General features: G+C 37.7%; 1 protein-coding gene across 3 annotated transcripts; it reads right to left on the bottom strand.

Moving 5' to 3' along the window:
* Positions 1-489: 489 nt before the first annotated feature.
* UBR2 (ubiquitin protein ligase E3 component n-recognin 2) lies at positions 490-56,871 on the bottom strand (the record flags this gene model as incomplete). Of its 3 annotated transcripts, none has more annotated exons than XM_081998100.1 (47): positions 490-631; positions 1,397-1,498; positions 2,194-2,364; positions 2,641-2,718; positions 3,984-4,040; positions 4,294-4,402; positions 6,176-6,306; positions 6,828-6,918; positions 7,543-7,678; positions 8,161-8,228; positions 10,366-10,462; positions 10,889-10,944; positions 11,053-11,201; positions 12,008-12,080; positions 12,655-12,752; positions 13,122-13,283; positions 14,753-14,846; positions 15,564-15,763; positions 16,456-16,637; positions 17,375-17,455; positions 17,676-17,785; positions 18,520-18,622; positions 20,570-20,724; positions 21,092-21,140; positions 21,702-21,804; positions 22,088-22,140; positions 23,410-23,534; positions 23,835-23,898; positions 24,279-24,401; positions 25,733-25,798; positions 27,665-27,775; positions 28,597-28,658; positions 29,708-29,891; positions 30,661-30,789; positions 31,857-31,956; positions 32,043-32,206; positions 34,460-34,558; positions 35,401-35,489; positions 37,727-37,834; positions 40,482-40,602; positions 41,832-41,894; positions 43,385-43,523; positions 44,530-44,657; positions 47,468-47,581; positions 49,111-49,189; positions 52,244-52,503; positions 56,794-56,871. In XM_081998100.1, 47 exons carry the CDS (start codon positions 56,869-56,871, stop codon positions 490-492), a joined length of 5,256 nt encoding a protein of 1,751 aa, XP_081854226.1. The 3 variants fall into 3 exon arrangements, with proteins under 3 accessions (XP_081854226.1, XP_081854228.1, XP_081854227.1); XM_081998102.1 differs by having other exon boundaries at positions 12,637-12,752; XM_081998101.1 differs by lacking the exon at positions 34,460-34,558 and adding an exon at positions 34,630-34,728.
* Between the last annotated feature and the right edge of the window lie 15,218 nt (positions 56,872-72,089).

Consider the following 72,089-nt stretch of genomic DNA (forward strand, 5'->3'; position numbering starts at 1 on the left):
TGCTTCCTTACTTCATTCCACTGCATGTACACACAGCTTAAGTATTAAAATGCAGAATAATAAATAAAACGGCTCAGATTACTAGCAAGGGGCAAAACACAATCCGTAATTGTGCTCTATCTAGTTTCTGTTTCAGCAGTCTTTTTCTCTTGCAGTTTATAAGAAAGATCATAGTCAGACTTCCAAAAAGAGTCATTCTTTTTTTATCAGAAACTCAAGTTCATTTGCCCAGGTTGATAACCCAAGACATTTCTGTGAAGGAAGCACAGTGCAAATTACATGACTAATAGAACTTGCTTACATAGAAAGAAGTTTACTTGATTAATGTTAAATGGTATCTTTATGAAATACATTGTAAAACAAAGATTAAATAACAGGACTGGGTTTGGTGGGGTTTTTTTCCCTCAGACTTTTTTTCCTAATTCCTCCTTTGAAAAGCTTACTGAATTACAAAAATCTTAATAAGTTCCAGTCTTCAGCAGATAACCATTATAAATGCTGCCAATCAATGCCAACTAGTGTTTGATTTGCTTCTTGTGCATGTCCGATTTCCTCTGTGATACTGTGCTGCTGCCAGAGTTTTTGAATCTTTTTAAATCGTTCTTTGCACAGATGTAGGGGATTCCCACGTCTGAAAAGAAGATAATATTAATCAGGAATGATAAAACACTGCAACGAAGCACAAACACTCAGGTGTGACTTCTATTAAATATTAGACAACCCTTTAAAATATTAGAATATGTAGATAATCCTTTAACATTATTCTCTTGTCAGAACAAATCAACAGATACTTTGATGAGTAAACTGGAGTACTACCTGGTCTGGTCCCTGATCCTTACTGCTCAACGGTTCCCTGCAGCCTTTGAGAATCTCACGTACAGTCCCACAGAAGTCCGAATGTAGGTTTTCAGCAACTATGCCATGCTGAACCAGCTCATACTCTATGATTTTTACCAGTTTCAGAAGTAGCAAGCATTAACAATATCAAGTACCCAAATTATTCTCACGGGAAGCAGAGACAGGAGTTAAGACAAAGAACTATCACATTAAATAAAATAATCTCGCAGTATTTTCACTTGGTATTAAATTAACACAGATTATACAAATAAATGCACTATAAACAAATAAAAATGTCAGCCTTATTTTCTAGGCAACTTCACAGATGCTAAAAAGATTTAAGTTTTTATACTTCAAGACAACTGGCTATAACCTAGGAAAGATCTTCCATTAAATATTTTTAACCTAAAACCACATATTAGCATTAAAATATTTGAAGATATTAGATGCAGAAATGTCAAAATAGAGTATTACCTATATAATTAAAATTAAAAGTTAATATGGACCAGATAGTTACAGAACTCCTGTCTTTAAAAGATGTATCTTTTTAAATAATTACCTGAGTCCCTGGTCTGTCTCTCCATAGTCATCAAGATAAGGAGGAGGATAAAAGCAGCCCTTTGTTTTTCCAGCTAAAAATAGCACCTGACATTCTCGTACTCTGGAGAGAAACACAGAGAAGATTTTAGGTATTGATTTTTAGGTGGATAGTTTCTCATATTTTTATAGACGCTATTTTTCCAATTCTCACCTACTTTCATTCCGTATAATCTGCAGGTTCAGATTTTTAAAGGTACTTTAAAAAAAAAAAAACACCTAAAGATCTTATTATCTTCCTGCTATAAGTCCTTGGTAGCAGTTAAAACCAATGTAGTTTCTTGTCATATTATTGGCAGTCTGTGTAAAATACTTGACACAACCATAACAAGAAAACAAAACAATTTCATTTCTCATTAATCTTTGCCAAAGTGAAAAAAGACATTATCTAACCTTTCCTTGCATGCAGGAAGACAACTAAAATGAATTTTCATGTTTTCAACAGCAGCAACAACAACAACAAAAATCGAGGTATTTACCTTCATTGTTTTGTAATACTTGAGTGGAAATAAACACACAGAGAAAACAAACTCACTTTAAAATGAAACTCAAATTTTGTATGACACCTTATCTTCAAAGAAATGACCTTATAACAAAGTACAAGGAAGCTGAACACACTCTAGTTTTTAGGCAACCCTGTTATTAACAAACCACTGCCTTTACAAACCACCCCTACAATCATATTTATAGAACTATTCATTTCACATCCACACACACCATCTAACCCAGCAATATAAGCAGAGGCGTGCAGTTCCTTACCTAAGGAATATGCCCACTCCAGAACCACAAGTGTATGTATGTGCAGTACAGGCTCCAACATCTTCTCCTTCTAATTCAGTTTGACAACAGTAACTCTGAGAACATAGCATCGTCCCACACACAAGGCACAACGTTGGGGCTCTGCTTTTATCACCACCTGATTTCGGACACCTTTAAGGAAAAAAAAAAAAAAAATCCATTGTATGTATTAACTCTAGATGGTAAAAAGATTTAAAAGTACTTTTGAACATTTATACAGTTAACAGTTATCTAGGTCCTTGCAATTTCTATTTCAGTGGAAGAGATGACAATCAATATGTGCCATTAACTTTACGACTCTATAATCTATATCTATATCTTTCTGAGGCTTTCAGATTAGAGGTTTCCCAGTTCATCAAAAGGAGCAGAAGACTTTAGGGGAGCTCGCTATAATTGTATACAACTTACGAGAAATTGGATGCTTGGTTAATGAGGCAGCTGTAGTCGTCCGGAAGGTCTATTAATTTGTTGGATTCTCTTGCATAGCTAGAATAAAGCAATCAAATTAATTAGTTATAATTTCAATGAATAATACACAGTGATTTCAAACTCATTCATGTTTTCCTGACTCATCTAAACAGCATCTGTGAATAATTCAATTTTTAAAGTTCTCCTCTCTCTCTGCCATTCATAGAGTGAAGTGGCAGCACCTAAAAAAGGAACACACAACATCTCTCAACTAGACCACCTCCAGTTTTCTTATTTTTTTTAATGAGGTTTTTTTTTACCAAATACTTATATCTTTAGAAATAACAGTTACAAGTTGGGGTTTTTTTGCAGATGCCATACACTAAGGTTTAATAATCTTCAACTCTAGGAATAATACAAATTAGACTGTGACAGAAGCAATGTACAAGAACATGCCAAGAGGAGGAAAAAAACCAAAATCACTGTCAAGTTAGACATAATGTTGGGAAGAGCAGTTAAAAATCAGCGAAAGCAAGACATGGAAAAAAACCCCAACAATCACACATAACTGGAAATGAATTACACAATCAGAGCATTCTTACTGTGTAAGATACTCTGTTAATAGCCTAGTATTCAACAGATGAAGTGATTAATGTTTGTTTTTGTCACTTAGCCTTATTGTATGTGCAACGGTGAAGGACTGACTTTATGTATTTAGCATGGGAGATCAAAATGCAGGGATATATTTTTAGTGACAGCACTGTGAACCTGATTCATTTATAATTATTTGGATAATTGATAACCACTATTTTTACCCAGCCTTTACAGAGAAAAACACCCCAAACACTTTTCTATACCCACTAAACATTAAATGTGTTCTGAATTCAAAATAATTGCTTATCAAGCAGAAATGTATGAAAAGCAAATTTTCTTTTCAGCAACTGACTCAATGTTGATTTCACAGAAGAATTTGGATTCTTTAAAAAGCCCTTCAATGCCTGGTATTTTTAAATAAAGATTATATATGTCTTCCAGCACACCTTTTGAATCAGAAGGTACAAATCTACCATAGGAAACATGAGGAGAAATGTTATGGCCTCTGATTACTACAGATCAGTCTAAATAAAACTGTAATATCTAACTCTGCCTTTAAAAATCTACTAATTTAAGCAATATTTCACTTTTCTTACAAAATTCCAAAAATCTCCTTGCTTATCCCCCAATAGCTTTATCATTCAATAGAGCAGAACTGATACTGTATTATTATAAACACCCTTTGGAAAAAATAAACTGCAACATTAAAGTTGCTCCCTTGCGTCTGCTTAAAATGTCTCCATTTTTACCTGATAGCATGTCTCTTGCCTTCAAGATATCTTTTTACTTCATTGTTACTACACCAACTACAAGAAAGAAAAAAAATTTACTTTTAACTTCATTGGATGATACTTTCCAAAAACAAGTAAGTAAAAACTCCAAGAACATCTATTCAATCATCTCTACAAACAAAACTTTTTTCTTCAAACACTTCTTTCACAATTGCTTTTCAAAGTCTACTATTAATTTCCATACATGCATTCCTGGAAGAATACTTATATTACTATCTTGTGCAGAATTCCTTATTACATTTAAACTAAGCACACAATCAGAACTTACCTTTCTATTAACGTGTTCAGAATCTCACTATTTTCTTGAAAAAGGCAAGTGAGGTTGTTTGGCAAGGAAAGATAGCTACATAAGTGTTCAAACTGGTTTGCTCCATTTACTGTAAAAAAAAAAAAGTATAATTCTCATAATTGCATTTTTTAAATGACATTAACTACAATAAATGAAAGACAGCCCTAAATGGGACAGCTATTTTTTTTTTAAACTGTATTCTCCTCCCTGTCCTAAAATGCAGTATGAAGTATAAAAGAGTGTTAGTAAAGACACCAGGCAGTTATGTTGGAAAACTGCCAGTAATGAGAAGCAACTTTCTCAACCTTCCCCTCTAAGCATGTTTAAAGCCTGGTCATGTAAGAGCCACAATAGAGAGCTCAATGGTCTTTAAAATGAAGACATACGAAGTTTTAAGGTCATCAGTTAATCGCTAGTTTGTGCTCCTTGTAGTCCGTGACACAAACCGAGACAGGTGATCAGCAACCGTATACCAGTGAAGTACACCACAGCCTCAGAAATACTGAAATTCCAAACGTTTGCAATGCTAAACTCTTCAAAAATATTATGTAGGACACAACTGCTGCATTGCCATATTCATGATACTAGTCTTTTGGTTTGAGTCCCTGGGCCTCTGCTCTCCCAACTTTCAGGACAAAGAATACCAGTACCTCTTGATGGCACTGCCTCTTTTGGTCCTGAATAAAGGACTGCAAGAAAATGAAAACGAAAGCTGTGCTCGCTTTCCTCTCATAGCCGAGTGATTCACATTTTGCAACCTCCAATAAAAACCAGAGAAGAGCAATACAGGCCAGCCGTGGGTTCACTGGGTCTTGGGGCAGAGGAATAGCTAGCAAAAGCAGAACACCCCATGCCACAGCCACCAGCAGGACATCCCTCAGTGGCTGGGACCGGAAGGGTCATCCAAGCACCTAGGACTTGAGGACCATACCAAAGTGAAGCAAAGCCTTCCTCTTCCCCTCTCCTACAACCAACTCTCTAAAGGCCCACAGACCTACACTCCAGAAGTACAGCGGCACTTTGTACCTCATCCCTAGAGTGTCTGTAAGAAAGAACCCAAAGCAGTCACTACTGGTCCAGACCATGGATTTGGGAAAACTTGTTATAGAAAATAAAGTTCAGAAATAGAGGTTGTTTGGGGTTTTTTTTTGGGGGGGCACAAATATTTTATAAATTGCTATTGTCAAATGAAAATAATCTATATTTTAAACACAATTTGTCAAGAAGCTATATATCAAGGAAACATTCTTCAAGTTCTGGAGCTGTTCTCATGTCAGCTCAGCACCACATGCCATTGTGTTTTAAACATGGGAATCCTGAAGCACTGTGAACCTACTTATCATTAAATCTGAGGATATTTCTTACAATACATTCAGTCCCTACATACACCATATGTGGAAGACAGTAAAGTATGTTAATAACATTGATTATTTGGGGTGTAACGTAACATCAGTGTATTTGGAGATTTTAATTATTAGCAGATGCTGATTTGAATGAAATCAATGCAAGCAAAAGCAGGTCTCATTTGAAAACAGTAATCAATAAACATGAAATAATCAGTATTTCACTTTTTAACAGAAGAGCACTAGTTTCTGTTTTAGGTAATCTAGAAAGGCATTGGCCTCGACATTAAAAAAATGCATTTTAAAAAGGAAACAAATTTGGGGGGGGGGTGTTGTTTTTCTAGATGTTCAGTGGGGGGTTTTTTTTGCTTTTTTCATTATGCAGATATGATTCTGCACTGGTAATAAACCCACATTCATTCAATTGGCTTCTGTTGAGAAGAGTGTAAATGTAATTTATTTTGTCCATAAACGTTTGTATCTTTTAAAAAGCTTATTTAATACAAAGCAGACAGTACCTTGAATTTCTGAGGGTGCTGGGACTCCATTTAAGTAATGGAAAAACAAAGCAGAACATCTCAGGAAAGGCATGATTCCAGCTTTTAGATTCCTCCACAGATGCCAGCCTGAGGAAATTTCTTTCAAGGCACTTAAGAGAGCATAATAAAAAAGTTTGCTTTTATTTAATCATTTCAGTTTGGGATCTATATTTAGTAAGTCCTCAGTCACATTTCATATTAAATTACTGGCTTCAGTTGAAACAAGTATTATGCAAAGTGTTTATTTCAAAGCTAACTCCAAGAAAAACAATGAAATAGAGATTCATAAATGTAACCAACTGGGGCAGTACATTAAAGAAAATTTTGCATAGGCATTTCAGATCCAAACAAGTTTTCTGTACTCAGACACTGCCAATTCCAGATTCTACACATCTGTAAACTGAGTAAAAAAAATTGTTCCAGAGCATAATTTTCATGAGCAGGTATCTTCATGAGCGCAGAGGAATTTATAGGAACTTATAGCTACTTGAAAAGTGTATGTGGAAGCAATAGGTAAGAAACAAGATGCACGAGTTCCCAAGTTAAAATTTTCATCTTTGAGAAATCTGTCAGTAGTTAATGTTGAGTCCAGAAGGGAGAAAATACTATAAAATTTTAATAAAAGATTTACCTTCCTGTAGACTGGCAAAGAAATTTATACAGTGTAAGCACAGCTACTTCCTCTTCACTGTTAGTGTTTTCTTGATCCATGCCATTCTCTTCTGAAGAAAGAGATAATAAGCAAGTTACTTCATATACACGTTTAGACAGCAAGAATGTGGTTTTTTTTAATTTTGAGAAAGAGGCCAGAACTAAGTGAAACGTTCCACTGTACTACAATATGATGCACTGGAAAAAAAGTTTTCTGCTGCACATCTTATTTACCAAGTTTATGCTATCGTCAACTGCAATGAGGTGTTGGTTTACTTGTTCAGTTGGTTGGGTTTCCTAAAAACTTGCTTGGAGTAGTTCTTTGCTGTTGGCATATGACACCTTATTCAGTTCCCTCTTGCCAGAAAATACACTGATTCCTTACTTTGCTAATGCAACTTATTCATCACGCAATGCCTAAGCCAAGACTCTGCAATAAACGCTTCCAGGCACTGCTACATTAGCTGGAAAGTTAGGATTCATGACTAGCTATGCTCCAAAATTAAGCAATAGAGACACAAGACTGAACTTTCATGAGTACAATTTATCAACACTTTCCATGGGCTGAAAGAGAGAGAACCAACAATTTTATTTGGCCGCTGTAAACGGCATACATTTACCAATAGCACCTTAGTGTTTTCCAAATACAGATTTGAAAAATCATTTCAATAAAAATTGAAGGAAAGTGGCATTACCTGTTGATGAGGTAAGTAAAATTTGTATTATGTGTGCCATAGTGACAAGATGAAACAGGTGAAGATCTCCAGTGCCAAGACTAACCCCTGAAAAATCCTGACAATGTATGGCAGGGAAAGAGAGCACCAAGCTTACCTGTAAAAGAAAACAAGAAAGCTGATATATTCCTTTTATTTTTGAATCTTCCCATTTTCTCTGCTCGTGCTGCAGCTATACCCTTTGAAGGAAGCATACCTCATAAGGCTAATTTTGAAGCTAATTAGCCAGCCATTACTTAAGGGAACAATGATTAACTATCAGGGGGTTGGGGGGGCGGTGTCTGTTTGTGTGTTTTGGGGTTTCTTTGCTTATGTTTATTGGGGGGGGGGGGGGTGTTAATTATTTATTTTAATATCCAGAGAGTATACACTCTGCCTCTTTCTACCGCTTTTTTATTTATAGATAAGAATACTTACAACAAAAAAAGGTCTTTAAATTGTATTACATAGTGAAAACATTCTAAACCTGAACATTTTGAAAGCTCTCTAATCCAAAGTAAAAGAAAGTTTCCAATGAAGTTTTGACATTGTGCCTACTGGATCAAAACATTATTAATATATATATTACAGAATACTTACCAGTAAATGAAACATGTCAATATCAAGTATACAAGGAAGATTTCCATTTTTTTCATTAGGCACCAGTGCTGAATATTTTAAAGAGAAAAATAAATTTATTAATTGAACATTTAGATATGAAAAGATTTTAGTGTACTTCAGTTACAAAATGAGAGCCACCTCCTTCATTTATGTTTCAAGTATTTAAAATAGAAATGTGTCCGTTTTGGCCAGAAAGGTGTGAATTCAAGAGTTGTTCAAGATTATTGGAAAAGACTCTTGCCTACTTGACTATACTGTACTGAAATGAAACAAACCCAAAGTAACTATAAGAAAGTAAGTGCTGCCATTCACTACTCCCAAAATGACTTTCTTTCATTGTTTAGGTTTCCAGTGGGAGATAAAATGAGACAATAGCTCAAGCTCAAAGACTAGCGAGTAAACAGAAACACTAATTGTGGACAACTGTTCAACGGGAACTTTTGCAATTTGCTGAACTTTACAAGGTTCCCTAAATTTGCCTCACGGGTTCAAAAATGCATTGCTAAAGAGTCTCTTAAATTCGTTATTTTATCTCTGTTTAAGAAAGAGCTAGGTATTGGTCTCTCCATGTCTGTAGTATTCACATTCACAGTAACCACAAAGTATTAGCCAAAGCACTCCAGCTGACAACAGAAATTCACACACTTCATAAATTCCAAGTAATGGAGTAAACTCTACCTAAAAGCAAACATAAAGTGTTTGAAAATGCTACAATGTATTTAAAACAACCAAGGCACAGTTGCAAACTTCTTCACTCCAAGCAGTAAAATCTGATTTACAATAAAAGCATTTAAACTGCAGCTATGGGAATAGTTTTCCAAGCATTAAGCTGCCAAGTTTAACACTACTATGGTCAAAAATAGTCTCATCATAATAACTTAAAAATACTTCAGTTGAAGACTGCTGCCTTGCTGGCCAGAAAATTAACAGTTGGAGATCTGTGACATTTTGAAGCTATTTCTATTAACAAACATTTCACCACCACTTAGATTTCAAATGCTTTTATTTTTGTAAGCATATAGCCACAGAACTCAACGAAAAAGTCTGAAAAATGCTTCTATCAAAAGTGTGACCAGAGCAAGGGACTTCCAAACCTAAACTTCTATTTGATGTTATATTTATGTATGAACAGTTCATGGAATGCTGACAGACCAAAGGCTAATAATTTTCCTTATTCCTAGCCTTGAAAAATAAAATAAAACCCACTTTTCCTGCATAAAAATAAAAGCAGTACAGTTGCTTCTGTCAGCTGGAGGGAAGAGGAGCTTTGAAGAAACACTGATTCAAGTCTTCATGAAAACCCAAACCATGCAGAACACTATACACTACAAAGTTCCAGTCAAATAGCTAGCAACATTTTCTCTTCTGCTTCACACAGCAAATGACTTAATCATTACCGCTATAAACTGATGTCAATTAAGTCCTGCCCTATAAAGCTGACAACTTTTTGCTGGAGTAGGTAATTTCAATTCTACTAGTAATTTCAGTATATGAATGCATTTTAAAAGCTTCCCTGCTCTGCTGACTGTAAATATATAAAATTACCCCATTTTACAATACGCTTTCAGAGTAGTCCTCTCACGTGTAATTACTGCATTAGGCTGAACTTCAGACTTTTCCCCTGTATCTACAAATGTTTAAAGCTTGGACCATTTTGGCTGTTCTCATTAAAATTCTCAACTAATATTATGTCACGTCACATAGCAAGTCCTGTCTTATCACAGATCCTACTTTTCAAAGGCAGAGAAGTTTGCAGATACATTACAGACCTCTGCAAATATCCTACTTCCTTTCAATACTATATTACCCTTAATTTCCTCCTCTTTAAAGTTGTGGTGTATCACTTCTCTTTTGTGAAGGCCCACGCTTCCTTCTCTTTGCTCTAGGTACCTTTCTAAAAGCAGCAATATACATGCTGGGAAGAATCAACAGAACTGCTTCACATGAAAACGTCAATGCTTCTCTTGAAATGTATCTTGGAACTGCAGACCAAAAGAAATGTCTTCTTTTTCCATGGTATGATGAAATATGTATAGGTACACATGTGAAAATACAAGCTCTTGGTCTATTACTTAAAACCACTATATAAAACAACCTTCTTGTAATCAAGACTACCAATAATTCTGTAAGCATCTTTCTATATCTGTGTCTCTGTAAAAAAACAGAATAAGGTGGTGAACTTACATGCTAATAGAGTACAAAAGTGACCCTGTACTGCCGAAAGAGATGAAACTGTCCAGTGAGCTGCTGCAAATCTTGTTAATGATGTAAGGCAGTCATCCTTTAAAAACAAAGAAAAAGAGACACTGCCACAGTTAAAGTTCCTCAGTATGAAAAGGTCTTTTGACTTGCAGCATTCTTTTCAGCCCCCATCAGCTGCAGTTTATGGAAGCAGTTTGAGTGTTTAAGTATATGATATTTATGTTTATGCAAATATACAAGTTTCTTTCAGTATTCTTATTTTGACTGTTACCATGAGAAACCCTGGCCTTACTAAACTATGCATTTATAGAAAAACACACATAACAATTTTGCTAGATTTTATTTTTAAATAGATTAATAGTCAGATACTGATTGACTAAACAGTGGGATCCAATAAATACAACTATTAAATAACTATAAGTTAAAATTTAGATATTCTGCATAAAATAAGCACAATTCCCTCTTCTTCCACTGATTCAGACAGGAATTGCTACTTGATCCTTACCTGTCGACAAGGTAAATGACCAAATAATGGTTTATCTTCATCAGCTAAAATTCTTTCTGGAAAAAAAAACAAAAAACAAAACCACAAAATATTTCAATGCTGTGATTTTAACTAAATTCTAAAATTCACATATAAATGAGCAAATTGAATACATTAGTATGTACCTATAGCCTGTATTGTGTAAGCACAGCTTCCCCAGCACATTATAGGTACACGTGGATCTTCTTCATTTGGATGAACCTTCAAGCCTACTTTGTATGTTGCTGTACCAAAAGTTGTCAACATCTCTTTTATACTCTCAGAATAAGGATTCCTGAAACAAAGAAAACTAAGCATTACTTATTCATTTCTTCTCCACTGGCAGCATAGTACTTTCAATGATGAGCATTCACATCATAGCTGAACACCTGCATTTTTAAAATTTAAGTGAGAACTCAATTATCTTTCATTGTATCTGGTATTCTGTGATAGATACACTCCCAATTATTTTTTTTATTATCTGATTGGAACCAATCTCATTTTTTACCATTAAGAATATCCAGTCTTCAAGAATAATATAGTTAAGACTTAATTAAAAGAACTGTGTGTGACTGATGGCAAAATCTGTCACCAGCTGGGATAGGTGTCTTGCACTTTTGCCTGCAGTTGGCAGATAAATGTCTGTACCACATAATGAATTTCATTACTTTCTCCCCAAGTGAAGAAGGGGTAGACTCAAATACAAACATACCATAGTAGCTGAAACTACGTATTAATATACTCTCCATTTCAGTCTTTCTCGATGGTTTACTCGTAGTGCTGAGCTATAATGGATGAGTCCTTCATCCAGTTACAAGCAATAGGGAAAGAAAGCTTAATCCTGATGTTGAAATTTATACAACAGTAGTGTCTTCTCTTCATATCCATGTATCCCATCTGCCTCAGAGCCTACTGCATTATTTGCTACTTGTGGGTTGGACTTCAATACCACCATAATAATAGGATTAACTTTCCTAATTAAGGCAAAATTTGTATTTTTGCCTTCATTAGTGAGACCTTACAGTGCAGAAGTCATGTTCTATTTTCATGTTACCCTTTCATGATGAAGTTTTAATGATTTATTAAGATGTAAATACATACTTCGGTTTGAAATCTGGTCTAAATCCTTCAGGTAATTGCAGCTGATCCATTTTTTCTGAATTACCAGAATTGCCTGTACAAACAAGATGTAATAAAACACCGATTATTTACCTATACATAATTTTTGCATTATAAAAAAGTGCAGGAGCACATCACCAGAAACTGAAATTTCAAGCTACTCTTGCCACCATCTCTCGACTCCACTGTGACAGAATCATAATACTTGGTCTTTTTCATGAATTGGGGTTGTTTAGCCTGAGAAAAGGAGGCTGAGGGGAGACCTTATTGCTCTCTGTAACTACCTGAAAGGGGGTTGTAAGCGAGGTGGGTGTCAGTCTCTTCTCCCAAGTAACAAGTGGCAGGACAAGAGGAAACAGCCTCAAGTTGCGCCAGGGGAGGTTTAGATTGGATATTAGGAAAAATTTCTTCACCAAAAGGGTTGTCAAGCATTGGAACAGGCTGCCCAGGGAGGTGGTGGAGTCAGCATCCCTGGAGGTATTTAAAAGACGTGTAGACATGGCACTTGGGAACATGGCTTAGTGGTGGACTTGGCAGTGCTAAGTTAGCAGTTGGACTTGACGATCTTAAGGGTCTTTTCTAACCTAGGTGATTTTCACATACAAATGTACAAATTTCTTCAGACTTACTTGCACAGTCTTCATCTCGAAGTAAATACAGCGATTTTATTCGCTGGGATATTGTTTTGATCCACTGAGCTAGGTTCGGTTGGCCTGAAAAGTCTAACCTGTCCAAAAATACATATAAACAGAATGCACACATTAGCAAAGAACAAACTATATACAGAATCAGTATTTCATAGGCATTCCATGTTCTTCTGTTTCTCAGCAGGCTCTTCCTCTGTTGCTCACATATTTTTCTATCCTCAGTTCTTTTCCTGCAGGTCCTACACTTCACTGTCCTCTCATACGCTGAATTCCATACTACACAATAACCAAGGAACGTCCATAAACCAAAATAAGCAGGTAGGCAATCCATTTGACGTTATCAAAACAGAAGATAATAAACATTTTGAAAGGGGTTATTGAGGTGTGGCTTGTTCAGGATTTTTTTTTTTTTTTTACATTTATCAAGAACATTTATAAAGCAAACAGACCTGTTAAACAAAACTCTTGGTGGAGGAAGCAGAGGAATAACAGTGTTGCTTAAACATTCACAGAGTGGGCAAAGAAATTCACCATTTTCTACATCATAACTTGTGTGTACTCGTAGCCTTTGTTGTCTTCGTTGCTCTTTTGCTTGGACAGCATCAAAATACCTTTAGAAAAGAGCAAAAGATATTAGTGACAAATTATTAAAACAGTACTTTAACATATAAATTAATGAATTCTCATGAAGAGACTGCTTTGCCTTTTCCCAGATATACATAAGAGAATTGCCTGAAGCAAAAAGCTCTACCTTCTGACTGATAAAGTATTACTAACTGCAGCCTATCCCCATTTTATGGCAGCCAAAATCCCCCAAAGTGCTGAAGTTCACTGGGCTGTCAAAATCACATTTAAGTCTGAACTACAGCAATTTTCATTTAGGGGAAGAAGGGTGAAGGGGAGAGGTAGAGAGAATGTTGAAGGATTAAAAAACAAGAAAATTCTTCAGTTTTGCCTAAAATTTTAAGGGAGGTGCCATGAATATTATCCATGTGCATATTTCATTACAGGTCACAGTGGAGCAGCAACTGGAAAAACTGGTGGCTTATCTCTGAATGCTACTTGAAAGGGAACTGAATTCACTGCTTAGCTAAGCGTAGCTGGTATTCCAGAAGCCTCTGGGATGGCTTATAGCATGCCCAACAATGACCCAAAAGCAGTCTGAATACAGGCATCTAAAAGACATTTCCAGGAGTTAACAGTAACCACAAAGGACTGTATATGAGCTACACAAGATGATGAAGAACACATCTTCAGTGAGCAGTGATATCAAAGACCACAACTGAAACCTGCACTAGGATCACCATGTGGTTATGGCCACAGAATCTCTGGGAGCTCCTAACAGACTTACACACAAGGCAGAACTTGAAATCAGGCACATCAGGAGCCATGGCCAGGATCAAAACAAGCGCCTAATCGAAGTCAGAGGCTTCAAGAGCTTGCATGTGTCACATGGCATTGGCACCACATAGCACTAATCAAAAACCCAAAAATCAAACTCCAAAAATCAAAGATGAAAAATAATTGAAAAAGGTTTTATAAAAAAAACAAAACTAAAAAAGGATAAAATTGAGTTTATGTTGAAGATAAGCCTGAACTAGGTTGCAGATGTTTCTAGTTCAAACTAAAATTGATAGAGGAATTAAGAGTGCAAGGGATACACTATCATTTAAAACTTCAGTAGAGAGCACAAGAAGCAGCAGGAATATGTCTATTACTGAACTGCAAAAACCCGCCAAAAAATCTGAGCTTCAGTGTTCAGGTATCTGTGCACCGCAAGGGATTATGCACAGGGACAAACAATCAAAAGGAGTGAAACCTGCCACATGTGGATTTGGATTCTTCTTTATCAAGATGACAGATAGTAAATGAAAATTATTTTCAACATGTTTACAATATTTATTATAATGATTTCTACTTTCCTTTTTATCCCCTCAACAGAAAACTGCTTTCATTGCTTCATGACATTGATTTTTAAGTTTACTACATGGTATTAATTTTGCCATTAAACTTAGTGCCGTTAGGCAAACTGATGGCATGACATGCTATTTGGACTAAAAATTTAAATATAGCGTTTTACCTTTGCCAACAATGAGCATGCATAATATGCCCACAGCTACCCGTGTGTGTTCCACATGACAGATCTGGGTGCATGAGTAACGGGTCATACTTTTCTGTATTTAAAATAAAAAAACCAACCTTGAAATAAACATTTATCAAGACTCAACTGCTGATAAAATGTTACAGCATTGTGTCATTTTGTTTTGAATGCACGTATTGTACTTAAACTTCAAACCAAGCTTTTGGAGGCTCTGGGCCCTGGTAAAAGTCCCCAAGAACTTCAGAGTAAGAGTCCAAAATGATTCAGTGCAGAAGTTCTCTATGTGTTAACATATATAGAATCCAAAGGAACCTTTATAACAATGCCATTGATCAAAGAGTGATCTGTTTCATAAAGTTACCTAAATCCAAGCATTTTTTATTATCATCACCACTAAAAGGCATTTCAGATTATATAACTGAGAGGAAGGAAATATATATCATGTGTTTTTACAGCAGTACATCAACACCTCCTCTCTCTATAATGTTACGGGCGTAGTTTAAGAACAAGCACTTCTAATTTTGAAGGGTTTTTTAATAGTTACAAATAATTTGTCACAAATAGCTTTCAGAATGTTTGGTAATACTTTTCTAAATCATAATGTAAAATCACAGCAAACACATTTCTACCTCACTAAAAATACGGGAGTTTTGCCACTGATTACAATGAAGTCATTCAGAACTATACATAAACATAAGAAGGTGATACTGCTGTCTCAAAAGAAAGCATGCAGCTGTTACAGCGACTCCAACATCCATTAATATTAAAGACAAGTATAAGCACTACTTACCAGGGTCTGGAATAATTTTGCTTCTATTTTTGGACAACACAGTTGATCGCTGAATAAATGCTGCCAAGACCATAGCCCTGCTGTCCACTTTAACTTCTTGTTCCTCCTGACACAATATACACATAACAACCTGTCTGTGTTCAGCTACTCTAGTTTGCTCTGGTCCCAAGGCTGTGAGTTTTGCATCTGAAATTACAGGGCTAGAATATTCAAAGAATATTAGTGAGCAAATTACTTGAAAAACATTTCAATCAGATCATTAATTAAATAGGATTAATGAGCCTTCTAGTTTTATGATAAACACTTCAATAAGCACTTCAACTTCTGACAAAACAGTAGTTTTGGCATTTATACAACAATATCTAATGTCCCCAGAAACAGTTATGCAAGAACATGTTTTCCATAAAATTCCAGTTTAACATAGAAATTATACCTGCAACCCTCCATCATCAACATCCCTTAAGTTCCTGACAAACTCTGAAAACACTCTCCCCTTCCCCACAAAATCATTAGCATTTTTCAAATAATATTTTCAGCTACATGTAGATTTTCTTTCAGATCCTCAACAGACAAAATCAGCTATTTCCAATTTACAATGATTAATAGTATAGTCTCTTCAGTATTATTAACCATTTACTGGATGATTTTATACAAAAAATTATTCGACTGTTGATGCTGAGCACTATGAGGATGGGATGAGGGACAAACCAATATTTATCCCACCATCTTGACAGTAATGGGGAGGAAAGCATTCCCTTTACTGCTGCTTTTTTGGTCTTAAATCTTCTGAATAGTTTTCCATCAAGACTAAAAAAAGGGCTTTTTTGAGCAGTAACAATAGGACAATCTGACGTAAAGTTGAAGGGAAAAAACTTAAGTAAGATTCCTCTACCTATTGTCATGTACTCCGGAGGTTGAAGTATCTAGCTCCTCCAACGTTTGCTGAAAGAGTTCTTTGTTTTCATTTATGAAGTGCCTCTGCATCTCAGACATCTGGGCCATGATCTTCTCCCTGCGCAGCCTGGCAATCTCAGCTTTTCGCTTCCTTTCAGCTTTGTCTTTATCACGTGAACTCTGAAATTGCATTGTTCACTTAGTCATTTTTAAAATCTTGTTACAACAGATAATTTATTTTAGCTACTACGTGTAACTTGTACTAACCTCTAAACAATGAAAATGCCATAAAAAGACAAAGAAAACAGTCTACCAAAAAAGTTATTTTGTGCCCTCTTTTCTTTAGCTCATGTTCAATGCCAGATAGAACTGCAGATCCAAAAGGGTATCTCTCCCCCTCAACCTTTAACTGTATTTTGTATTTCTCTTCCCTTTGAGCATCCATAAGATAAAAAGCTAAGCGACAGGTCTCTAGTGCTACTATTCTTTCATGTTAGCTGTATACCTAAATGCACTACAGTGTAGCACCCAGAATGCCATGTCCAGCTAAGACAATCAACAGAGCTTATTTGGAACAACCTGCATGGTAAAAGAAATGGCATCGGTGCATTTTCCACAGCTTTCCAAGGAGTCTGAAATTGTGGGGAGAACAGAATCTTTAAATGCTGTGATCAGTACTACAAACAGTTCTAAGCAGTAAACTTGCCAAAGATTTGGTAAAGCAAAGTAAAAATAGTCTGGGGACTCTCCCAAAAGGTCTTTCAAACAAATGGGTTTGATCTGTAAGTCGAGACAGAACTAAAATTTCAGGAATCACTGACATTTCCCATCTTTGATTTAGGTCTGCAATTAGAAACATAGTCCTTTGCTAGTCACAACCTAGACCTGTTCCAGATCAGCTAACCACTTGTTTTTACCTCCTCCATAATATTTCCTTCCGTCTCAGCCACAGGACTTGTAGAAGAGCTTTCTCTTAGTTTCTTAATAGTATTAAAAGTCTGTAAGGAAAAAAAAAATACTTAATTTGTTTGTGACATGTAAATATAACTCTGCATACTATAAAGCTGGCCAGATAATGTGCAGTGTCGGATTCTGGAAGAGGAAAAAAGTATGCACAACAAATCAACATGGGAAATAAGGAAATCATGACAATACAATTAGGAAAGTTTCAAAAATATTCGTTCCATGATTTTCAGCAGTTATATAAAACAGATTTACCTTCAATATCCATCTGATCATGTCCTTGTGCACTTCCAGATGAGGTGCGTTTTGCAGTGTTTCTAGCATAGCTAGTATACTAGGGGAATTATTGGGTGCCTCTCCTGGTCCTGAAAAAAAAAATTACAACAACGATTACACTGTTACCTGAAACTAATCACTTACTACCATTAAAAACAACAAAACCCAAAAAACAACACTTGCGTATGTTCAGCAGCTGAAGAATTCCTTCAACAAATAGGCACAATATGTAACTTCTATTGCCCTCCCGCCCCCCCAAACACTTTCATGAATGTCCTCTAAATCCTGAAAAGTTAGAGGAAATAATCTTAAAAGTCTTGCTCACTGGCTATATTTTCTTACAAGACAAATGCACTGTATATGCTTCCTGGCTGTTTTCATCCTGGCGGCTGCCATGCAGAACTTCCATTTAAAATAGGTGGGAAATAAAATATTGGAAGAGTCTGAGCAAAACTATAGGCACTAGTCCAAAGATACAAAGGAGAGTCAAGATCAAAAGACCATTTAAGAACTACAGTTTTTGCAATTGTAGCATGAGATCGTGTACGGCAATCTTTGTTGAGGCTCTACTTAAAAATATTAAGAATCAGATTTACTGGGAATTATTCAACTTCTGATTTCTCCTCTAGAAAAGGCCTTTAGTATTGCTACTATCATAGAATCCACACATACGTAAAGCACATATGTATAGTCAACTTGGTAAAATTTTGATAGATAAACAAATACACTCTTCTGGTAAATAATGTTTCGCAAGAATAAAATATGAGATATTGGCATTTTCAGTTATTTAAAATTTGCTATACATTTGAAAAGAAAGGCATACTTGATATTTTCTGAGTGAAGGTAAATGTTACAACATTCTCCTCACTGAGATTCTCCAGATGTTGTTTTTCTTCTTGTAGTGCCATTCCAAGCAAATGCAAAACCTAAGTAAAAATTATAAATTTTAGTTCTTTTCTTAAATAATTCATACAATCTCTTTATATAGCTCGGGTAATTCATTAAGAGACAGAGAAGTCATAAAAATATATTCTTATTAAATAATTTTAAGTTATTTCTATATACATAATCCCAAAGCTAGATTACACAGGAGTAACTGTGTGTTTACAAATTCTTGAAACTTTTCCAAATAAACACATTATACCACTTTCATCTTTTGGTTTGCTGTCCTGTGTATTAAGTAAGAAGTCACTTGCTCCTCCCTAGCAATTGCATCTCGTTATCGCAAGTCTCTGGACAGAAGCATGATGCTTACTTTAAATCCTTTTTACATAAAAATTTAACTGACAAGAAGTTAAAATGATTAAATTAAATTTGTTCTACCACTCTAGAAACACATTTTAAAATAATGCTAACTTTCAGGTCAGTAAAAAGCTGTAGTTGCCTTGAACTTAAAAACTGAAATTACCCTATTTGGCACTAAAGTAGTCTGAATGGCATTTTAAAGCTGAAATACTTAAATCTTGGTAGTGAATTCTGTGATGCTGAATCAACCACTTTTGCCACCCCATACAAATGGCAGGATGCTCTAGACAAAAAGTATTACTGAATGTCTGGAATCAACACTGAAACCCATGTAAGGAATGGGTAATGACCAGAAAATCTGCATCAGAACTGCAATGCAACAGTCCAAGATAACTAAAGTATCTATAAAAAAAAGTGGTAAACCCCGATTTGAGTCTTGAAGTTTTTTTAATAAGTAACAGTCAATTTTTCCTCAATCTCTCACATCTAACAAGGTTGCATCAGATACTAGCCACCTCTTCCAGATGTTTTGTATCAACCTCTGTGTGGTGCTTCCAAGACGAGAGTGGTTAAAACTTGGGAACAATGCAGTCCAAGTGCACAGCACTGGTGAACACAAAGCACTGTTTCTGAGCAAGTGATAGGTCCTCAATGAATTGCACATTTTGGAGAACACCACAGAGGTACTCAAATGGCTGAGCATGTTTTAGTTCAGTTTCAAAAAAAAAAAAAAAAAATCTTATTCTATTCTAACAGTTATTCCAAAGCCCAGCATTCTCACATTACCTAAATGTGACTACATTTGTCAATTTTTGTTATGATTTGTAATACTGATATGTTGTTCCATTTTCAACTTTTCTTGTATTATACAGAATTGCTAATGTTAATTTAAGCTTAGCTATAAAAGGTAATATACACTCAATAAGACTGAATGTCAAAAAATTAATACTCAGTTTCAGAGCTGGGTTTTTTATTTCAAAATGATAATTAAAAAATCCATCAGTATTTTTGAAAAGTTTGGCTTTGGACACTAAACCAACAATCCTGACCAATATGAATAGCCCTCTGATGGCAGCACACCCCAGAAAATGACCATCATGGACAACAAAATCTACAGTAACCCTCCAGGTTTCTAAAGATCATTATAAATAGTGAGGAACAGAGCGCTCCGTTGAGTTTCCCCAAACTGATACATTTTCAAGTTAGAAAATTCTTTTCTGTGCTTTTATGATTTTTTTTTTCCTAAAGTGATTTAGCCTAAACTGAAAACAGGCAAAGGAACATCTAGAAAAAGTCAATGTGCTTTACTTAATATGCAACAACTCAGATAAACTGGTTCTCTACCACAATAAACACTATTTCAACTGATTCAAGCAGAATTCTTCCCTCTCGTGGGCATCCCATTCGAAACTTACCTCTGTCTTCCATTCACTTTTAAAAACAAATGGCATCAGAGGCAGAGGGGCTTCCCTATTCTTGTGCATCAGAAAACACCATTTATTTCCCATTCAGAGTATTCTGGATATGTTACATACCAAGTAAACAACCCAAATCTATAAGCCCACTAAAATGCTAAAATATATATTCCTTCCTTTAGGATAACCATAATTTTAAATAAGGAAACATACCCTTTGCAGCATGGACTCTGACCAGGCATAGCCATTGTGTTCTACTGCCCACTGCAGTATAGTTCCCATAATGCACAGCATGACATCAGACTGCAGAATATTAACCAGACTTGCAAAAAGTGGGCAGAAAGGAGGAAGAGCTGGTGGTGGAAGTGCTGAAAGGGAAATGCATGTTTGACATTTCAGCAACTCTAAAATTTGCAAGAGCCACATAAAATGTGGCTTTCAAACAGCTTAACCCTCTACAGTATCCAGTTGCTTAATAAACGGTATTACAGATAACAGGCCATAATATTTAACATGGCTTGCATGTAACAGAAAAGCCAAAGGAATAAGCCTTTCAGAAGGCTGGTTCCATGACAGATCAGATTCCTGCCTATAACCAAGGAGACATAAGGGAAATTGCTACGTTTTCCCCAGTTTCTGGCTAGCCCTAGAACAGGACGTTACACTAAGTGTCAGGGCAACACACAGTTTGACAGATGCTTCCCTCTTCTCCCATCTTCTCTCAAAAATAAATACCTGTATCTTCTCTGTTCTGTCTTTTCAGCTTTCTTTGTGCTTCCTCTGCCTGAAAGAGAAGAATGATGCCAATATTACTTAAAACCTGTACAAATATAAAGCTAATAAAAGGCATTCATACTTTATTACATTGTTACTGGTTTTGCCCCTTTTCCCCAGCCTTAAATAAAACAGAAAGCTTCTATGTCTCTTCAGTTTGTCTTACATTCTACTTGCCAAGTAGGGCCTGCATCTTCAAAAATCAATCTTTCATCTTAAGTTAGCCTGGATTCTTTTTCTAGCATAAAATTGTAAGACAAGTCTGAGCTAAAATGGTAATTTCCGTAATGGTAAGTGAAAATATGGATTGTTTAAACATTTTCAGTAAAGTAAGACCTAAGAGAGGGCACAGATGAGCTCCTGAAGCCCCACTGATTTCAGCAGCTCTGTACAGGGCACAGGATCCAGTGGCACAGGAATCACTGCCAAAGTCTTGGGCAAATTTTGTCAACCTTCTCAAATAACTTAACTTTTAACCAGCTGATAATACCTCCTCCCACAATAAAGCTCTGGAAAAAAGCAAACCAAAACTGACACGAAATAAAGCCCAGAAAGTTAAATTACTAGGTACCTTTGATTGCTCTGCCCTTGAAAAGTGATAGAAATACAGATTGAAGTTCCTGGCACATTCTGGCTTTAGTTCATAGAGCCCTCTGCCTGTTAATCCAGGTTTCCTAAAAAAAAAAAAAAAATAAAAATTTAAATATATATATAAAAAAACCCTTCTGTTCATTAGTTATTAACATCCAAGCACAAAAGGTTATCTAGAACAGCTAAAGACCACTGCTCAATAGGCATTCTAGAAATCAAATAAGTAACAGTATTAAGAATGATGCACATGAGTAAAGCCATGGGGAAAACAGCATGACCCAGCCCCCCCTTCTTCTATTCTCTCATTTTCACTAATGTAGACATTCCATTTTTAAAGCTGAAATATTAGGAGAGAGGGAAACATACTTGAAACATGCCACTTCTTCAATCACACTTTCCATTCCTGTCTCTCTGTTCTCCTGCATTGAGTGAAAGTGCAAGACAGTGTGTTACTGTAGTTCTTGGATTAAACCCATTCAAATATCATACAACGCTAGATAAGAACGCAAAATGAATGCAATACAAAGCCATTTTACTGGCACTCAAGAGAATGCTAAAGCATGTAACATGAAAATGCATTCAGAAATAAAATCTCTGCAAAAAGTATTTAAAAAAAAATCATGACATTTTAAGTGCTTAATTTTTACTGTTTTTCCCTGTCAGAATAAACTTGGATGTAACAGCTTACCCAGTGTATCTTAGGAGCAAACAGTCAATATTTCTGGTTTCTAGGCCATTAAAATGAAATAAATATACAAAAGCTAAAAATACAAGTCACTGAAAAATGGTAAAACAACTGCAAAAGGCACGAGAACTCAGCTCAAAATATGTAGCACTCCTTCATACATAAATTACCTCTTAACATTCCCATCCCCTTCCTACAATACATAATCACAGCAGTTAACAGGGCAGGGAAAAAGTGTTTAAGACTGACAATACAGCTTAGAACTCTAGCTTATATCCTTTGCTCTTTTGTCCAACCTTAATATATTTAAAACAAAATCGTTAATGCTACTCTAAAACTTGACTTTTCAAATTGTTTAAGTTTAGAATATTTAGAAACAATGAAAAAGTTTTCAGAATTTATCATTAAAAATACTACCAATACAATAGATTAACTTTTGAATTCTGACTGCCTTCAGAAATCATGTTTTGAAAGATTACTTCAAAAATATTCTTTAAAAAAAAGATTAAGCTTTGCTATCCTACAAAACCACTCGTATCAGAATGCTTGAACGCATATGAAACATTTATGTACACAAGTCATTATATTTTGTCCAATTCCATGTCTGTTCAATTATTGTTAGGCTTTAAAATATAACAGCTTATATTTCTGGATAGCTCCAACAACCCACTATGCCATATGTCTATTCAGGGTTTACAAGCAGACTGCAGAGACTGCCAGCCAGATGGCCTGATAAGAAACAGTATTAAAAAGAGAAAAGAGCCGAAGAAGCTTTCAGGCTCCTGGCTCTTTCATATGTTGTTTCTTTTTCTGTAGCTCTTTCCTACCTTCTCCATGACAACTATTAATCTGTACTCATGCTAACCTTACTCTTAGCATAATCAGGCCACTCCCGTTCCCCCCTTCCACATTAAGTGGCATAAACTTGCATGATAAACATTTTCAGTAATCAGCCTTACAAAGCTGAAGCTGCTTTCCACTCCCCTGCCCCCAAATTACTTACATCTTCAGGTAATGCCTTCACCAATTCACTATGAGCCATTGGCCTGATGCTCAGCTGATGGATGATCTCTCGCTTGATTTCATCTGTTGCATTTACCTGTCCTATTCCTGGACTGAATCTTTCGCCTGTAAAAATAAAATATAACTTTTTTTGGAAGGATTTTAAACATTCCTTCCTCCTCTTTTGCAACTTAAAGCAAAAGACTGGAAAATAAGTCTCTTCTGTGAAATCTTGTGCTCACTCACCAGTGTTCAAAAATTCATTATGCTAATCTAAGATAGTTTCAAGGCTTTTCTCCTATGAAAGAATTCAGAACTACAGAAAGTTCAAAATCGAACTGAACTTGAGATTACAATGAAGAATGCTCATTCCAGACCATTAAAGAGACTAAATTTTAAAATTAATCAAATGTATTCTGAACTTACCAACAATCATTATAATGAGGTATAGCATCTCTTCTATAAGAGTGTTATTTTGTTGAACAACATCCTGAATTAAAATAAACAAAAAAAGAATTTATATTTTGCAATTAAGGGTAAAAGAATTATTCCATATGCTGAAAGTATTTTTTCAGAGCTTTAAAACATTGCCTGTTTTCACCCTTAGCACTCCCAAATTAAGCTATGCTGTAATGCGATCACGACTCCCTTAAACTTCTTAAGCAATGCAAAAATTATGCATCAGTTTCTGACATTTACCAGATTGACAGGTAAAAATACTTGTGCATATTTCAAACTGGTCAAACTAAATTAAAATAGGATGGGTTTTTCTTTTTTAATCAACAAATTGCACAGTCTTGGTACAACAGCATCTGATACACTTTTGAAAACAAAATTGCAGATTTTCTATTGCAGTAGGACATAAAATACCTTGTTAGTATTTTCTGTGCTAAATCTCTTGCCATAGTCTGGAGTATTAAATATCTGATACAGTTCAAAGCGACTCAGCATTATCATCAAGAAGTGATTTGGATCCATCATAGACACACCTGTCTATTAAAGAAAAAAATTATTATAATCAGAAAATAGATTGGGTGTTACAGCACGTTTGTATATTTGTATACAATGTCCACAGTATATTCTTCATGAAATTCATTCCTCCCTCTGTCCTGGGCATGAAGATTTAATTACTTCGGTTTCCTCTCTTCGGACTCCAATAACACAAATGACAACACATTTGACAAGCAGGATCTTATGCATTATCAATAATTTCTTTTAAGCATAAGATATTCAGGATTATTAATTTTATCCCTAATATTTCAGTGAAAGACTTTTGGTTGCTTGATTTTGTTTCTACAATCCTGTTCCTGCTGATTCAACTTTTAGAAGGCGTAGTATCACTTAGTATATAGCACAAAGATTTTAAAAACAAATTCCAATCCCCAAAACAAAAGCTGAAGACTTTAGCAAGACTTCCCAATCCTTCCTGGAAAGAATACTACTAATGTTTCGACGTAGCCACAAACATTTACTGCCATCTCTGAAAATGACTGGCCAAAATGTTTTTCTGTTTATTAAACAAAGTATCTAATTATGAATATTTGTTGTTAGTTTATTGTTGCCAATGGGACCATCTTTAAGACAGAATAACTTCCAACAAAACTGAAGGATGTCTACCCAAATGGGCAGCTGCAGGTGATCATAAAAAAAATCAAGGGCAGATCAAGCCTCAGGGAAATATGTCTGAAAGCAGAAGTAACTCAGGACATATGCATCGTATTAGGTATTGCTAACTCTAGGGAAGATTTGAGGGATTTTCTGAGAAAACATGTTGCGCTCTAGGTGAGCTACACACCCCAAGCTGCAAATTTTAGCTTTCATCACTCTCAATGTAGAAGTAATGCACCAGACCTCTCTGTGTCAGAGCTAAGCAGACTGACAGATTTGTAAAACCTCTTCCTGAGGGGGAGAATCAAACTACTATATGGGGTTCCACTTTCTATCCAGTATTTTTGATGCCAACTTTGAAGGGAGGGAGAAGAGGCAACACATACATTAAGTACATTACTGACAACCTGCACACTTACGCTGCTGCCAGTACAGCACGACCTATTAGTTAAAATACTACACTCTTGAAAATGTAGCATTACATACACGTTACACAAAAAATTCTGCACTTTCCACAGCATATTTAAAAAACAAGGATTACAACAGTATTTCCTTTACAAATTATCCCGTAAAGACACAGATACAATAATAACTACAAGTCCTTGCACAAAAATTGACTTTTCTTCCTTGTCATTAAAAGGTTCCGATGGAGCTAAACACACATGCACACATATCCTCAATGCTTGATAAAAATGCAAACTGGTACATGTGGTTACCTGAAGCATTACTATGTCCTTGTCAAACATCTCCCTCCTGCACTTCACATTATGGTAGTAATAAATCTGAAACAAATAAACCACAATAATTAAAAACCATCATATTTAATCTAAATTTATTTTCATTCTGGAAAAACAAACTTTGTTATACAGTATTAGTAAAGAAAAAATGAATCTGAGATTTGAAAAAATTATACAAGTATATTTGTATGCAAAAAGCATTTTTATACAGCACAAAACAAGCATAGTTGCTGCCTGGGTTGTATTCATCTAACGTTTAGATTGCATACACTTAGAAGGAAAAATCTTGTGGACCTCTTTGAGCTACATTTTAATACAGCTACTTGTTTAACAATTAACTGTTTGAAATTCACAGGAGAGAAAGCCATTGCAGTTGGGGAAATGTTCGTTCTTTGCTCCATGAATTGCTCTTTAATTTGAGATTACAATCTTTCAGGTACTGCCAGTTTCAGGAAGATGTTAATACTGTGACAGAACCATATTTAACCTGAACCATCCTGGGAGCGAACTCAGCAGTACCGCACCAAGCGGGAGGAACACTGCAATCATTACCTGGCACTGAAATGTGGGAAAGGTTGATTCTATCACAATTAAGGCAAAAATAGAGAGGGCTGTCACGTTTCTACCTGGGACTGGCAACAATCTTCAGCATACTACACTTTGCCCTAGAGACACACCATTTCTCACCAGAATTAGACGGAAGAGAGGTAGGCATGCCTTCCCTCTCTTCCCCATACTAATAATCCACACATAGATGCCCATTCCTGTCTTCTGGAAAAATATCCAAAAGGAGCTAGCTGAACACGAGCTCTCCATCGCCAAAGGAAAGAGAAAGGAATTCCAGACCATGGGAGCCATATTACCTAAACTAAACCAGGCTCTTAACTTCAAGATGCCGACAACAAGGGGAAATTAACACATCAAAAGCTATGCTGAAATTTCAGATTTGATGTGTGTCTAGAGTAATATGGGTGCTGCTGTAATTGTACATAACTAGAGCTCCTTTTGCTTTAATAATGACAATAAAGGACATCACCTTATAAAGGTGATGTCCTTTAGGTTAAAAGGCAAGAAGTGTCAGAACATAATATATTTGAGCAGCTTAATTCAGCCTCCTAGTACACAGGCACTGCAATTATCTAGTGAAGATGGGAGCTTGCGGGAGGGAAAGAAGTTTCTTGCAAATAAATCAAGTTAAAACCACACAGAACTAAATCCCACTTCTGTTGTAACCTATGTCTTGCTGAAAAAAATCAGTTTAGACTATCACCCTGGTAGGTAGCACTGACACTACAGTACCCATTTTACAGTTGTTATGCTTGAAACACCTAAGACCTAATTCGTACAAACACAGAGAACATAAGTTGAGAGATGGATGGAGCTATTCTCCAGAAGTATGAAAGAAGTGCAAGAGTTAAAAGCCAAGAAACACTCAGTTCTACACTGGTTCTAATGCTTGTGTGTGGTCTTTGGATTTCAATTACTTTATAAACATAAATAGCAACAGTATCTTAATGGTGCATATTTTCATACTTGGCACACTTCTATGTGAAGGTAATGAATGCCTTACCAAAGATCCTGCACTTCATGCTGCTGTTGGACAGTATACAGTAAAAAGGCTAGGAGTCATTAACCACATTATACTAAAACTTCTTTATGCACAGAGCACTAAATTCACTGAGCACTGTAGCAGTCCTGAAGCAAAAAAGCAACTGCTGACTAGGAAATCAAAGACCAGTTTAAAAGTACAAATATCCAAATGATCTGAGTGCCGGTATAAATGCCTACATTGCATTGCCTCCCATAAGACTTACATAAGTGAAATCTGAAATCAGTACAGAAAGGGGAGGTTTTGAGGTCTGAATTATCTCGGGCGAGTTACCAGAAAACAGTGTCTCTACAGCTACTTACCTGATTAACAAGAGAGAACCCATTTCTTCTCCACATCCCTGCATGCACTTGGGCACAGAGGACTAGGCATCGTAGGGGATGTTCTATTAACATAGGTGGGCTAAGTTCGCTCTGCATTAAGAAAATGCAATATTTATATATATACAGTGAAATATATATAAAAGAAAATGGGACTGAAATGAAGGAGGATGATATTTGTGATCATTCAAATATTTTAGCGATACAAAAGAGAAGCAAATCCAACACACTTATTACAAAAGTTTGATAAGCCTATTCACAATCTATCCAGTCATGGTTAGCCAGCCTTGCATTCTGTCTTTGTTCCACAGAAGTACTCCACAAGGGGTTTAGTTTATTCTTAAAGACAGTAGGTTTCATGTTTTAAAACGTCAACACTATCAATTTAATAACATTGTCATTTGCTTGCTTTCATTCAAAAGGTAAGTATTTTTTCTTTCAAAAGACACTGAGATTTCTTCTCCCAGTTATGTTTTCTCTGCTTTTACATTTATCTTGTTCTTTTTAACCTCCCCTTCAAGAAACAGCACATCAATAAGAACATGCAAGAAGCAAGAAACAGCTGGGGAAGAAACGTAGAACTTAGGCCAAGAAGAAGGAATCAGATCCTGGCAGGAGTTCCTAAAAACAGTTTCTACTACAAAAAGAAGGTAATGCATAAAGAACAAAATACAAACCTTAAACCCTAGTCTTAAGTTACTTAAGACAGCAATACTGATTGCTTATGCTCCACTCATGAATATCTAGATATTAATCTTTTAAGAGGTAATTTTATCTACTAAAGTTAGTCCCTCAGAAGAGAGTTCATAGCAAAAAGGCCCTTTGTTTTATTTAATAATATCCTACACTTAGACAACCAATTTAGCATTCAGCATAAATTATATTTAATGAATATGCTACATTTAATTACATACCAGGGGTAGCAGCTCTGGAAACTTATATGCCACTTCAGTTTTACTCAGCAAAACATGCAAGCCTACATAAATACATGAAACAAATACATACATAATATTACACAAAATATTTTATATTATTCAAATAGGACAAAAAAGGTCAGCTAATTTACTACCAGGCCATTTTCTGGACACAGCTACAAGTCAGTCTACACATTTATCATCCTGGAGCTACACAGCTATTTCCTGAAGAGACATATTACAAAGCATACATTTTAGAAGAATTAGTTTTCCCACTGTATCTGCTTAAAACTTGCAGTACAAGTGAGATTCTTCCCTTTCTTTTGACTGTCATGTCCACTCAGCAGCAGCTAGGAGTCCTTGGTCTATCAGGACAAATTATCAACAACAGATACCTCTAAGGATTGATAGAAAGGGTGAGGTTTATACAATACCTCAGGAACTATACCAAGGCCCCTACAAAATACAGAAGGGTGTTCTGGTTTGCTTTGTTTTAAAGGTACAAGGGTATTGCTTAAAGATTCAAACATTCAAAGTTATTTGACTCTGAGATGCATAGTATTTTACCTAAGAATTACCTTTTTCACTTCATTACCTGTGAATTTGTTTTTATCATACAACTTTCCAATTCTGTAAACTAATATTTGCCAACCTTTTTTCAACACAACTGTTGAACAAGATAGACACAATATAAAGACAGACATACCTTAATCTCCTGGTGACACATCTGTTTGCTAAATCTGTTCTCTAACAAAATGTTTGATTAGTCTATTCAATCTGACAGCTAAACATATTTCAAGTCAACTACAGTCCATATTTTGTCACATTTCTTTTGCATCGCTCAAGTGGCAAAAGCAGCAGTAACTGCCTACAACACAGCCCACTGACAAATCCAGAGGCATGAGACACTCTCCCCTAGGCCTGAAACAATAACAACTTCTCCAATGCTTGGGAACATTTTGCCTAGAAGCTGTCAAACAGCTAGAAAATGGCTGAAACACATCCTATTCAGGCTTTAAAACAACTGTTGTGTGGTTCCTTATGTACAGACAAATACAAATCACATTTCTACATTTTTCATTTCCTGAAATATTTTTAAACTAGTTCATACCTGCAAGTAAACGTGAAACGGGGAGATGAATGCTAACTTTTTCCTGAGAAACACAGTATCTGATGGTCTCAACTGAATGTCCACACATACTGAGAACAATAGGCTGTTCTCCGTCAGTAAAACCACTATGACACTGCATCAACACATTCAGGCATTTCTTGTAAGCTTCAATTAACACTTTTTCCTAAAAGAAAGATTGCAGTTTACAGAGATTATGAAAAAAACCCAAAGCTCTGGAAAATAATACAGCCAACATAAAAAAGTCTGATGGGTTCGAGGTTTTTACCTTCATTAATAGTCCTGCGAAACTAAGATAAGGAATTCAACAAAAGGACCTGAATTAAGGGGGCACAGATTACTAAACTCATACCGGTATGTCAGATTAGAAAAAAGCCCACTAGCATTTTTGGGGTTTTTTTTGTAACAGATATTATGGGAACTTTTTGAGCAATGATCATGCTAGGCTAGTAAAACCTGCGCATTAACTAACAGTGACAGATTAAAGCCAGCTTGAATGTTGAAATATTCTAGGATCATTTGTTCCACAGCCATATTTTACCATGCTGAAGTTCTGTACTCCAGAACCTTGAAACACTTATGGAGTAGAAACCTGGTTTATAATCAGGGAGCATTTGGTAGATCCAGGGCCTATTCTTCTATTCCCTCCTCTCTGAAAATTGTAACCTGACAGGGTTGTGATGATCACAACTTTTCAGATACGTGACAGAACTCTCTCTGCAGTGTTTTTTAAAAGGCTTAACCACATTCTTAATGAATTGGTCAGTTCAAGCCATAAAAGATGTGTTTAAATACAGCAAAGATTTGCACTTGCTCAGAGACAAAGACCTTGGCTTACGGTGCAGTTATGTGTTTAGGTCAATTGTTACATACATATATGAGTTTTTTCCCCTCTTCACACATTCACATCGAAAACCAATTCAGAAGGAACTTACATCTAATGCACACCAGTCCTGCATCATTGAAATAACAAGTGTTAATTTCATTTGCAATGTAAATGCTGCTTCCCATTCTGGTTCCATTTCTATGTGTTGTCCTACTTGACGAGTTATTGGATCCATACCCTAGAACAAAAAGAATCAAGCATTTCAGCAATATATCACTGAAATACATTGACAACATTAGCCTAAGTGTGAGACAGTGGCTACCTGCCCTTATAAATATATCTTTGCTACAACAGGAAAAAAGCAGCTTGGGACCATCTGAAAAAGAATTATACGCATCTAAATAGTAACAAGAAAATGAAACAGGAATTGGAAGAGAATAATACTGGAACAAGAAAGGTTTTGAATAAGAGATTTATTTATTATTAACACCTGCAGAGATTTCAGTATTATGAGCAGCACAACAATGTTTGCATACATATACTATGTTACATACACATTTTGTTTTTTGAATATATTTTCTAGGGATGTGCTATTAAATGCAGTTAAGTACTAACTAAAGTCCGGGTACTACAGTACCTAAATCAGCTCTTGGCATAAGAAGAAAAAAACCCAGCATGATCTGAGGATTACAATATATTCAAAAGACTACCATAAACAGACTAATGAAAGCCAAGTACTGAGAAAAGTATGCTACTGAAGTACTGAAGAGTGGGAGTGATTCTGATTTCTACCTTACTGATGATAGTCAATTTGCCCTTATAAAAGCTGCACTGCTTTGAAAATACTCCTCTTAAGGTAACATAGCACATGAAAAGGCTGGGGAAAAAAAAAGAAACCACAATGAAGAGGTCTATTTGTATCTCTGGAACTATGTATTCCTCAATACAAGGAGCAACTCTTCAACACTTAGGTAGTAACTGGAGCTCTTCCTATGAGGGAAAGTTGGTTAATACAGACCAGATTTCATTCGCACAATTAATTGTCTTGTCTGTCTGTACAGCTGCAAAATACACCCAAAATGACATTGTTCTTTTTGAACGACTCTTTCTTTTTACTGCCCTCTACAACAAACTAAATAAAGTTAGGTGAGATTTTACGTTTCAGGAAAACATGACAAGTCCAAAAGTTATACTACATTGAAGTTATTAAATGCAAAGTACATTAAATTTATCCCATTTTTATATCATGAGAGCTAACTTCCTGCTTTATTTTTGCAAAATTTTTTAATTCTCAGATATACTTACCTGCATACATTTGAGTAATTCTAAGAAGGCATCAAAACCCTCTAGGAATTTATGCCTCAAATCATCTGACCACTCAGTTGGCTTACTTATCAGCACATACCTGGGTAGATTAGAAATATACAAGTGTTAATTTTGTATTCCAGCCCCCCACCCCCCATCAAATTAGCACATAGTTAATATACTTACTTGAGATCCAAAATAAGGCTCTGAACACGCCTGAATTTGAAAGCTTGCAGAGCAGTGTAACGTTCAAACTGAAATCTGCCTTGGATGTCACGGTGCCTTAAGTGTTCCATAAAAGTTTTGATGATAGTGGTCATGAGATTTTCTTCCGTTATTAGCATTCGAGCCTATGCCAAAGTACATTGAAATTTGCTGTAATTAACAGACACAGCTAACAAGTTTCACACTGCACCATGAAGTTTATAAAATACATGATTTTTTAGACAAAATAGTTACATCAATAATTAAAACAGAAGATTATATTGAAAGCCAATCTTCCAAACATTCACAGAAGAAAAAAAATAATTTTGCCAGAAATTATCATAATCCAGGTCTCTCTCTTCAGAACCCTTCTGCACAGAAGTTTGGTTATGGTTAGGCTCTTGCTAACCTATATAATTATGACATTGAGACGTATGTTATGTGTCTTATAATTAACTTGTACCTCCCTTTTAAGTATGTGTTGTCTTCTATAATTTAAGTATGAACCCTTTAAGGGAGTAACAGCTCTTCTACTTTCTGTTCACAAACTGTCAAGCACTGTAGTGAACAGTGTGTCTTCTGAACTGCCACGGAAATGTATAGTGCAATTTCCACACGGAAATTACATGGAAATTACATGGAATGACTTATGATTCCCCTCAAGGGCTATTGCATATATCCCAGTGTTGTAGGAAACAAATCAACAGGCATGATGATGAAGATTGTCTTCCAATGAAGATTGTCTTCCACATCCAACCTAACCTAACCCAACCCCACAAAAGAGTAGAGGCCACTAAAAAGTTTCTGCCATCTCCTACTTGTGAGCTCTTCCAGAATTACCCCGTTCTGTTGGTTCTCCAAGGTAAATGGGATGAGTCTTGCAGTTCTCGGATCCCATGAGAATTGGGTAGATTCAAGAAGATTGGCCACTCTGATCTATCGCAACAACACTGTGGTTGTTGACTAGAGCTTCTGGGTTCTACAGTTGCTAATGATACTCCAAAATACAGTTTCCAAAATGCTACTGTGGGGGATGATCACCATCAACACAAGCACCTACCCTCCTTCAAACCAAGCAACCTCAGTTACTTAAGAGCTCAGACTCTTAAATTACTAAGATCAGTTTGAAAATGTTACTGGTGGGGTGGTTTTACATTCTTCAACTTATTCATTCTGTTACAAATGAATCCAAATGGTTCTAAATATATTTAGAAGCTTATCATAATTACTTTCATGTCATGTCTATTCTATCCTTCCACAAAACAGTTAAAAACAATTTGTTTTATTTTTTTGCAGGCTTTTGAAATAGAAAACATGTAAAAGGGACACTGCAGTTACTCTCCTCTAAGGAAATGTTAGAAATTCCTTTAAAAAAAATATTATTAAATACACCTATTCCACCATCCCATCTGCCAAAGGAAAAATACCACCATAACCATTTGAATATTAGTTGCTTAAGTCTAACTGTTAAGTCTCAATATTGGCAACATTCTTATTGACAGCATCAAAATTAAAAGAGGTAACACAATATTGCCCTGAACCATGGAAACTAAATCCTGAGGTCCTAGGAAACTGAAAAACTTCGCTCAATGTCATAACTGCCATGCTACTACTGAATTTTAAAGCTCAATTAAGTTGATTAAATTTGGAAGGATTCAGAAGCATTCATTTTTTAAACAATTCTGGATATCAAGAAAATCAGGCTTTTGTTTCCAGTAGAGCTCCAAAGTTTATTTTTTCTAGTTTGTAATACACAGACAGACTTATTTGGAGACTGGAGCAAAAAAAAGATGTTTCTCACCAGCTTATGCTTGTTTGGAAGACCAGCAGTTAGTGAGCTGGGAGAAGTAACAGTGCCTGAAGCACCATTAACAAAAATTGACTGGAAACCTGAAAGAAGGCATTATCCGAGTCTAGAAGTACCAAAGGAAGTAGGCAATCTCATGAAACAATTCTTGTTTGCATTTGTGTTGACTGGAAAATAAAGTGGATCATTTATAAAACTGCACCAGAAGGGTATGCTCTGAAAATGTGACAGGCAAACCATAATGTAGATTTCTAAGAACAGTAACTGTGGCTCAGTATGATGAGGAATTTAAATGTTACGTGTATGTCTCTCAAAAAACATTTAAGTACCTTTCTAAAAAAAGGTAAAAGAAAAATGTAAAAAGAAAAATCAAAGATACCCAGCCCACTCTGGGAAGTCAGATTCAAACTTTGCAATGCTGAACACCTTAACTTCTAAACCCATAGCAATGTCTGTAAGCAGTCTGATTGCTGTGCAGCAGCAGTGCCCTGCATTTCCACAGTAATGTTAAAGAAATCTGCAGTCTTGATTCAAGAACCTTGAGTGGCTTTTAACAAATAAAGATTTCCTTTTTTGGTCTTTTAGTACTTACAAGAGAAGGCACTGTGAATATCTGTATCGAGAGGTCAGCAATTGAGAACTCTCTGTCGTGGTCATCTTTCATAAAATCACTCTGCAATCGCTCATAGTTCTATTAAGGAGGCAAAAAAAGGCAAGGAGTGCCAACTATCAGTTTTTAAAAGAAAGACAGGCACTACTCACCAGAGTAGGTACAGTGAAGAGTTGGACAGACAGAGCAGCCACCGATACTGCCCGTTCGTGATCATCCTCCATATAATCTCTCTGCAACTGCCGGTAATTCTAAACAACAAGGGGAAATTCACCTCTAATCCACACTGACCTGATTTTTTTATTTATATGTCTGCTCTGGGAAACTTTAATGCCATGACAGAGGGAAGAGTAGCTCTTACAGACTATTATATAGATACCTTTGTACAAAGAACATGACAACTTAATATGCTCACATGTGAGATATACTCACTCTCATTTTCACAATAAAGGCTAGTATTTTATTTTCTACTCAAAAAAGTTATTTGTCTTCAGCAGAGCAAGCAGAATTTTGCAGTGCTGATTTAAAGCATTTCAAATACTAGTTACTGTAGAAATACTAATCAGCATAACTGAATTTCAGCACTATTTCTGGAGTAGTGCTGTAACAGCTTACACCTCAACAATGAGAAGTGATTAGCTCTTAAGAAGTGAGACCCTGCATAGCTGACAGTGAAGACAAAAACATCTGAACTGCTTTAGTTCTGGGGAGCCTGGAAAGCCCATTTTCTTCCCAGGAGATGAGATGCCATATAACTAATATTTTTAGGATGGAAATAAGGTAGTGAGCATTTCATTTCAACTTTTCCAACAAAAAAGAAAGATATTCTAGGCAACAGTTCATTTGAAGCACTGTATGCTAACTAGACTCTCTTCACTAGACAGTTTAAGCATTTAATGGCTCTTTGTAAGAAAGATACTTACTCTTGCAAAACGGATAGCGAAAAGTTTCTTGTATTTCAAATCCATAAGCAGACTGCTCATGAATAACTGGTGATACACATTTCTAGCTCCTATCAAGAAAAATGAATGAAATATTGCATGTCACTATTTTCTATCAATGTATTATGGAAACATTTAGAAAAGTAAACTTTTACAGAATGAGGTAAGTGTGCATTTCAGAGCAGAATCTGCTTTGGTCAAGTCTGTCAGGTGGTAGCAAACAACAAAGAAGAATACATAAAACAAAATTCTTCAAATGGCATTATTTATTACTCCTGTGTAAGATAACTGTGAGCTCTTGAATGGGAACATAAACCTCCATAGGGCAAGTCAGGCAAACAAGAATCAAACTCTACTCTTCCTCAGGGTAAACAGAGGATTTGGACAGCCCATGGAAAAAAAAAAAAGAGCACACTATTATGAGAAGTCCTGGGATCTGCAGTAAATTTTGTTAGTTGTGAACAACTCTGCAAAATAATCAGCTTAGCTATCTCTGAATTTCTAGTCTGTCTGAGCAGCAACCCAGAAAATATTATCAATACAAATGAGAATTGACTGTATGCAGCTTGGAAATACATACATACATATACCATTTCTTCCTGTAGGTCACTTGAGCCAAAATTTATTACACCATTTCCTTAATGCAGAGTAACTATGGAACAAGTGTCCTGGCTTTGGCTGGAACAGAGTTAATTTTCTTCCTACTAGCTGGTATAGTGTTGTGTTTTCCATTTAGTATGAGAATAATGTTGATAACACTGATGGTTTTGGTTGTTGCTAAGTAGTTGTAGTGCTTATACGCAGTCAAGGACTTTCCAGCTCCCCATGCTCTGCCAGCGGGGAGGTGCACAAGAAGCTGGGAGAGGGCACAGCCAGGACAGCTGACCCAGCCTGGCCAAAGGGATATTCCCCACCATGTAACATCATGCCCAGTACATAAACTGAGGGAGTTGGCCGGGGGCAGTGACCACAGCTCAGGAACAGGCTGGGCATCAACCAGCAAGGGGTGAGCAATTGTATTGTGCATCACGTGTTTTGTATGTTCTATTATTATTATTCCCTTCCTTTTCTGTCCTATTAAACTGTCTTTATATCAACCCAGGAGTTTTACTTTTCCCCCCTCCCCTAATTTCTCTTCCCCATCCCACTGGAGGGGGAGGAGGGGTGAGCGAGCAGCTGTGAGGTGCTTAGTTGCAGCTGGGGTTAAACCACGACAACATGAAAAAGTAGAAAAATACTGATGTTGAAATAGAAATGTAAAAGTTACTCCTTGCTTACATGAAAGACATTAGCCTAACAAAACCTGTATTAAAAATGTTATAATCATCCACAAAAGTTGTACCTTTCAGATAATGAAATTTGCAGTCAGAAAAAAACCCCAAAACCCCTGAATTCATCCAGACAAGATAAAGGTATTAGATAAACAAAACCTAGAAGAATAAATTTTCTCCACACTACATCCACTTTCCATCTTACTTCTCACTTCTTTTATTGCTGCTCCAAGAAGTTCCCAAGACGGACCACAAAGAGATGTTACTACTCTCTAGGCTATCAGAATGGAAGAACAACAAAAGATATTGGGGAGTAGGGAGAGGGTAGCAATCTTCAAAATACTATATGCCTGTTTAAATAAGGAAAGGACAGATATATGGCATTATCCTCTGCCTTCTCTTTGAGCTTCTCTTTGTTACACCTGGCCTTCTGTGCCCTTTCAGGATATCAAATCAGACACAGAACCCATGATGGAAAAGAAATCAACTACCTCTGCTTCCTCAAAATTACAACTTTCTACCCAATCCCATTGTATCAATCAGGCTTTTAAAATTTTAAGGGCTCTAAAATAACAGAACAGTAGTTTTCACTGAATGTTCTCAGAACACTTAAGAATACCTCATGAGCACAGACAGAAGTCAAAGCAGAAAACTTCTGCACTATCGCTTAAAAAAGAGGCATTTTGGTAGATATGGTATAGATGCCGAGATCCTATAAAGCATGCAAACCCCAAATCACTCTATTATTTACTCTATCTCCCTTAACTGTCACTATCCTGTGCATATCCAAGTCAGCCTTATTTCAGACTACTTTGAAAAATTAGATCTAAAACCAACCCCATCTCCAAATAGTCCTCTTGTGTTCTTGTCTTCACTGTATTTGGAGCGCATCATGAAGGGACAGATTATAACAAAGCAGGCAGTTCTATCTACAATACACCTCAGTAAAAATGATCAAACATTAGCAAGATACAGCAAAGGGAAAACTTTTATGCATAGCATTCTGTAGTATTTTGCAGAAGTTTGAGAAAACTCACCTTTCCACAGTTTAGCATCATAGAGCATCAGCTTATCCACAAGGGAAGAATTGTCACCATCTGGTCCCTCCTGTAAACCAACCTGACACAATATTCGACGAAGGCCATCTTAATGAAGAGAAATTATGTAAGTTAGTTATAGCTTAAACACAAACTTGTACACTATTTTGACATGCTAGCATTTTCATAAGACACAGTAGAAGCCATAGGACCCTATTCTCCTTGACAACTGACTAACACTGCTCATATTTGGCTGACAGAAACACAAATATTTTATACCATGCAAGTTTCACATTGACCTTATGGAACATTAGGAACCTTGTGAAAATTGCCAAACACAATAATGTGTTTCAAAGTTATCAAATAAAAATGTACTTTCTTAAACATAGTGCTCGCTTACTAATATAACAAATTATTATACAGCAGGCTAATTTTCTGGGTTATATTTTTCCTCTTTATACTCCAATCAAAAGGAAAATATAATTCATATATGAAATGACTCAGATACTCATATATGAGTTTTTTGTTTACACTTACTAGCTGCTATTATTTTAAAGCTTCTTTACATATTTTTTCTAATGGAAAGCAGTAATAATTGTTATTATATGAACACGTAAGTTATTATATGCTTGCAAACAAGCCTGCATCTGCAATAGAACACAACACAGACACGCTCATATTAACAATGTTCAACCTAGCTTTGCACTGCAGGTAATGCAGATTCACTAACACAACTATATGACTCACACGCATTAGTCCTTATTTCTGCACGCCGCTTAGCCATCTTGGGTACAGGTGGCAGTGGCTTAGTGCCACGTACACCATACCACGCACTGCATGGTGCAGTTCTATACAGTCTGTGAACAGCTGTAGCAGTTTTGGGGGTTTTTTTTGCCTTGCAGAGTTCAATTCCAACTACTGTTATGAAGGGTAACAAATTAATGGAAGCTACTGCATTGTTCAGCAAATGGCACACATGCTTATTCCTGAAGCACTGACATTTGCTAGAAAGAATGTGGTAGTCAAGCTTGTGACAAAGTTCCACGGTAAGGTTTTTCCCTTTATTCACCGACGAGAGTTTTAATAACACTCATTTCACAGCAATCATCCAACCTGACTTTGTGGCACAGCAGAACACCCCTCCACCTGCCAATTGCCCTTTGGTCAAGGACATTTAAGTGTAACCATCTAAGCAACGCAATTCTATCACCCCATGTTACAGATGAACAGTAACAGGCTGTCTAAAAGATTAAGCAGAATCTAGATGCTTGGGTGTGTTTGTTAAAAAGCTAAGGGAAACCAACGTTTTCAAAAATGCATTTCACAAAACCAGGCTCCAGAGTACACTGCAAGACTGCATCCCAAGGTGTGTAAGGCATTTCAAGTGGTTGAGCACGTAGGTCACAGACAAAATGTATACATACCGCTTACCATCAAACATTATTTTTGCCCTTCTGAATCATAAAGGACACTGTATTTAATGAAGTGAGCTCTGCAGAATTTCAGAAACACCACACACACAAATCAAACTATAAATTCTATGCTTTCATCTGTCATTTGATACCAAATTAACATATTCAGGTTACTTTTTTGTAACTGTAATTTAGTGCCGAAAATTAGTGACCAGCACCTGGAGCAAATGACATGGCACAAAGCTGTGCTTAAAGAGATGAGAAAGGCTGCCTACACATTACACTGAAAGGAAAATTTATCTCAGAAATTAAATATCTTCATGTCTCTCCTTTGTATTAATACCTATCATTTGCCAGCAACACCGGCAAATAGTTGAACAAACTGCTACCGCAACTTTTCAAAAGTTTGATTTACATATTTTTAAAAGCTAACTTTATACAAAGATAAACTACTTCTCTTTCTAAAAAAGTAACACAATATAGAGATCCTTTGCCTGAAATCTTGGCTATTTTTTCAACTATCAGACTAATAAAACATACAATCTGAAGAAATCTTACACCTGCACAGCACATATATGCAGTAATACAGCTGAGTGTGCTTTGCTAATAATTCTTGTTAACATTTACAGATGCAAAGAACACAGAAAGTGCATTGGGGACTGTATCTGCATTTCTACATATCAGCAGTTTGAAACATTTTCCTTTCACTTCCCCCCTCATGCTCCACATCTTCACAGTCTTACGGTTCATCAGGACAAAGGAAGAACCAAGCCAAAACAAACACAGAGCCTTCCCATAAAAATGATACTGTGCATTTTGATTCCTTTGAAGAAACCTTGAAGTATTTGATTAATACTTTGTTGGCTTCTATAGTTACCCCAAAAGCCCCGTACATTCCTTGAATTTTCTCTGTTGTTCTACTTAGCAAAAAAACTGAAGCAATCACTTTCATCATCATTCATCAAATTACTTCTGAATAATTTTGTTTTATCTAATCAGACAGGTTATTTTCAGCTTACCGCATTCATTTAAAAAGAACTAGGGGCTGAAAAATAGCTTGTTGGCATACAGCATTTGACAGCTATTCTCAGCTTCTGTTCAACAGCAAGTAAACAGAAAAAAGTACCCGAGAAGATGAAGTAAGATTGGTAGCACTTTCATACGGAAGTTAGAACTCGGAACAGCACTCCAATAAGAGAAAACAGAATGAAGTCTGACAAGTTATTGATAGCTTTGCCTTATATATTACATATCTGCAAAAAGTAGTCAACATTGCTTCAGGAATTCAGCGTGTCTCACAAATATTCTCTTAACTTATCTCAAAAAAGTTCAAGTGTGCCCACCTGAATATCCAATAACATTGCCAAGCCAAGTTAGGAGCTTCAGACCAAAGCTCTGATGGGCAACTAGAGATGAATGCATAACTTGTACTTTCAATGGCTTTGTCTGACGACTGGTATTTCTCTTAAAAAGAAAAGGAAAAAGGAGGTAATGCATGTTGAAGTGAGCACTAGTATATATTTCTGTATAGAAACACAGCATTCTTATTAATTCCAATCATTTAATATTAATACGTATTCTAATTACCAACACCTACATAGGGAAGGAACAAAACCAAAAAAGTCTAAACTTCATTTACCCTATTAATATTTGAAGGACCTTATTATGCAATATCAACATATTTAGGCTAATGCATTTTCCACTCTTGGCCCCTTATCAGCATACACACTGATCTGCTGCATTTTACTGATAAGCAGTCCCACGCACAACCTCAGACAGCCATGCATATTTGTTCCGTACGACATGCAAGTCACACAGCAGCCCACCAAGGAAAGAAACTGTCCACAGACTATTTTCAAAAATACAAATTAAACACAGAGTTAAAACAAGAAAGTATTGCCTCTCATCTCTCTGTTAGTAACCTTAATAATGAGACATTACACATAAAAGCCATTTGCTCTTTGACTGCATTGGGAGCAAGTTAAAAATATTGCACAACTTTATCTTTAAAGATAGGTTAACGTTTTCAAAATACCTTAAATAGTTTAAGGCCAGTAACTCTAGCTACCGTGTTTGTTTTCCAGTGGTAGTAGTATTATACATGAACTATTTATTTCATGTGATTAAGTGCTGCACTGCAGCAGTTAAATGAAAATTAAATAGAAAATATTATTTCCATGTTCTTACATGGAAGAACCTTGTAAATACACAGATATTATGAATATATATACACATATCAACACACACACACACAAAATGGAAGTGTATTTGTAGTTTCACACTTGGATTCAATCAGTAACTATTTCCACAGTTGTGGCTGTGAAAGACGCAAACAGCCTCATACTATAGGAGAAAAACTGAAATAGTTTAACTTCGCTGATCTGAACTGACATGCAATTCTAAAAGATTACATTTGAAGTTCCTGATCAAACTCTGTTTTCTAAAGCGAGAAGTTGTCTAGAAACTTCTTTTTAAGAAATTATTTTTGGTGCAACGTAGACCACAGCAGAAAAAAATAAAAACAGATCACAAACCTGTATTTTGACACCTCTGCTGTGCATATTGTAAATAGTACCTCCAACACTTTGTATTAGTAAAATATAAAGAGTTATTACAGTAACAATATCACAAAACTGTGTAGCATAGCCTCTTTTTGCTTAGGATGAGGCAAATAAGTAGATCATATTACTTACCACTATTACTGATTTTGCTTGATCGCAGTACTGAAAGTCACCATATCGAACAGACCTACGACCCTTAAATTTGTAAAGAAGTAACATTACCACCAGCTTCTAAACAGGAAGTTCAAATGCTGTATTTTACGTTAGTGTAAAAGATACAATAAAAGTTTTAGATGCACATTAACCACGCTTGCTTTCATGCTACTTTCATTTTTTAAAGTATTGTGTATAGTTACACGCTTGAACTCCCAAAATGCACCTTGTACTTCTCAAAATAAAATAAAATTATACCATATATGCAGTTATCCCTTCTATTAAATTTCTGTATAAAATATTGTTTTTAAGATGTAAATATCACACTTATTTAAAGTACTGGAAACTTATCTTTAGTACTAATGCATCAGCCATTACTTTGGGTAGAATTTAAAGCTATTGCAGACATTTCAATGCCTTTTAAAAAGTAGATATTAAAGCTAACTGGTCTTTTAAACATACAACTAAAGCACTTGGTTTATTTTAAAACTGGAAGGTTTCCCTATTGTATGCCTCTTTCTATACTGTCAATACATACATTAAAATGAATAGTTGATTCAATTTATAGTGTATTATACACAGAATAGCTTAGTGATTTTAGCTCTGGTCTTATGCCTGAAACAGTGATTTGGCATCATCTCCTCATTTCTTTTACATACGTACACACGTGCACACATATCTATGCATTCATGTGTCTATTCAGAAGTATTCCACCTTCTCAAAGTACTTTAACAACCCAAAATGACACTCTCATTGCCATTTTGGAAGAGACTTCCTCCCCATATCACCCCCCAAAAAGAGGCAAGAGCCAACAAAACAACATAAAATAACACTCATTTTCACAGCAACTGCTTACAGGTTCATGGCACAAACAACAACATGCAGTTGTCCCTAGAAAGGGTCCCTTTCGTTAAAAAATGCTCACAAGCCAGAACACAAACACAGATGGCAGAATGCTCCCGAGACCAACGTACTAGTTGAAATTATATTCAGTATGTAGTGATTCAGAACTCATTGTTCTTTCTAAATGCTGCATGAAACTGTTTACTTCTTCCTGCCATTATCATCTGACAATTATGAAAAAAAAAATTAAATTTAAAAAAACCCCACAAATAGCTCCATGAACACTGGAACAAAAGCAGCCAATTATGGATTTTATCCCTCACGGTTGACTGGTGTTACTCTCAGAAGCACTCTCCATGCTTGGAGCACACATAGGGGCTCTTTCAAAGTCAGGTCCCTGTTGTACAGTAAGGGATCAGCTAAAGCTGCTGCCTGTCCGTGACAGAGCAGTGAGAGACACCCTGCTACTACACTCGCAAAACTTTCTGCAATAGTTACACTAAAACATATATTCAACATTAGGTCTGGATTGGATTGGCCATGAGTCAGGACATTTTAGGGTGGCCTGACACACAGGCCTCAATCATATTCACCACACTCTTTGTGAAAACAAACTAAAGTAACTATAGTCATATAAAATAAACATTAAGGTTAGTATAAATTAATTGCTAGAACTTTTAATTACTTACGTCTCTATCTACTGTTGTGGCAAAACCAATAGCTTCCTTCTGCGTGCAGTTGACAGCTTTCTGAAGAGTATAAATAACTTGTTCATAGGTATGGACTTCATCATTAAACAGCATGCAGTAGTAAGTGTCACTCTTCTCACTTCAAAGCAAGGATTGAATTTATATAATTCAAAGTAATGTAATCTTAAATAATCAACTTCTAGTTTAACAAAGTTTTCCACTAGGCAGGAAACCCAAGCCTGGGCTTCCTTTGCTATACTGGAACATATATCAACAATTTATTTGAAAAGGACTGACCACCACTAACTTTTACAGGAATGTAAATGTAAATGAATTAAGTCCAAAATGAGCAAAATCTTAAGACAATACTTAAATCTGATTATTATTTTTGAACATGTGTTATGAATCGATAGTTTCCTACTAAGGAAAATGCATTTCCTTCCAGTGCAGCTGTGCTCAATACACTTCCCCATAGCTTCTCAGAGATTTTACCTGTCTTGGCATTATTTTGCCACACCTGTTTCCCTAACACTGCATGAAGGTCTGTTAGACAACAAAACTTGGCAGTCCCTTAAAAAGCCCAAAGTCCACAATCCTCAAAACCACTGCTTACTAAGCTTACACAGATTCAGTGCAATCTTTTGATTCCCATCATTTATTTACACAGCATTCTTACTTACACAATACAGAAGTAAAAGAAGTTACTAACAAGATGTCACAAATGATTCCATAACTATGATGCTAAAATACACTCAGATATTCTGCTATGCTTCCAAATTTGTAGTAAGTGGCTTACCAAAAATACAAAATTTTTTTGCCATCAGAATTTCAGTAACTTTGATCATAAGAAATTAAACTACCACTTGTTTTCAGGTATTGTATTTAACTAATACTTCCTTTTCAATATTAAAAAAACAAAGGTATCACGAAGACAATGTTTCATAATTGCTATGGAGAGAAACGGGCTGTATAACCACAAAAGTAAAAAAAAAAATAGGAGAAAACCAAATCTATTACTTTATTATCTACAAAATATTCCTAACAATATTAGGAAAGGCAGAAAACATACTTAAAATCAGAACTTGCATTTTCTACTGTAAATATCTGCAAGCCTTTAAAAGGCAGAAGACAAATACTGTACTTACATCATTTCTAGGCCAGGCAATTCATTTTCCTTTTCCCATGTTAATATATCTACTGCATATTTAAATGTGATGGAAAAAATATTATAAGCTCTTGCTACCATATCTTCTGGTAAGTGCACAAGAGGATCCTAGAAAATAAATATGAATAGCAATTGAGAAAGTAAATGACATTCAAAATAGAAATTGTCAAATTTGCACCTCTCTTTGTCCAAGATGATGTCTCTCTTTAAATTACTTTACATTTGAAAGGAATATACATGATAACCATCCTGTTTTCTTTTCCCAGTTCTCCACTGACAATCACCAAAGCAGTAATCTAACATTCAATACCCACATGTTAACTTGCCTCTGATCACCCACTTAAATTTTCACACACTTATCCATTCTCATTTTCATTGTTTCCACTTCTGCACACCTTCTAAGATAGTTCTTCTGAAGAACTTTTGACCTCAGCTGCATTAAAATCTGCTTTTTCTGTGATGCCTTCAAAGACTTAATTTGACACCACTGGATCTTTTGTTCCACGTACCAATATTAGTAAACTGCCGAATGCAAACATGCATCTACTACCTTGTTTTATATGTAGCAGACATTTGGAGCCAAAAGTCTTATCTATCCAAGCTTATACAACATCCAGCACACTGGGATCATGATTTATGACACGTCTCTTACATGTCTTGGTATATAAATAATTAAATGCTTAAATGTAAATAGGCATTTCGTAATGATCTGCCCAAGTTTCAGTCTTGTCCACAGACAGCTGTTCCCCTTTTGTATGTGGACTGTGCACGCACTTGTACCCATGCTGCACTCTCCAGGGTGCCCTCCATCTGACAGCTGCAGCAGCCACTATAAACTTGTCCTCCTCTCTCTGCCAGAGGAGAATGGCTGCTGTTGCAGGTGGGAGGACTGAAATGAGGACGGGGAGGAAGAGGCGTGCTGCCTCAGTCTGCAAAGTCAAAGGGACTATGTTTTGGGGCAGCAAATGAAAACCACTGCCAGCTCCGAATCAAGTAGTACAGGTACCACTGCCATTTCCTTCCAATCCACTTCAAGGGATTTGTGTGTGACTAGAAAACATTCAAAATCTCTTCTCTGAAAGGGTTCTTCTCCTACTATTTAAAATTTTTGACGTTCAGAACAACTAGTCCCTCTTCTACAAAGCTGGAAAGGGAACACTGCATGCCTGCAGGTCACCTGGACACATACTATACACTGGGTCACTGACTCAATTCATCATTTGGTGTTTTGAAGTATGAGTTAGCCAATTAAAATATTTAACAGTAGCCAAATTTCTGGTTTAGGATTACCTAATACCAAATTCTGTGTTTCACTAGTTTATGTTGTATAAAAATGGCCACAATAATCTTTTCAGAACTTAAGTCTGCGTTATCTACAGGAGGCCATTGACAGTCAGCAATTCACTTGTGCTAGTAAAGTTTATCCACACACATCCCCCCCCCAAGATTCCTTGGGAATATTTAGAAGCTCTACAGGAAAGTTAGTAACTGCCATTTCTCTTTTTTTCTCTTCATTTAAAACTTCTCTAGGGTATGGAGAACTATCAGTCACCAAAAGCAATGGCAATCCTTAAGCAGCAGCACTGCCTCTGTTCCCAGCACTTTCACCACAGACGTGTATCTGGGCAAGGCAGAAAACAGGCTCCGACACTGCTCAACAAATGATTCTTGATCTGCCTTGAACACAACATTGCATAACATGAGAGGTTTCAATCCCCATCACTCGTGGGGAAGAGACACAAAGCCTGCCCAGTAGCTTAATTCTTCTGTCAGTCACATTCACTGTGTGTCTTTGGACACAGAAGTAGCAGTCCATCCAAGATTTCAGAATAAGAGTTTTCTAAGGCTGATGACTAATGTAAACAGGCATGTAGATCAAGTGGTGAGTCCATGCAGCAGTGCTAGAGTCTTAAGCTTGAGATAGTGAGAACAGATTTTAGAAGGACCACTGTCACTGCAAATACAGTTACACGTTTCACTTAAACAATCAGGTCAGCAAAACGACTACAAAAATTTGCCTTGTATTTTCCCTTCAAAAAAATCTCATAGAAATTATATTACATAAGACATAAGTAGCTAGACCAGAAGTCCAACAAGCCACTCTCATTCCTGAGATGCAATAAGAGATACTAAGGGAAGAGCATAAGAAAGGACAGAATGCTCCTCTGGTCTCCAGTAACTTAACATACTAATACTTCCCACACCAAAGATGTTATCTACAATTTTAGATGGCCATTGATCATTTTTCCCCTCCACAAACATGTTAAATTTCCTTTTGAACATACATAAACTTCTAACAACAATGGTGTTTTGTAACAGTTAGGCCAACATCTTGAATTCATACCGCAAGAAGTAGCATGTCTTTTTGCATTTAATATGTCCAAGTTGCTATGCTATGAGAAACAGTGAAGATATGTTCTCTATTTACCCTCTCCACACCAAACAAGCTTTTATAGACCTCTATCTTATATCTCCATTACCGCTTTCCTGTAACAGCAAGTTATTTTGATTTAAAAAATCTGTGCTCTTTACTTTGGTAAGAATCAAAACATATGTTGCACAGACAGCTTAATTTGCCTTCTTCATGTATGTGATTACATACATTTTTCACATGGCAGACTCCCTTCACCTTTAAGAATAAGACAGAAAAACAAAGAAACAGAACTGAAGCTGCAGATGCGACCAAGAACATTCAAAATAAAGCCTTCAAGTAGAAAATGTCCTTCTAAATAACTCCTTAAGTTACACATTAATTTTTCCTAACACATAGCGTGGTTCAAATATTACCATTACATTTCCTCCCATCTCTCACACATGCTATACAAGACTAAAAATAACCTGGTATGAATGATTTATATATATACACATATATACACAGTTAACAATGTTTTGAAACATGATGCCCCAATTGTTATTACCTCTTCTTCTGCAGTCTCCGAAGTGTTAAGTTCATGCTTTTGACAGTAAGGACCTTCTTTCCAAGCTTCTGTATCACCACAGTCACAGAAACCTCCTCCACCTGATGTTGTCATCTAAAATTATTTTAAAACAGAATAGTTCATGTGGATATACATATACATACATGCACATTAAGAAATGAGCAGTCATAGCTAAGCTACAAAAGCACGATCACCACCTGACAGCTTTAGCCAGTATCCTGTTAAAATAGCACATTGAAACCATGTCTGCTTCTACGACAGCTGAAAGCTTATCTACTTCATCAGGCTACCTACACCAAAAGAAAAGGAAAAAAAACCCACAAAAAACCAACCTTCTGCCCCACCTGTGGGACCTTCCCAATATTCAGTTTTTCTGAATCTATTATCTTCAATGTCATCTGTACTATTTCAGATTCACACATTTTTAATCTGAACAAAGCTAAACCATTTCATATAGCACTATTACACAGTGAGTAAAAGATGTGCTGTTTATAGTAAAAGGAGTTTACAGACAAAACTTACAAACTGTTCACATAAGTCTTAATAAGCACAGAAAAAGTATCTGAAAACCTTAATGATTTATTTATACTGTTTCAATAGAATTGATTTTAAAGCTAAGACCACTTCAAATTAATAAGTGCAATAATACACTTTTTGAACCACAACTACTAACTGATTCATAGAAGAATTCTTTCACCTATTTTTGGCATACAGGTACATTCTGTACATCCTACAGTATCAAGAAAATTGATGGACATTTGAAAGAACATTTGCTTACACTTTTGGATGTCACCTAGACTTGTTAATTCACTAAGCTTGCAAACTAAAAACCTACATCCAAGAAGTATGCTGATATCAGCAAATTGGGTTGCGTTTCTTGGGACAAGGCTGTCATGGGTTTTTTTTTTTTTTTTTTACTAAATCCTAGTGCTCAGCATAACTATGCAGTAATTAGGTTTACATTAACAGCAGCACAGTATTGTCAAAAACAGATTTACAGAAGGGCTGCACTAGTAGTTTTCACTTAGCTTCTTAGTTTAAAAACACACCGAGGCCGCCTGGGTTTTGTTTGTAGGGTTCGTTTTTTTTTTTTTAAACTAATCCATACTACTAATAGCAGTGTATTATTAAAATAAACAGCATCTGCAGCTTTAGTTTTCTATTTTATCTTTATGTTTAAAAGCAACCAAAATTCCTGCTATTGTACAGAATCTGATAACAATTTAGACATTTAAAGGAAATAAGTTTTTAAATAAAAGTGGTATTTTAATAAAGGTTTTTCAATACCTTTTAAAAATAGTCAAACATCAAGGTCAAAGCAAGTCAAAAAGAACTCTAATGCTGTAAAATTCACTAAAGGGCACATGTCAAAAATAACATACATTTTTAAGCTTAACTGTGTGTATGAAATTTAATTGCTCAATATTTTAAAGTGCTAACTTTCAGAATTTACACTCAGACAGAAACACCCAAGTTCTTGTAAGATTATTGCAGACATAATTCCAAACTTTGTGTTCATCCAACATTTTGAAGTTATTTATACATTCTTAAACTTTAGGGAAGGAGTTTCATACACATACAAAATTAATGACTACATCACGTATTCGAGCAGTATTACTAACCCTGTATCGGTGCTCTCTATGAATGCTTCCAAGAAAGCACTCCATGCATAATACACAAGTTGGATCAACTGCACAGTCTCTGGAAACAGGGAAAAAAAAAAAAAAAAAAGAAAACGGGGGAAAAAATAGCAGCATTAAACAAATGTTTTTGCCTTTACTTACACATTTTACAACAGGCAATGTTGTAAAATATCACCAATATGAACCTTCTCACTAATGTATACATTATTCTGAAAAGAGGAAAGGGATGGCTTCCAAGGAGGGGGAAACAAATGATGGAGGAAAAAAAAAAAATCTGTTCTCGTAACAGAAGAAGCTTTAAAATATTATCTGGGTAGCATGTATATATGGGCAATAAAGCCATTGCCTGCAAGAGGCGAGACAAGTATATAAGCAAGTAAAGAGAACACAGTACAGACAGGTAAACAGTATAAACCCAAGCAAGTTCTCTCAAGTAGAGAGTACAAGCATTAACAACCTCCAGCCATCAGAGAAGACTTTTTTTTTTTCACTGAACACTAGAAAGAAAGATAGCACACAACAGACTAGATGAAACCTCTCCTTCTAAGTTTAGCCCTACAAGCTCACTGAAGAGGTCCAAGAATGCAACTTCCTGAATCAGGAGATCAGAGACCCTAATAAGGTCCTGTCTACAAGCACTGTTATATTAGACAGAAGTAATATTTCTAGCAAAAGGGGCTAAACAAATGAATGAGACAACTGTGCATTACATTTAATAACTGTCTTCCTGAGAAACATTGAGAATAGATGAACCTATGTGAGCAATCGACTTCAAGGCAACTCAAGATTAAGGGAGTAAAGTTTTACAATACATACCAAGACAATGAATGTCTTATGATGGTTATTAAAACAAGAATTTAGAGAAACAACTGTTTTGTTCCAAAGAAAACACCAAAGATCCTATGAAATGTTATTATCAAGAATTCTCTTAATTTCATTTCACCAAATAAGTTAAAACAGGTAATCACTGAAAGATAATCAGGCAACCACGACTTACTAGCAAAAAGTACCATTTTCACATTTGTTTTCTCCAGAGGAGCCACTAAAGGTGAAAATGTCAAAGCAAAATTATACAGAGCTCTTCTCTTTTAAAATAATTTCTGTTCATGGCATTTCTTTTTCTTTAATTTAAAAAAAAACTAAAAAATACTTATTGCAACAATATGCCTACAGTATTGGGTAGATTAGTTCTACAGTATTGGATATTGATTCTTCAGCGTGCTAAACTTGTGGCAATACCCAGTACCATTTGCCAAGTAATTTCTCAAACAAGTAAGGGTGCTTATACCTAAAGCAGAGGCAGACCTGTAAGCTTCACACCTGGACAGAAAAGCCACTGCTTTTAATACTTTTTGTGAACTCACAACATAATTCCTTTCTGTATTCCACAGAATTTTAATTTAAATTCTCATTATTCTTCGTTACCAGCTATAAGTCAAAGAAAATTACTAACACACAACAGAAAACATTAACAGTTTTACATCTATGTTCAGTACTTAATTAAAAGATGATGAGATTTCATCTTGATAGCAGCAACAGCAAAATATTCTGTATTCACTGCTGACTCTGACTTAAGCAGATGGGACAAGATGGCCTACGAAGACATCTTTTCTAACCTGAATATTATGATCATATTGCTATATTTAAGTAATTTTTCTACTGAAACAAAGATCTGAGTATGAACAGTACATTCCATCATTCTTTAAATTCTACACCAATGAACTGCATTACTCTATGTTTTCATCATAACTGACAGGATGCTCAAGGATATACTTTACATACTGAGTTCTTAGTCTTGGAAAAGCTAGTGTTCAGAATAAATTAACAGAACTTCCACAATTTTTATTAGTCTATATGAAAAGTATTTGTTCATTAACATATTACCTCTAGGCTGCAATGCAATTTGACTTGAATTAAAACACTATTTTTGAGGTTTGTTTTTTTAGTTCTTTGGGACGACATTTCATAAAAAGGTACTAAAGAAACTGTGGAAATTCTTTTTATAGCCTCTGATAGTCCTCAGCCCCCCACTCTCTAATTCTCTACCCAGATCTCTCCACTTTTTCACAGGTGTGAAGTAAGAATTTAAGGACACTTGAGAAGAGATGGAGTTTTCTTTGTGGCTGAAAGGATCTAAAGTACCCACCAGTTTAATTTCATCCACCTCAAGGTAAGACATCTCCAAATATTTCCAAACTTATCTATTCTAATTGATTGTTGAAATAGAAATGCAGAAGAGGCAGCTTGCTGAGTTAAGTATCTCAAGTCCATCCTGAATCAGAACTTCAGCAAGTAAGGCAAATAAGGTATCATGTTTCTAGAAGAGGAGAGTACTAGAGAGTAAAGTTGTTCTACAGGCATTCTCTCCTGGTAAATCAAGGAGGTGGAAACCCAGAAAAATAAACCCTCAAAATAAGACAGACATTCCCTCCCCCCATCACCGCACCAAGTGTTCAAGAGAGTAGTAGAAACCATACAAAACAAGAAGAACCTGTGACAGAGAGGGTACAAACAAAACAAACTATAGATGGTTCAGGAAAGAAAAGATAAGATAATGAATATACAGCTAGTAATGCACTGGCTTAAAACTGAACATTTAAAAAATACTAGTAATTGGTTAGTAACTTCCTGTTCTCTTTCAAGTAAAATGGTATTTTTAGATTTAGAGGTGGAGGTAGGGCAGGAACAAGAAGTTGGTACGCCTGTTTTAGCATCCAATAGATTGGTTTAATAGGTCATGGAAAAAGGTCTAAAATACAGGATCAATACTAACAGCTGACATTAAAGACCTGAATTACATGTACATACACCTGTCCGCTTACTTGTGATTAATGCTCTTAAATCACACTGCCAAGTTCACCCCAACCACCTTCTTAACCTTGCATTTCTTTTCTACAGAAAACACTCTACATTATACTAATTAATATTTTTTCCATTTACAAACCTGTAGTGTCTTAATTTTCCTCTGGTCCCACCTGTCATGAAACATTGCAAAGTTATTTTTAAAATACATCTGAGGTATTAACTTTTCATTAGGACAGTATATTCTTACAAAAAAAATGTTCCAAGACTTCACAAATTATAAATACTTTACAATACTAAGCTGAACTACCTGCAAGAATACGTAGGCTCTCCCACTTTAAAAACACGGCCACACAGATGGGAAGGTTTGTTCGCTTGCTCAAGCTTTGGAAAACCAAATGCAGGATCTTCACCACAAAGATACCATTCCATTGGTCCCAGCAAAATGTGTTGTGCCAGCATGTCTTCTCGTTGTGGGGCAGGGTTAGGACCCCTGCAGTAAATTTTTGGTACATAATAGGCCAGATGCTGGTATACGTCTTTCTGAAGGTCATTTGCTTGCAGCCATTTCTTTTCATTAAAAGGAATGAGAACACAAATAGTTCATTAATAAAAACAGCAAGCATAGCTCTATCCATCAAGATGGCTTTTTAAATTTCTAGATCAAAAATCTAAAATAGCATTGCAAAACTAGAAAGCCATGCTTCCTAAAGTGTTAAATCTAGATTATCACAGAAGAAAAACATTAGGAAAGGAATAATTTGTTTCCCTGCTTGCACATTTTATCCTTTTCACATACAAAATTATTTTCAAAAACCTCAAGATTTAAGAGACCAAATTCTTAAAGACCTTTTCTCCGACATGCATGACCAGTAAAATGTCCCAACATTAGCAGTGACGTTTAGGATAAGGCCCAAACTATGCTGGTTGCATTTCTTTGGAGTGCAGACATGCTGCCAGCTGGGGACACAGAGGAGCAGCAGAAGCCTGGAGTTGGCAAGGAACAGGCAAAGACAAAAAAGTACAAGCAGAATGGCAAACATAGCATTAGGTAATAGTCCCTCTCTCATTTAATTTCAACAAACCACCTAGGAAAATGAGGGGGTTTTGGCTTCTCCTATCACAAAAATAACTTATCTGAATTACTATTTCAAGTGTGATGTTAGACCCATGAATTCTCTCAGTCAATCAATTGTAAAAACCAATGTTGGCAGAGTTTTTAAAAGCCATCAAACTACTGTACCTGCTATAAGCCACTGAAAAACACACGGCTCTTTCTAGGTTTTTTTTTTCCCTTGTATACACACAGAGTAAAAAAATCCTCTAAGACAACATTTGGTTCATTTCTGCCTTGTGGATTACAATTTTATAAAGGTTTAAACTGTAAATTAAGGCTGCAAGGTTTTTTAATAAACAAATGGGAGCAAGCACATGCTGCAAGTGTGCACTGATTAAATCCTGTGTTACATAAACAGCCTTAGTATGCCATTTCTCATTGTAAATATGACAACCAGATACACCCTGGCAACTTCAGAAAAAGAATTCAGAATCAACCTAAAGCTCTACATGAAAACCAAGAATTAATTATGCCAAAATACATGGGTTTGGTAATCAAATGCTACAGCTTGATTTACTCTGAATTATTTATGACTTACTCTAAAGAACTTATGTTTGAGACAACACAGTCATTGTGAGTTCTTCAGGATACAGACATACAGAGTCAGCAGAGCATTCGTGCCATTTAAGAATGGCTGCATTTTTGCCTTTTTTAAAAATATATTGTAGTATTTTCATTTACTAGACTATCTTTTCTAAAGCAGAACTTCATATAAAAAAACCCTTATTTGTCAGTACAACGCTTAGTACAATAATATGCTTTCCTCACTTCCCTTTCCCTAATTTGGCTTCTTAAAATTATAATCAGTCTACTAAATCTTTCTGTATTGATCTAGCTTTGATGGTCAAAGCCCAGATTTTTTGCAAGGAAGTCCATGGGAAAAGTTTGCCAAAAAGCTGTATCTAACAGTCTAGAAGTTTACAGATAATCGCACCATTCCCACCAGGATTCAGAGAATACCACACAAAAATTTAACAAGTAAAGTTTGCATGACTAAGAATTTATTTTTTTCCCTAGCTCACTCATCTTTCCCTTTCCTTTCATCATTTGTACCAAATATCTACTACTACCAAGAACTGACCCAATGACACCGAATCTGACTTAAGTCTCTTCCATGACTTCCATTTAATAAGATCGGGTTTTGATTATTTTCTGGGGCATATATTAGTTATTAGGCATGCAATTTTCTCAGCAAAATACCTTTAATTTCAGCATTTTAATTCAGCAGTACATTACTAACTTCTATCTAGTGCATATTAACTACAGTACAAGCTCAGACAAATACCTAGCCAGAGAAAATTCTTGTTCCTCAAGTAAACGGCTTTCCCATCCCAAAAATTCTGGGAGTAGTTGCCTAAAAGTTAGGTGTGGCAACACTGAATGTCATCACACCTAAATCTCTTTGTAGAGCCAGTTCTATATGCGTAACTGCGCACACAGTTTTGAAAATCAGATCTAGGCTAAAAGAATATCGTGAGGAAGCACAAGCTTCTAGGACAAGGAAACAGATGTTACTCCAAAAGCTACCAGGAAGGCAAATTCAAGTACTGATGTGCATGTAAAACTGTTGTTAGAAAGATATACTTATGCATACGTATGGTGCGCTGCCTTTCTAAATTGCTACCTGGGAGGCACTGAACTCCAGCAAAAGTACTCAAAACTTTGGAATCTGTTCTTCAACAAAAGCATTTTGTATTTAGACAAGTTTTCAATTGGTATTTGTCCATCTTCTAACCTGAAGTCATATGGAAGAAAAGGTAACATTCTACTCTCCCAAGAGAGGTATTTATTAAAAAGGGAAGTGTACTCCACTTCCTCCTCACTCAAACTTACTCTCCTGCAGCAATTTTTGACTGCCATGAAAAAACAAACACACACCCAAAAAGCATTGATCAAATAACATTTTATGTAACTAAATACCTAATGCTCTATCAAGGTTTCTATTAAATCCACATCTAAGTAAGAGATACCAGGAGAACAAAACATAATACAAATAAGGCATAAAGCAACTCAGTTTACTGTTTCAAAAGCTAAAAGGCATAATTTATGTTTTTCTTAGCTATACAAATAAATATTTGCAATGTAGGCTCATGTTCTGCTACAGATAATTTATTCTTTTGATGACTGTCCTTTGGAAGTTTATCATTAAGTTGCTGCAATGAGAAACTGAAGCTTAAAGTGCTACAACTATTGCTTTGGGCTGGCATTCGTTTTATTAATACTAGGCTATCAGCAAAGTAACACTATCAGCAAAGGAGGGAGAAAAACAATGCTAAAACCCAAGTACATTGTTTACATGTACAATCAGGCAGTGCCAGCAGCACTTAGCTGCGAGCACATCATAGATTTGAGAGTGATAGGTCTTGGAATTGTAGCCTGGGCTGGTGATGATAGAGAATAAAAATCAGAAAGAATTGACTAAATTTAAGCTGGCACTTGGACCTCTAGCAAATTCCTAAATGTGTTCCTCTTGGTGCATGTCTGTCCTGGGTGTGACCCAATAAAACCCACCTGCTACGCACACAGACGAGGTAGTCTGTGCACAGTTTGGGCTACTTTATTATGCATTTGATGGAATTACTGAGTTTTTTGTTGAGGGGAAGGAAAACTAATCCTGGAGATAAACTAGCTAGGATATAGCTAACTATGTACATTTGCCCATCTAATCATACCTTTGTCTGCACTGTAGATATACTAGCATAATCTGAGGATAATCTGAATTATAACACTGTCTTTTGTTTTCTTTTGGAAAACAGCCAATGTAATTCTCATCGGAATACACACAGATAGCCCTTCAGCGGCTTATCCAACGGATGTGCACATCAGCAGTCCCAATATTTTAACATATATATCCAGTTCCTCAAATGCACTAGTACCTATAAGAGCTGGCACATACTCCACAAACAAAAGTTTACCCTCAAGTCTTCACTTCGCCTCCCTTTCAACTATTCTTCATAAAAGCAGGGAAATACATAAACAAAAGTAGGTTATTTCAAATATTACATTCATTTTACTAATATTTCCTCTGTAAGCATCCCATTCTAATAGTCCGAAGCTTAACTAGTGCAAGCTTTTGCCAGAACTGCATTTTAAATACTGGGGAGAAAGGAATAAACCTGTTAATGAAACTTCAGCACTACAAAGCATATTTAGGGTCAGATATCCACCTAAATTAACGGGGAAAAGGGGATCTTCTCACGTCAAGGCATGACTGCCGGCGGAAAGATGTTGAAAAGGCAGCAAACTAGGCAGGAGAACTAAACTTCTGGGCTGCTTTGCTTGGAGAAGGCGAGGAAACAGTAAACGAAGAAGTGAGATGCCGAGAAGCGGCCGGCGTGTGCACCCGCAAAGCCCCGCGAGCGGCGGGGCACCGCGGCCGCCCTCGGCTGGGGGTGACCACGTCTAGGCAGCTTGCTGGGGAGCCACCTGGGCCAGCCGGAACAACAGGACAAGCTGGCTGCTCGCTGCTATTGATTTCGGCTACTGCACGAGCGACTCTGGCGACAACAGCGCGCTCAGGCCAAAGAGAGACGCGGCTGCCAGCCCGGGGTGCCCTTATAACCGGCCCAGACACCCTCTCACGGAAAGCCTGCTTGCCCCCCGCCCCGGGCACAGCCGCGCCCCGGCCCTTACGGCCCCACAGCCGGCTGGGCAGGCCGGTGCCGCCCGCCGACCCCGCGAGCCCCCGCTCCCTCCCCGCCCCAAGCACTTCTCGTCCTTCCGCCCCGGGCCCGCCGCCTCACCACGGCGATCTCCTCGGCGGAGCACTCCAGCAGGCTCTTGTCAATGGCCTGCACCTCCGCCTCCAAGTCCGCCGCCATCTTCTCCTCCCCCCCCTCCTCCCCGCGTCGTCGGCGTCGTCGGCGTCGTCGACACCGCCGCTGCCGCTGCCGCCGCCTCCAAGGCAGGGACACCCGGAACCGGGCCTGGCCGGCCGCTCAGCCGGAGAACCCACTTCCGCCCCGCCTCCGCCCGGCACGTCACCGCTCTGCCCGCGGGGCATTCTGGGAGTTGTAGTCTTTCGTCGCTGCCTGCCCACGACGCCCCCCGGCCTCCTAGGAGACGGCGCCCATGGCCCGGGGCCGTGGTGCGGGACCCTGCGAGGGCCCAGCCCGGCGCCGGGAAGGGCCGGCGTCTCGGCACCCCACGTCACGGCCGCCTTCACGCGGTCGTTTTCCCTTCCCATCTCCTCCACGGCGAAGCGATGCCCGGGACGGGGGGCGTCTTCGGTCTCGCTGGCAAAGCCGGGTGGCCTGTCACGGCTGAAGCCCGCTCGTCCTCACGGGCCCGGCCTGTCAGCGCTGCCCGTGGGCGAGGAGGCGGCGAGGGCTTCCCAGGACACCCCCCGGCACCCCGCGTGGGTGGAAAGAAATAAAATCGGTAAATTATGTGACTCTGGCAACTACGGCTTTAAGACAAATGTTACTAAATTGCAGAAGCTATAAATGCTGTTGCTCCGCCGTCCTCTCTCCCCGGCTCCTGCAGGGGCCCAGCACCACCCCAGCTGTAGCCTCATAGCTCAGCCTTGCCCATTCAGGTAGAGCTCCAGGTTTGCAACTTAAAAAAAAGTCACCACCCACAAAACCAGCAAACCATCACCTCCCGTAACTCAGTTTCATTGCAGGTAATACAGGCTCTCTGCTTCTTACAAGGTCTTTCTGAAAACCTGTTGTATCACTGTCGTACCCACAGGCTTGCCTGCGTGTTGGTGCTGCACCGCTGACATTACAGCTGGGCCGAAAACCAAGCAGACGTGTCTAACTTTGTATGGCCACACGGCACCTGAGCGACTGCAGCAGCCATGCTGACGGCTTCACAGCACACCTTCCTTTGCTGGCTGCAAACTTCTGTGTGGACCTACGTGTCATGCACAAACTAAATATTATTTCAACCTTGCACCCTCTGTCAGCCTTCACGGAGGTAAGGACCCACCCTACAGGAACCTACACCAGCAAATCCTGCTGAGGAAGTCTCCGCTCCGGGCAATTTACACTCCCAAATTTAGACAATCCACAGAGGGGAATAAACAGGCAGGAAAGACAAACTGAGTTACAATTGTCTGAAGTACTAGCCGAAGGTGGCCGTAAATGTTACCTTTGCCAAACAGTACTAACTTACAACAAAACTGTGCATTAAAAGTGAGTTCCAGTTCACAGTTTATATTCCTTAACAATTTTTAAACATTCTCATAGTGGGTATGAGAATGGATATGCACAGCTGGTTTTTCCCTTTTTTGTCTCATTTCTTTCTTCTTCCTTCTCCTCATTCTCCTTTCAACTAATAATTTAAATATTGAGTTGCCCAAGGGAGAGACATTCTTTTATATCTGTCCAAGCCGTAACAAATACATCTATGGCCCTATATCAATACAAGAAAGAAAGTGGGCTGCCTGGCATTGCGTGCCTGCTCTGGAAGAGGCTTAATGCTCCCTGCATCAGGGGGCAGCAGCACATGCTTGCATATTAGTCATACTATATAAGAACTTGTTTCTGAAACCTCAAGGTTTTATAAATCATCACACTTACACTCTGTGTTTGGGAGTTCTGGGGAATTTTGAGAGGAAGGGAACATACACATCTGGAAAGACTGGTTGCAAGAAGTGAAAAAGATGGGTTTAGCCAGTGCTATGAGGGGATTGTAAAAGTATGGCCTTTAGAATATTAATTTCACCTCCTAATATTCTGAGAACAAGCTTAATTTTCCTTTGTCTGATTGTATCCTTACTATACGCAGGGTACATCTTTTTACCGTATTTTTTTTTATATCTTTGCCACTTTTTGAATAATTGTTCTTAGAACACTGAAAATAATTATATATTCCTTAGAAGATCAGTAGAGCCCACGCTGTTTCTCATTCATGTGCTGTTGATGCCTAAGGAATACAGAATATGACGCTTCTTTGGAAGAAGGTAGAGGGTGAAAGAAAGCTGTATGATTTAATTGTCTCTCCTTCTGGGCTGCATGAAGAAAATGTTAGAAAAATCCTCGGGCTTAGTAATGTGAAAGGCATCTTATTTTACCTAGAAAGGTGGGCCACCCAAACGGAAATGAGACTGCAAAGCCATTATTTCAACGAGCATAACTTCCTGCGTATCATTTTTTATAACTTTGGGTAGAATTTTCCATAACTTTCAGGCTGTGCCATTAACTTCATAAGCAAAGATATTATTCAATTCAGGAACAGTAATTAAGGAACAGTTGAGGAGACTGCCTTTATCTTCTGCCAAAAAGCCTAACTCTTCCCAGGTCTATTATCAGATAGGAACTGAAGAAAAGAAATCTAGGTAATTTAATGTTTTAACAGGGTTAATAGTAAACCTTCATGGCATTTCCCCACTCTAGCTGATACACTGGTATGTTTCTGGGTCTCACCTTGCTGTCAACGCACAAGATAGCCCACAGAATGCTACAGACTATGGTTATGAAAGATGCAGATATCATTTCTATCTCCTTCACCTCCTGACCTGTCTGTTTAAGCATTGCTTGCCTCTGCCATTAAAAAAAAAAAAAAAACGACCCAAAGACTAAATGGTACTTTGACTGGGGGTCAATTAACTTGATTTGGTTCCAGTATTTTTACTAAATGCTGTTATCCATTACAAACACAACATAAATAGGCACAATTAAGCAAATTTTAATTATGACAGTGGAGACTGATGGTTCCTTTCTAAAAACTGGTTTAGAAGCTACTAATGAAACAGGATCCTCCACACTAGAAGACTGCCTCTTGATGAAAGCCCAGCAGAAGTCACCCGTGGCAGCCAAGCTGAAGCCTAGTTACTTTTAAAGAGAAAGGGCCTCCAGTAGGGCATGCTCCAAAGAGGTGCTCTGCTTACAAAAATTATTGTCATCTTGGCTGAGTACTGCTTGAATGTGATCATCGTCACAGCCTATTGCATTTACGACTAGGAATGGATGAAATCATAAGGTAAAGGGATAGGGATGTTGAAGGGAATGTTTAGGTGGCTGGTTTGGTGGCATGTTCCCTGTACCTTAAATGCAGTCAATTTAATATCACTGTATTAATTTGAATATAAATAGAAAAATATTGCATATCTAGACTGCAGGGATAGACGTCTTCTTTATGAAAAATAAAATGCTATTTAATTTTCCCCACATCAATGGAGGTTTCTGGCAATCATTATGAAAGGCAAGTCTTGTGAAGTTTCGATTCTCTGTGAAAGGTTCATCTCCTGGTACAGTTAAAAACATTTTAAAAGCATTTCTTTCCTCAGTTGCTCTCTAAACCAATGCTGCAGTTGTAACTTAATTTCAAAGTTTATCTATTAAAGCAAATGATCAGCATTTTGCTGCACTAAGTTGATATTATGTACCTACATCTAAGATCATCACCTTGCAAAGACATTTGTGTATCTTTAATCTTCCCTAAGTCAGCAACCCTTTCCACCAAATAAAGCATGTGTCTAAATGTAGGATACATGTTTATATTTTCAATAACATTAATTTTGATAAAACAGTTTGCTTAGCAGATACAGAATGACCAAAGTAGTGATTTTTACATTGCAAATATGATTTTTAAAGCCATTATCGTTTACATGGTTGCCCTCCCTTCCTCTTCAGTTCCGGATGAGGTAGGTTTGTAGTCACCATCTCCTACATCGTCTTCAGATAAATTCAGATGGTAATTCTTTTATTTCTGTACTGCCAATTCCAATGACAAATTATGCTGACCAAAATAGAATTTTGCCTGTGATAATGTTAATTAAAAGATGAATTGTGAATGAGGTGAACAATGACACCCAGTACTTGGTGGATTGATAAGACGTACTTCACTAAGCAAGACACTATTCAGAACAAAAGAGCACATGGTAATCTGCAAACACAGGTTATATTAGGAATTTGGTTCAGAATTAGAGTATTAAAAATACTGACAAACTGTAGGCGACTCTTTGTTCCTTGGAGGCACTAGTACTATAATACCAGCCCCTTTAGCCATAAATCAGAATAAGCTTCTTTCTTTTCCCTGTTTTGTCTTTGCATGATCTTAGATTATAGGTGTATAATATTCTAAACAGGTTGTCAAGAAAAATTATTTAAAAAGATAATAAAAGCAGAGCATATTGCATAATAAGAGTGAACACAGGAGACGTAATGGAAAGCATAAAGACTGTGGCCATCTTGCCGTGTGGTGAATGCTCTCTGCAAGTCTAGCAAAGGCAGTTACGTAACTGATTTTTATTGCATTAGGCAACAGCAATATTGCTAAGCAAACCGATGTGCAGAATTAGAAAGCTTCTTCCACAGTGGAAATGAAGAAAAAAGGTTCTCACTTAACAGCCAGTAAGAGGGCAGGGCAAGAGGGTGTGCATCTTCATTAGTGGATCATGTCAGAGTGACAACATGATTTATTCTCATCATGCAGTGTCTCAGAAAAAATACAGTGCAAACTCAGTCCATGATAATTTCGCTGCTTTCTGCAGTGTAATGTGTCAACAGTCTAAAGCTCAAGCTGGTAAGTTAAAATGCCAACCTCTAAAAAAGATTTACCGGGAGCTAAGATAATAGTAATGAGTTGTACCAGGGGAGAAAATTAACACGGGAGCAAAGGAAAAAAAATACAGATGCAATAGTGTGCCTGATCTCATTTGTTTTCACTGTAAATTCAGAACACTGCTAGTGTATATTTAGGCATAGCAGTTAATACAAAGAGGTGTGTGAGCTGGTACCAAGAAAGCCTGCGTTTGTGGTGCATGGGTGGTCAGCTTTGACACCCAGGGAGGTGCAAGCAGCATTTGAAATTTTTGCTGTAGCTAACACTCTTCCCCGCTGCTTATTCACTGATGCCGATGAACACACATGAACGTAAGTTGCAACCTTCCCCTGAGCAGGCCTTTCTTTCATGTGGTTGACTCTTTTTCAAGCTTGAACAAACTTAATTATCCTTGAGACTTCTGCCACTCGTGCTTTTGTGGCAAGCAAAGTGACAGGAAGGAGGGGGTACAGACAGGTAGCCACCCGTGCAAAGTGTAATTGTGTGTGCTGTGTTGCCGTAGGACCCAACTTTTAAAACCCCTGCACTAAGAAAGAGCAGCTGTGGTATTCAGCATCAACTGCAGCGCAAGAAAGCGCCTTGTCAAAGTTCAGAGAACTCAGACTGTTACAATGGGTGTGGGATACGGTGAAGTATGTTGATTAAGCAGTGCTGCTGCAGCAGAAGAGGACCCTCTGAGTCATGGCCACTTTGGTGGCTGCCTTGCAGGAGTCTCGTCTTGAGCAGAAGGAAAAAACTTGTTTCTCCATATTCGCAGCACTAGGTGGCAACACGCTGCACAGGGATGGCAGTTCAGAAGTCCTCTTCTGCTGCTTCCACTCCAAGCCCTCGCCAGCTCCCACTCGCTCCAGTCTGCAACCGAAAGGGTGTGGGCGGTGGGGCTGGAGGAGCCATCCAATATCAGATTTTTTTCCTCTCGAATCAGGCTTTAACTGCTTAGTGACTGATACTTAGGAAAATTCAAGACATTTTTGGAATGAGTCAGGTGTTAGAAGATGAGAAGTGTGCTGTGAAAGGCCTGAGAGCCATGGATAGGGCCTTGGGTGGTAGGAGAGGCAGGAGAGGGAGAGAAGCAGGAGTGGCCGAGAAGTCGCCTGCAGAAGTGGATGGAAGGACGAGCACAGCCGCAGTCACCCTTTGGCAGGAGAAACTGGAGCAACCTCCTCTAGCAAAGCCCCTGCCTACAGCAGCGCAGAGGAGCTGCTGGGTGTTGTGAACAGCCGGACACCGCGATGGTGATGCTCAATGACATTGCTTGTTCTCAGCTGACAGAGATGAAAACTGATACCGAACTGCTGGAGGAAGAGTTCTTGGCTCCGTCTGAAACCACGTTTCTGTGCAGTTACGCGGGGGAACGTACAGCCCGCAAGCAAAGGCAGGGTGGATGAAAGATTTATCTGGGAATATGAAAATGCTTTGAACAAGTGAACTAACTCTTCTTCTTTTCCCTTTCATTCACACAACAGAGCAATTTTAAATTAGAACAGGTTGTAACAGATTTAATTTAGATCACCATGGTGCCTAGTGTAACGCTACAGCGTTTTCTAGTTTATCTTTTTCCCTGATTTTAAAGGGCTAAACAGTTTTTAAATGGTGAATTTTTCGTGGAATGTATGGCTGCTAGACAGTCTTAACCAATTAGAAATTTTTTTACTGCACCATGATTAATTTTGTTAGATAAAACTACTGAAATACAACTGAAGGTAGAAATAAAAAGCATTTAAGTGCTGTACAGCCATGATTTACTCTTCAGAGATGCATTTAACGCTGTCTCCAGATGAACAGCTTCATCCATTTTCCAAACATTCATTTGTTTATTTCAAGATTAGTCTCTGTTATAAACAGACATTAAATCACCTTCCAGGCCCTAATACATTGTAATGAAGTATTGTAAACCATGTAGTATGTTGGTTTAAACAATGTAATCAGAAAGCAACAAAACCATTTTCTCCTGGTTCTTGCTGGCTCCCTGACTTCTGTCTGTTCAAAGAAAAGTTCTTTTTAGTCTGTAAATGTCAAGGTCAATCAGAGGTCAAGTTTGTGCTTTTGAGCCTTGGTTCCTTTCAGGTTATTGGCTTTGTTTTATTACTGAAAGGAACCATCCATTTTGGCATATAGAGCAAAGAAGTCATGTAATCCTATTAAATACAAAACCAACATGTACAAATAATGGTGAGGGTTTGACAATCGCACAAAAGCCCCCTTTTTCTGCCCACGGTTAAGCCTGCGCTGAGTAATTAATGGTCCTTCTATGAGCCTGTCTACACTGGGAAAACTGCCTAACTAGTTTTCAAAACACTCGCTTGAAAACTGGTTACAAGCACAGCCGAGAGCCCCTTTTAGGCAAGCTGGCGTCTTCCTACTGCGATGCTCAGGAATGGGAGGGGACAGGAGCGGCTGCTTGCCGCCTTCCATCTCAGAGCAGAACATGGCAGAAGGAGAGAGGCACAATCCTAGGCAGAGGATCCTTGGAAGCAGAGAGACTTGAATTAACAAGGAAGAAGGAGGGAAGCATCTGCAGAGAGTTAAGGATAAAAGGAGGTACTTTAAGTTATTAGAAAATAAACTTGCTTTGTTGGCAGCAGTAGAGAAGAAGTGGAAAGCTGGGGTTACAGCACACAAGTTGAGATGTAACTGGATCATTATGTACTGCGCACAAAACCTAAGACATAAAAAAGTAACTACAAATATCTCACTGATTTCCTTACAAATGTTTCTGCATAGTGCAAGGTCAGTAGAAGAAGAAATTAGGAAGAGGAAACAACGTATAATCAGAGGTTAAAATGGAGCAAAGAAAGTGTAGGATATTTTAAAGAAAACTGTCCCCACAATGGTATCTACGCAGAGGTAACCGAGGGAAAATGCTGAAGATTTTAATGTTCAATTAGTTATGATCAGATGTAAACTATGGGCTTGCAACACTGTCAGTTCTACTCATCACTTCTTTGAGGACAGTCAACTACAGTACGTGAAAACTGCTTAAGCTGTGCAAACCCCAGTTTTCGTAAACAACATTCATAACATTATTTTCACATCCCTCAGACAAGCATAGATGTTATCACAACCTTAAAATCTCTATCTGCTGGCAAGACAAGACATTACCATCCTAGAGCATATGCAAACATATGAACCGACTGGATCTATTACTAATAAAAAGAGATGAGCTGATTGAGAGTGCAGATAGCAATTGCAGATAAGATGAACTGCATGAAACGTAGGCAGGAGCTGCAGAAATGAAAACCAAACCAGACATACAATTGAATATAATAAACATTACAGAAGTGGAAATGGGAAGCAGAGAAATCTACATTACCCAGATTGTGAAACAAGCCTTACAAAAAGCCAGACAGTAAAAGATTCCAGCCTATCATATTGCAAGGCCAGAGAGACAACGAAGATGCTTGGAGCTTAAGTGCGGAACAGGTCCAAGATCTTCAGGTAGCCTTGTAACAGGAAGGGAGAAACACTGGCACACCACTAGGGAAGGACCTCCACACGGGACTGCTCCTTCAACACAGAGGTTTTCGGCAGGCGCGTTAGCAAGAATGGCCTCTAACGGTGCAGTCTTAAAACAAGACTGGAAAAAGCCTCACTCAACCCTGGGTTTGCTCCATGGGTTGAGCATATTTTAAGAAGGCCACAGGTTCAGTATGAATACTTAGGGCTGAATTTATTTTTTATCCTCCTTTGTTCCCAGCGCATCACTCAAGTAGCGCAAAGAAAGTGAAATACACCCACAACTCCTCATCTGGGGATTTCCTCAACTGCTACACAATCCATGTATAATTAGCTCCTTTGCCTCTCTCTGGGGCACAGAAGAATTATCAGTGTCTCAATCTTCAGCTACCGCTAGCTGCTAGATTAGTCAGCTGGCGTGGGACTCAAAACAAAAAGCCATAGAGCTGTACCTGTCCTCCCAAGGGGTTTAGAAGAGGTGTTTGCATGATAAGAGGACATATAAGCTGTAAAATATATACCCAGAGAAACAGAAATGCATGCCTTGTCATTGTTAGAATTTCTGAATAAAGTGGAATGGATTCCGCAGACCAACACATCAACTAAAGCAAATGTCAATTTGAGAAACCTCTTTTCCCTCCCTAGATGTGGCTCCTCGTATTTCTTCCAGCTTTTCTAGCAAGCTGGCAATTCTGTGAGTACTGCAGACTAAGAAGTGAGACTTCTGGTCTTTAGCTTATCCAGGCATCACTGGTGTGTTCCCAGAGAGCTCTCAGGTACGGGAGGACAAGCTGGTACTACACATGGCTAGAAGAAAACTTTGGAGACTTTTATAGGAAAATTCCACACTTTAGTGACCCAGCAGAGTGGTGGTTTTTCTTCTCTCTCTGAAAACCACCTCATTCCCAGTTTGCACCATTAGCCCTCTTCTCAACAGAACAGACCAAAAAGTCTGAGACCTTTAGTCTCACAGACCTAAGCTTGCATCTGGAGCATTGCATGGAGATTGTTTTGGGGACCCTCTGTTTAATTTTCCAACTTCCATATTTGTTTGGAGACTCACAGGCCATTTGAATGCAATAGATGTAGTTTCTTCATCTTAGAAGCAAAATTTGTCCATCAGAAAGCATTCTATAAGACTTCATATATTTACATATCTCTGGATTTACTTGTCATCTGCTGCCCTTCAGCTGCTGCTGGCAAAACTATAGAGCAAATTGGTTTTCCCCTACTATTAATTTTAACATGCTTTATAGGGATCCCTTGCAGTTCCCTGGCTCACCGCACCTATACAGTAACTCCATCCCATTCTCTCCTTTCCATTTTTCAGTGCAGCTCTCGCCTCCTCAAGTGTTTTGGGGCCACGAGACAAAAACACTGACACAGAAATGTAAATGTGCTTGTCGTCTACTGTAAGTGCATTTCCATCACTATAAAAATGTGAAACGATACAGCTTATTTCAATTTGATGATGTGAAGTGCCTTACATCACTATAAACAGAATATTCTGTATATATATTTGATACACAATATGAGTCTAGCCATGTTAGTTAATAGTATTTTTTAAAATATGACAGCTGTATCCTTACAGTTTAAATGCATTATTTGCCCACTGTCACATATGTAAGAAACTAATAAGGAAGACACAGTGAGACCTAGAATTGACCTGTATATATGACTATGAAAGACTTGTATAAAAATTGAGGCTACAGCTCTGAATGGGAAAGTTCAGAGCAGAAGATGTGGACGATTGTTTTCTTTTAAACTCCTTCAACAAACCCTCCACAGAGTACAATCAACTCTGTATGAAATCAGCAAAATAAGTTGCTTCTGTGCTAAGGAACATAAAATAGAAAATTGAGAAACTGCTGAAAGAAGGGATAGTTCTGATCAGAGATGGCTGCCTGAGCTCCTTACATACAATATGCGGTGTGCTATTGCCAATATTGCATTCACTTCTGATGGACGAAATCCTGGCAAAATAACACTGCTGCCATTGCACTGAAATTCACTACATACACTGGAAAACTTTAATCTCGATCTCAGTTTTCAGTGTGGACTTGGACGTGTTGCGCATTGTGGTAGGGAACCGTACTGACTTAATCATATCTGTATTCAGATACTATCCTTCTGTTACAGAAAATTATTTTGATTAACTGCAACTTAAAGTTAAGATGCCAGGCTTCCTTCTGCTCTCATCACACATCTTTTCCATAACCATCTACCTTTCATCTTTTGAAAATTTTTGCATACAATCAACTTCATTTTTCCTTCCCGTACTCAGAAGTATGATTTCTCTTGTTCAGCAAACACTTCACAAAGATTGGTGGGGGCATTCAACAAGAAGTCATAGGAGACACTACCTTAAATCTGTCACTATATTTCACTGGATTTCAAGTTGACAGTGTCTCTGTAAAGGCAGTTTCCATGGAATACTGGAATTGAATTGAATCTTTCTCTGCAAACAGGACTCTGTATTTCTTTCTGGTAGCACAATAGCAGGACACTTAGAATAAGGTGTGTTTCTTCATACAGCAGTGTTCAGCTGTTACCACCACCAGTGCACACAAAGCCAGGAGGATAAAACTTCTTGCATGTCAGTCAAAGCTCCAAATATTTTGAGTTGGGCATAAGACTTACCTGAAAAATACTGGCCTGTCTTTAAGACATAACAAAGTGCGAAGACTTAGGAGACTTGGCTTCATACTTTACCTCTGCAGCTACGTTCCTGGATGACATTGGACCACCTCTGTTCCCTAGTTTACCCAACTGTAAAATGGGGTAATATTACTGGCTCCTTTGTATGATCCTCTCAGATCTACTTATATGAAAAGCTGTAACAGAGTGAGTGGTTTTGAAGTTTAGAACAGCTCAAACCACATCATCAACTTACAATATGGATATTAGTCAAAAAATAAAAAGATGAGATTTTCACTTGTTAGTTTTATAAAGATACACGGGTTTTATATGTTTATGCATTCATAATTTACAAACGTATGTAACATAATTTATATAATACGTATATATTATACACATTTGTAAATTGATAAATACATATGTCAGTCTATTTTATAAAATAAAACATTTCTTCTTCTCCAGCATGTGAAAAAGCCACACACACTGGAGTGTTGCTCACCCGGACGTGATCCTGCAAGATGGTCCATGTCACGGCATCTCTTGTGCGCACACGTACATGCCCACAGATTATTCCTGACAGTGTGACAGTATAAGCGACTCTTCCAAGAGGAATGGGAACAGACGCAAACCAAACGAAGCAAGAATGTCCCCTTTAAAACTCCCAGCATTTCTAGATCATTTTCCTCTCTAGGGCTTGCACACGGATTCACTGAAAAAAAAAAATCTGTGTTGTCACTATTTCTAACTTGCCTATCTGTCACTTCTTTCCCAAAACATTCCTAAGCACTTCACAGGCTTTAATTTCTTTCAGAGCATCCCTGCGAAGCGGCGTCGTATTTCCCGTGCTCCCGACTGCAGGGAGACGCCCGAAGGTCAAGGCCGGGTCCCACCGAGAGCTGCCGGGAGGAGCCCCCATCCAGCAGCACCCGGCTCCATCGGTGCCGGCCCGAAGCCCCAGCAGCTCGGCCCCCAGCGGCTCTAAGCTTTTGTTAAAAAGTTCCCGAGGTTCAAGCTGAGACAAAACTAGCGCTTGCGGATTTCTAGAGCTGACCACGGTGCAAACAGCCACGGGGGTTCACTTTTTCTTTTCCTTTTTGGTCCACTGGCTGGACCGACCTTAAAAAGCATCTTACCCGCTAGATGAGATAGCAGCCGTGACTTCATAGCAGTTAAAGGCAATTTAAACTGGTGTGGCTGCAAATCCTGCTTTTGGGCGCACAACCCTGCCTCCTTTTCTGCTACGTGTCTGGCTGGCTCGGTGAAGCAATTCAGGGGAAAAATTACACAGGGTTTCTGCCGGCGCTGGGAGGTGATCTGGCTCACCGGGGAGGCGGCCAATGTCAGCGCTGGGCACAAAGAGGCGGGAGCTTGCAGAGGGGACAGCAGGACCTTAGCCATCGCAATTTACTTGGTTTTAAAATAAAAATGGTTTTAGCCATCACGCAAAGAGACCCAGCGGGCAGGGCTTTCACCAGCAGTCTGAGTGACAGCAGCACGCTTTCATACTCTTCTTGGCACAATTTCTGCACCATTCCTTATGCTGTGCAATCAGCAAACCAATCTGGCTGAAAGTGAAGAATAAGAAAAAGAAGAAAAAAAAAAAGAAGAAAAAAAAAGAAGAAAAAAAAGAAGAAAAAAAAAAGAAGAAAAAAAAAGAAGAAAAAAAAGAAGAAAAAAAGAAGAAAAAAGAAGAAAAAAGAAGAAAAAAAAAGAAGGAAAAAAAGAAGAAAAAAAAGAAGAAAAAAGAAGAAAAAAAAAGAAGAAAAAAAGAAGAAAAAAGAAGAAAAAAAAGAAAAAAAGAAGGAAAAAAAAAAAGAAAGAAAAAAAAAAGAGAAGGGAAAAAAAAAGGTCTTACTTCCAGTATTAGTTTTCAAATGGCAGCGGCACGGTCTGAGATCAGATTAGGCTGCTGGTGAAATCTGTGAGTTCACCTCGCAGCTGGGATCAGAGCGGACGCTCCACTGGGCGAGAGACAACTCGGACCAGCAAGGCTGGGAGGCTGCTGGTGTGCCACGGGCCTGCTCCTCACCTGGGAGGTGGAAGCGGCCAACAGGAGATAGACGCTAGTTCGCAGTAACTGGGCTCCTGATGCACTTCTACTAAAAATTACTCGGCTCCATTTCAACCTTGGCCGTTTTTCCTAACTTAGAGTGCATGCGGTAAGAAGCCACACCAAAAAGCGCAAGCTGTTTTATGCTGGAAATGCTCGCTGCCCGGGGCTTCCTGGAGAGAGGAGGTAAGACGGAGAAACACCATACTTGAACTTAAGTGAAGGCAAGGAGCACCAAGGCGCGAGAGGGGCTGCGAACATTGCCTTCAAACAAAGCAGGGATATGGAGTTTCCTGAGCACAGCGATAGCTGGAAGGATATACCTGCCCATCGCCAACCCTCATTTGTTTTTCTTGTGTTCAGGTATGTGGGATGCTGTGGCTACCTCCCTTATGGTGCACAGGGAATGTGATCACAGAAAACACACATTCAGCTTTTTAAACTACGCTTACCCTACTAGTGTCACTCCTGTAGGGCCCCAGTGTTTCTTATTTATCTAACAGCAAAGAGACAAAAGTAGATGACTGACTAAATTCAAGGGATTCAGACGATACCAAATTAATTTAGCAGGGAAAGAACCAGCAACGTCATTCTGGAAAACTCAGAAATTGAAATAAAAAATCAAGTTCAAACATTTAACCATGAGCTGATCAGTAATTGCACCAGAACAACTGGTAGCAAGGGGCATATTCGCCATTTCTTAAAAATCTCCATATTGACTGTTCTTTTTTTCTGGAAAATAAACCTTAACTAAGCAGGTTATAATCTTAATTACAAACAGTCCAGTCCAGATTCTGAGAACCAACTCACTTTTAATCTTAAATCCTGTATCAGTATGCTTTATGGCTCAAAACCTCCATATTAAACCAAAACTAAGCCTGTTTTGTCCAACCAACTTGATAATTAAGGTCTGATTTTTATTTTTTTAGGTTTTTTTTAAGACAACATCCACAATTCAAAATTCAGTCTGGAAACAGGCATCCAAAATTGAGTAACTGGATGGACAACTGTATTTTGGCTGCTGTGACTCTGACCTAAGCGACTTGCATAAATGTGATTCATTAAGGAGTCTTAAGGGCTTTTATTTTAATGACTCCAGCTGTTGAACAAAGGTATGTTGCCTTCCACCACAGTCATGTTTTCTTCAGCATTGTCTTTCTTGGAGAGTCCACAAATTCAAGGCAAAGCCTCCTAATAAAAACTAAGGCATAATGACACAGCAATCGTGAGTCAGGAAGGAATGAACCGGGAGGATGATCAGAGACCCGTGTCACTTCTAAACTCCTGTACTTCTTTCATTTCTAAATGAGCCCCGCTTAGGAAAAAAATTAAAATTCATTAATCTCTAACAAAAACCTGACAGAGCAATGGCAGTTACCATAAGACATTTGCTGCTTTTCTGTTGTTTCTAAGCGGTGGGAGGTTTCGGGAGGCAGCGGAGCCACCCTGCCAGCTCGCTGCTGCAAGCAGCTCCCCAGCCCACGTCCCCGCAGCTCCCCTTCTGCTGCCCCTGCCACCCAGCTGACCTCCCAGGGAGCTCACCAAAATGGCAGGAAATGCACCCAGAATGAGAGGGAAGTCTTCTGGCTTGGTGAGCTGAACCAGCTCAGTGGGGCAAGCCAGTGGGTCGGGAACAGAGAGCAAGGTCTCCCTCTTCCGACAGCAGCAGCCAGGTGGCTCAGCCGGCCAGGACCTCACCCCAGCTTCAGGGCTCCCCGCACTCACCCACTTGCCAGTTATTGCCAAAAAGTTGTTAAACAACATCACAACAAGCGCGTAGAATTATTCAGAGGTTTAATACTGTAAATAGTAATATGATTTGTTATTCAAAACCAGGAAGCTTGATACTCAAATCCTTGAAGATTAGAAGAAGGATCAGGAAAACTGAGAACATAAATGAAGGCTTTGTGCTTTTGATGGAGACCAATTCATAAATTGCAGGACAAGTACAAAGAACACAGCCTGGCTATAGCCAACCCCCTCAGTTTTCTTGAACTGTTGTCCAAAGCTAATAAACTAGTTTACTTCATTCAGAAGAGTTTTGCATAGCTACACTCATCATGCAAGAGTAAGATGGGTCCAGCTCACAGTATGTCAGAAGGCTGCTTGATACTGAGTCTTTGTTCAAATATAAATTATACATTTGCTTCTGCGAGCTGTAGCACAAAACTGCGTGTTTCAGGTAAATCAGGTAACACCTAGCCAATTCAATATAGATTTGTTTGTATTGATCGGCTGGACAAGTGGAGACACCGAGACAAACCTAGAAAGACTGCGTTAAATTCCACTGCTTATTTTCAAAGGTCATTTTGGAAATCACAAGTAATACGGGCTATTCTGGGTTTCAGACTAGACACAAAAAACAAACAGAGGCAAAGCACGTGT

This window comes from Phaethon aethereus (genome assembly GCF_964289735.1).
Source record: "Phaethon aethereus genome assembly, chromosome: 3".
Classification (NCBI taxonomy): Eukaryota; Metazoa; Chordata; class Aves; order Phaethontiformes; family Phaethontidae; genus Phaethon; species Phaethon aethereus.